This window comes from Vitis vinifera, chromosome 5 (assembly GCF_030704535.1).
Source record: "Vitis vinifera cultivar Pinot Noir 40024 chromosome 5, ASM3070453v1".
Taxonomy (NCBI): Eukaryota; Viridiplantae; Streptophyta; class Magnoliopsida; order Vitales; family Vitaceae; genus Vitis; species Vitis vinifera.
The window spans coordinates 21,368,604-21,429,551 of record NC_081809.1 but is presented as its reverse complement, the minus strand read 5'-3'; the positions used below and the strand labels follow the sequence as shown (position 1 = coordinate 21,429,551).

General features: G+C 34.7%; 2 protein-coding genes across 7 annotated transcripts; both read right to left on the bottom strand.

Annotated features, from left to right (window-relative positions):
* Nucleotides 1-1,755: 1,755 nt before the first annotated feature.
* Nucleotides 1,756-20,165, bottom strand: LOC100253167 (uncharacterized WD repeat-containing protein C2A9.03). Of its 3 annotated transcripts, none has more exons than XM_010652114.3 (10): nt 19,911-20,165; nt 19,077-19,215; nt 18,818-18,985; nt 18,644-18,730; nt 9,328-9,462; nt 9,027-9,137; nt 3,754-3,845; nt 3,580-3,685; nt 3,058-3,144; nt 1,756-2,532 (listed from the first exon to the last, which is right to left on the bottom strand). In XM_010652114.3, the coding sequence occupies exons 2-10, from the start codon at nt 19,206-19,208 to the stop codon at nt 2,119-2,121; spliced, it is 1,332 nt and encodes a 443-aa protein (XP_010650416.1). In that variant the 5' UTR covers nt 19,209-19,215; nt 19,911-20,165; the 3' UTR covers nt 1,756-2,118. The 3 variants fall into 3 exon arrangements, with proteins under 3 accessions (XP_010650416.1, XP_002266620.1, XP_010650414.1); XM_002266584.5 differs by having other exon boundaries at nt 20,028-20,164; XM_010652112.3 differs by lacking the exon at nt 19,911-20,165 and adding an exon at nt 19,417-19,846.
* Nucleotides 20,166-40,029: 19,864 nt separating this feature from the next.
* On the bottom strand, nt 40,030-58,420 carry LOC100261742 (fanconi-associated nuclease 1 homolog). Of its 4 annotated transcripts, none has more exons than XM_019220207.2 (15): nt 58,170-58,418; nt 57,837-57,993; nt 55,676-56,187; nt 55,483-55,587; nt 54,098-54,362; nt 53,950-54,012; nt 50,415-50,489; nt 50,195-50,310; nt 47,350-47,426; nt 47,166-47,253; nt 46,939-47,079; nt 46,636-46,862; nt 43,652-43,925; nt 43,268-43,501; nt 40,030-40,868 (listed from the first exon to the last, which is right to left on the bottom strand). In XM_019220207.2, exons 1-15 carry the CDS (start codon nt 58,335-58,337, stop codon nt 40,428-40,430), a joined length of 2,943 nt encoding a protein of 980 aa, XP_019075752.1. In that variant the 5' UTR covers nt 58,338-58,418; the 3' UTR covers nt 40,030-40,427. The 4 variants fall into 4 exon arrangements, with proteins under 4 accessions (XP_019075752.1, XP_010650412.1, XP_002265776.2 ...); XM_010652110.3 differs by having other exon boundaries at nt 50,195-50,316; nt 58,170-58,417; XM_002265740.4 differs by having other exon boundaries at nt 47,350-47,420; nt 50,195-50,316; nt 58,170-58,417.
* Nucleotides 58,421-60,948: the final 2,528 nt, after the last annotated feature.

The following is a 60,948-nucleotide window of genomic DNA, read 5'->3' as shown; positions in this document are numbered from 1 at the left end:
CCCTCTCCTCAATTATTTATATACATATTCTTCTCTTCCCTCTATTCTTATTTTGATGCCTTATTATCTAAATTCCAATATTAACCAATAAGGTTGGTTATACATGGTTGACACTTGGTGAATCCAAAGGGAAAGACAAGAATTGTGGTGGGTTTGGATTCCTGGATCACCATTTCACCAAATTGGACTAGGAGATGAAGTTTTTGTCAAATTGTTCCCACACCCCCAATGGAATTCTTTCCCTTTTCAAGTAGTAAAAGATCATAAGATATGAACTTTCTTTATATTTTTAAAAACAACTTCTAGAAATTTTAAAATTAAAATTAGTAAAAATTATTTTGATACTTCAATATCTTTTAACTTTTTAAGATAGATCTATGAGAGTTCTTGTTAATAATAATTTTAAAAAAAATAGAAAATAACTTTTTATGGAAAATTTTCATATTTATTTTGTTATAAAAAGTAAGAAAAAATTAAATATAATTAAAATTAATTAGAGACTTATATAATTGAATTATTTAATCTTTAGATTAAATAAATTTAAAATAATTTATTAATATTAAATCTATTTTTTTCTCTTATATTATTTTTCTTATATTTTCCCCCTAATTTTTTATAAGCAAACAGAGATCCTATTTTTTTTCCTTTCCCCTTCCCAAAATTGTTGAGGTTGAGTGAATAAATTCAGAGGTGATTTCACTATCAATGCACAGCCATGTGCATGGCATGGAGTGGTGGGGCTGATGGATGCCAACCCTCTTTATTTTATTATATTATATGATTGAGTCATTTCATTAATTCCAGGGCATATCTTCACACGTGAATTGTGAAGATTCTTGAATTATTTTCATTCTTTTTTCTATTTATAATATACTTATTCTTTTTTAAACATTCACTCACTTGATTAGAAAGGAGAATGAGATTTTGGAAGTTTTTATGTCTATGAAATCATAAACAAAACAAGCTCTACAAGTTAAAACATTGCAAAAAGACAAATGTTTTATTTTCATTTTTATAAAGATGGGAAACATTTTTCCTCAAGAAAATTGCTACCAAACATTAAATATCAAAAGAATTGAAGGCCCAAGAAAATATCTCATGATGAAATTTTTTTATAAATTTATGTTTTTGGAAGGATTGTCTGATAAATGTTTTTGAAAACAGATTTCTATTCTTTAAAACCAAAAAACAGAAAAATACACTTGACAATAAAAATTATTTTCTTTTTATTTTAAAGGACTTTTTTTAATTATTAATTTGCTTTCTGATGACTATTTTAAAAAATAATTATACAACAAAATTAAAACATGAAAATCATTTTTAAAACATATTTAAAAATATTAAAAATGAATTAAAAACATTTTAGGTTTCTAAATTGGACTTTTATTCTACAAAAATCAGTTTTCAAAAACTGCTTTTAAAAATTGGTTTTCAGAAACCCGAAATATTTAGTTTTACCAGCTCTGAAGCACGAGTCGAGGTCAGTACTAGCCTTCTGGCCATGTGGGCTGGACTACTCATCCATATGGGGTCTAAGAGTGAGAAGAGTGAAACAAATTTGTTTTTTCAGTTGTTTCAATTGTCAAATTTTTCTGCCTTCCCAAAGCCCCTAACTGTAGAGGAATGAAGAATTAGACTCGAAAAAATTTATTTACTTTGATATTGCAAGTGGCGGTAACAAGCCATGATCCATCAAACAAACTACAATGAAGAAACTAGTAGGCAGTTCTAGACTGACCAAGTTTAAGATCTTCCTTGGACTAAACTCAATCCTCTCGATTCTTGCATTTCAAAAATAAGCTCCCAAGATTAATGATTTAAATAACCTACTATAACCCATAATACAATTTTGTATAATTCTATAACATGGGTTTTGGGGAGAGAGAGAGAGAACCAAAACCAAATACAAGACTTTCCTTTTTTCAATTTTAGTAAATATTGAAAAAAAATGGAAGAAGAAGAAGATAATCCACCAAAACAAGTTTGTTATGAAGTTGGGCTGGGACTGTACATGTGGGAAAATTTTCCACCAAAGCGTAACTTATTCATGTATCAAAGAAACAGACTCCTACGAGAGAGGGGAGGATGGCTGGAGATGGGCACTCGTTTGATGAAATATTACAGGTAGCAATCCAGATATCCATATTTATGCCTTTTGTTGTATTGTAGCAAGCTTGCATAGGTCCGATCCCATATTCCTATATAGAGTGCCTCGTCATCTGGACTGAGGGACACCCCTGATATCTCCCCAAAGAAGTCTATCTCTTGCCGCATCTTGTAGTCCGCTTTTGTGTCATACACATGCACAAAATCTGCAGGTTCTGCCACCACCATGAACTGCCCATCTGATGAGAACCGTATTGATCGAACTGCACCCAAGTTTCCCTTGAGAACTGCAATGGGGGTTCCAACTTTCCTTGCATCCCACACCCGGCATGTTTTGTCCTGGTTCCCTGTCGCAAAGATGTTGCCGTTTGGATGCCAAGCTGAAGCAAAAGAGTAATCTAGATGACCTACCACAGAGCTCACAGTCTGAAACAAAACAAAAAAAACCCACAATAAGAGTATCATATTGTCAGTAGAATCGACCATTTCTTGCCCTCAAGCATCAGCATTTTAGCTCTTATTAGAAGCAAGTCTTTCTATGCAAAATCACTTCCTAGCAGGAGAAGATAGCAGGAAATGAGATAAGAGTTTACAAAAAAAGGCAATGGGTGTGCTAAGGTCTGTGCTTCTCCTTATTAGAAGCAATTTCTTCCCAAATTTATGGTAATTGCATAAAAGAAAAATACCAAATATTACATAAAAGAAAAATACCAAGAATTTGATAAATATTAATTTTTTTCTCCCTTGGAAATGATTTCCATAGAAACAAAAATAGCCCTGATACTCCATCAGTTAGCTGTGAGATGCATGAAATGATAAGAAGATTCAGAATCTAACATTTGATTAATTTGTCTTCCCAGCAATAAATGTCTTTCTTTTATACAAAAAATTAAAAATTAAAAAAAAAAGGAAAAAGGAAAATACGCTATCGTTCCAGAAAAACCTTCATACCTTTCCATTATGGGAATCCACCAGCAATCCATGTAGGTGATCTCCAACAACAGTAATAAGCTTGCGGTCTGGGCTTATTGATGTATGCTGCACCAGAAAGAACCAGTTTAGTCATAAGATAAGTCTTGAAGGATCATGGTGGTTGTGAAGCCATGACTGTCTTGACATGCTAAGGGCAATGGTAGACAACTTATTTGAAGTCCACATTCTGCATATCTTTTTACCAACAATTACGCATACATACACATACCCAACGATACAGCAGATCAAAACAACCATTTGGCATGGAAAAAAAAATGAAGAGACTATTTGGATAAACTTGGGCACACAGTTTAGATTTCAATAATGTCAAATTATCAGTGGGATAAAACAATCTTGGCCTCAAAACCTGTAATCATGTTAACTTTACATTGTAGTTTTCCAAAAACAGGAACACCACAGATGCTTGATGAAATATGAAAGGACAAAATGAAAAGTGATTAAATAAAGCAAATTGATAATTCAAGGATTAAGAAGGCTAACATTCACTGGCCAAGGGAAGCGGAAGTGATTCAAAAGCTGAAAGCTCTCCATGTCATACTCTCTTACACCACAATCGTTGTTAGATGCCATGAAATGGATTCCACCCCTGCAAAGCAGTTATATTTGAAAATGTGTCCCACAAAAAAAGGAAATCTAGCTCAAAATTACATTTACCTTGGACTGTCATATATCTCAAGAGCATTTGTAATGGCATTGTCATCATAAGTGGTTCGGGTACAGAAGCTTACTCCCTCTTTATCCAAACGCTGCAGTATCAGATAAACAAGAAAGGATGTCATCAGCAAGACAATAAAGCAAGTCATAGAAAATGGTATATATAAAAGGGCAATAGTAGAATCGCCAAAGATTGGGGTTTCTGAAACAAAAAACACATGAAACTAGAACAGCTTTTTTAAAAAATAGCTACAATTGACTCAGCATGTAAAATACACCAGAGGAAATTAGCACTTCATGTTGCAAATAGCCAAATTAATTATAAAGCTAGAGGATGTCTGCATAGAGACTCGCCTTCCAGTCTCATCATTGCCTTGTTACAGTTTACCATATATGGAACCACAACAGATTTTGCTCAAAAGAGACAATCTAAAGAAAAATATGAGTTGATGATGACCTTAAGGTTATGTTTGGTTCGCAAAAAGTATCAAAGAAAGAAGAGAAAAATGCTAAAAAAGAACATGATTTTTTCATGTTTGGTTTTATCATGAAAATTATGAAAGAAAATCAAATGCACTTAAAATTAATTAGAAATTTATGCATTTCTAAATTATTTAATATTTATATAGAAGAGTTAAATAAATAAGTTTGAAATAACATATAAAAATAATTTATTGATTTAAATTTCTTTTTTTCCTTCACTTTTTCTTTCTTTCTGTTTTTTCTCTCTATTTTCTTTCCTTCATATTTTTCCTCAACCAAGCATAGGCTAAGAGTTGAATTTACTTGTAAAGCAAAAATGACAATCATCCAAAATTTTATAAAAAGGGAAAAAAGGAAACACATATGAATGATTAGTGAACCAAACATGATCATACAATCATCCTCATTGCACATTTTGTTGAGCTGCATCTGGTGAAATCTGAACTTTTGAATTGAAAAAATAACATTTCACATCATTTTCTAACCAACATTTATGGTCACTTCCTTGCTACTGGCACAGCCTAGTTCCTTTTATATGAATCACTCCCTTTCACTGATTTAAAATAATAGTAGTGCTCTCTCATGAGATTAATTCCCTAGAGACAATACACCACTATATCCCTTTGTCTGATGAAAAAATCCCCTCAATCAATATTTTCATCTCCAATTCCTTAGCTGATTTGCTAATAGAGGCTTCAATTATTTAACAACGAACTCACAACAGTAGGTAAGAAAAAGGAAAATCTTACAGAAAGTTAGTCAATGTGATGGTTCACCAAGAACTGACAAGATCAATAATAAATTCTATAATTCTTTGGGAACTACAATGACTAGGTTTCAAGCCATCTAGTTTCTAGATACTTCTACTGAAAAGGGCAGGCCAAAACAAGCGAAGGGATGATATCTGAGACAAGAAAAATAATGAAACTGATGTCGTAACCACATGAAACAGAGGAAAGAAAAGAAGGAAAAGAAATGGAGAACACAGCAACTGAAACTGATGTTGTAACCACATGAAACAGAGGAAAGGGAAAAACAACTCAAGCTCGCATACAAGATACAGCAGTCATGACTAAATATAAAAGGTCCAAAACTGCATCATAACTCAGTACAGTTCCTAATGGCCAAAGTATAGACATACGATACAATATATAATCTAATTCATAAATCCTGAAAATTTTCTTATGTTAAAAAAAAAAAAAAAAATTCCAAGCCTCAGCATTTTTAAGCCCTCACAAGCCATTTTCATATCCATCAGTTATCAGCTTCATTCTGTCTCAATCACAGTCAAAACAGCTGCCTCAGCACATTTAAGCTCTCACAAGCCATATTCTTATCTGGAAGTTTTTTTTTTTCCTGATAGGTAAGAGCAAAAAGTATGTATAAATAAAGGGGAGAGGTCTAAGCAATGCCCCCCCAAGTATATAGGAAGTATACAACAGAAGCCAATAGGCTCACCTAAGAGGGAAAGGGGAAGAAACAAAAAACATCACATGCCTTTACTTAGAGTCTAACCAATCAATGAAACTGACAAGAGAAATAGGACACATCTCTACGGACACCCTAGACCAAGACCATAAATTACATACAAAATAATATTTCAACCTTTGGATTGATAACTCCTCCTTTTCAAACACTAACAAGTTCCTTTCCTTCCACACTGACCAAAAAATACATAAGTGGGCCACCTACCAAGTCTTTTTCCAAACTTGTAACACAAAGGACCCATGCCACCCAAGGAGAGTCTCCTTAACCGAGTAGGAAAGAACCCAAGAAACCCCAAAGAGATAAAAAAACAGATGCCAAAGAACCCATGACTTTGCACAATAAAGAAGAATATGGTCGACAATTTCTTCTTAGGAGTGGCAAAAAAAAATCTGTTAGCTAAAAAAAAACCCCTCCTTTAGACCTAATCCAGAGTTAAGACTTTCCCCAAGTCATCTCCCAACCGAAGAAAGCCATCCTAGGAGGGGCACAAGAACTCCAAATGACGCTATTAGGGAACAAAAAAGGGTCACCGTGCTCCAAAATAGAATAGAGATATTAGACCGAAAAGTTCTCACTCCTCAAGGCTGTCCAAATCACCCTGTCATCCACATCCCGGTGCACTATGGTCGCTTGGAGTCTCAATAAAAAAAGGCTCCACACTTTCCAATTCCCAATCATTAAAGGGCCTAGAGAACTAAGGGGTCCAACCACCACTTTCACCTTAAAGGTTCCAAACCTCCGCCACCCAAGCTTCCTTAGACAAGGATAGGCCAAATATGGGAAGGGATTACAAAGAGGCTCATCACCACACCACTTGTCCCTCCAAAATCTCTCTCTGACCATTTCCCTCTTGAAAGGACAATATGCTGCTCAAAACACCCCAAACCTTTCTTATGGTTTTCCATAGGCCAATATCATACCTCTCTCACACCTCATGGGAACGCAAAACCCCTAACATCTTCTCCATACTTTTGATTAATGACTTGCTTCCAAAGAGCCTAACTTTCATAGGCAAAACGCCAATTCCACTTGCACAAGAGGGCTTTGTTCATTGTAGAAAGGCACATCACACCCAAGCCCCCTTCTTTTTCTTCGTACGGAGTAGAATAATCCCAACACCATTGCCTCTCACCCTCCACCCAGACAAATAGCCGTCTCTCCGCCCTCTTTAAGAGACAACTGAAAACCTCCATGGCAATCACAAACAAATAAGGAGAGAAGGGATCTCCTTGTCTTAATCCCTTTGATCTTTGAAAAAAAATGGTTGGGGATCCATTTACCATAATAGAGAACTTCACTATTGAGATACACCACTCTACCCATTTAATCCATCTCTCCCCAAAACAAATCTTCCTTAGCACCAAAAGCAAGAAATGCTAATTTACATGATCGTCCACCTTCTCGATATCAAGCTTGCAAAGAACACCACCTTCATTGCTTTTCAACCTTGAGTCTACGACCTCATTAGCGATCAAAACTGCATCTAAAATTTGTCTACCCTCCACAAAAGCGTTTTGGGACCTTGTGATTACTTTACCCATTACCTTCTTAAATCTATTGGCCAACGCTTTAGCCAACAGCTTGTAGAGGCTGCCCGCTAAGCTAGTTGGCCTAAAATCTATCAAGTCTTCAGCCTCACCTTTCTTTGGAACAAGAACCAGAAAAGTAGCATTCAATGACTTCACAAATCTGCCCCCCTCATGGAACTCCATAAAAAAACTCATCACCTCTTCCTTCACAAACTCCCAACTAAAAAGCCAAAATGTCAGTGTACCCATCCGGACCTGGTGCTTTGTCCTTGCCCAAATCAGAGAGAGTAGTGAAAACCTCTTCTTCCGAGAAAGGAACCTCCAGCCTTTCCGCCTCCCAGCTATCTAAACCCTCAAAGGCCAAACCATCTAGACTGGGTCTCCATCCTGCTTCCTCAGATAAGAGATTCTAAAACACCCAAACACACTTGCTTTTATCTCATTCTCCTCAGTAACCAACTGTCATTCACTTTCACTTTGGCTAACTAGTTCCTTATTCTGTGGGCATTTGCTATCCTATGGAAAAAACAAGTGTTGTAGTCACCCTCCTTCAACCACACTTCCCTTGATTTCTGTCTCCAAGAAATTTCCTCCCCGAGCACCCACTTTATCCGAAAGTTATCAGCTTCATTATGTATCATAGTCAAAACACATATTAAATTCCAGTGAAGTCTACTAAGTTCCAATGCCTTTATCGACAAGGCCCCATGAATGTCTACACAGTTTTGTATAAACTTGGAATCAATAAAGCACCTCAAAGAACATGTGAAAAACAAAAACATCATAAAAAAGGAGATCCTGATCAGCATCAGAGCAGCACAAAACAATCTCTATTCTGTACACCTATAGTTAAGGCCAACTACCAAAATAAAAGGGGGGAAAACTAACAAGCAAATAAAAAACAACAAAAACAGAAACTGATATAGACCTCAGACTCCTGCTGTGGAAGAATGAACTGATGACTCTCCTTATGCAAACCTAGGAAATGAAGGCCATCTTAGAAACCCACTTTAATTAAACCCTGAAGAATCTTGCTCTACTCCAATCCTTTCTTGGATAGCAAGTTCAATTTCTAGGGTTTTAAAAAAGATTATATTTCGATAAATAACTAAGAGAAGAATAGGAGAAATGGAGACTAAAGAAAGAGAGCAAGAGAGGTTTCTGTGTCTCCTTTTATTTGTAACAATCACTGGTAATGATTTGATTACAAAATTATGGTCAATATAGACTGCTATCACAAGTATGTTCATTCCAAGATCATATACAGAACTAATCTTACCTTCTTGGAACTAATCTTATTGAGGCAACCTCACCAGTATAGCCCCCTTAAAATTTGGGATTTGGCTTCAGTTTCTAGCTAAATCCCAAAACAAAAAGCTATACAAACAGGGCCATAATATCAATCAAACATCTGTATAACTTCTCATTGCATTATTGCAGGTCTTCACATGTCCAGGAAAAAAATGACACTTTCCCTTCTATAGATTTTACCTTTCAAGTTCATGAATTCTCATAAATTTTATATAGCCAGTAGAGTTCTCTTTTCTTGTCCGTTTTGTTAATTCTCCCCTCACACACAATTTGTAAGTTCATATCTACTATTATAAACAAATTTGCATATCTTTGTATGGACACTATATACAAATTAACAAGACAATCACAAATTGAACATATGTCTGCTTGTTAAAACACAATATCAAAATGTCATAGCCAATTGCAAAAGCAATAAATCTCATGTTAGCTACCCATGCAAAGGCTACCAAAATAACTCACCTTACAAGTAAGTTCTCCTTGGAAGCCACCAGCAACTAGAAAATTATCCTTGACAGCCAATGTACTTATCTGAGTTTGCATGAAACCTTCTAATATGCTCCCGGGATGTTTCTGCACAATCAAATAAAATGAAATGAGCAATAAAGACAGCAAGGTTAGACCTTCTTATTCAATACAAGAAGAAAAAAAATGGAAAATAAAGGCGGAGAGGGGGGGACGGGTCTAAGAAACCAATCTTTAAAAGAAAAATTCTGGGATAAAAGTTCAATATGTAAATCTAGGATAAAACTAACTTTAATACCTCAGAAGGAGCCACATGTCCAGAAAAATTCAGGAGCTCTGACAAATTTGAAGATATTGATGACCAATGCATAACAGAATAGTTAGACATGAGATAGACATCATGTTTTGAAGTAGCCCAAACCAAGTTCCTGAGCTGCAGACAATCGCACAAGGGGTATTCAGAAGGAAATTTAATCCTAAATGCAATCAAGTAGACAAATCCAAATTTCTGAAAGAAATAAAATGGTAAATTAAAATAACAAATGCAAGCATCCAAAACAACGTTTTAAATAATATCAGTGCAGGCTAATAAAACTGAATCAAAATCAGTCCCATTACAAATCCAACAAACACTAGCCCAAGAACAACAACTGCGCCCCCTGCACCGCCCCTCCCCCCAAATCTTTTCTTTGAACCAACACAGACAGGCATTAAGGAGTAGAATAATCTCCTCTCTTCTTTTTTTTCCCTTCAATTTTCTTGTACTGTGGTATGCAAAAGTCAAAGGAATGGCATTAATATCCAATGGAAGAGTTCCTCCGTGATTTTAAAGTTTGGAAAACTTTTATAACTTAAATTAATTTCCCCTGTAACCATAGGTTGACGCAAAGCTCACACTCTGCAAATCAAGATACATTGATCTTAAAATTCAATCAGATTTCCGGTCAGTTCCACTTCAACAAGTTGAAACTTTAAAACTTGGTTACTTCAAGCACGTTAACTTCAGAATTATGTTGAGATTATATATACAGACATACAAGTGCAAATACAACAGGAGGAAGAGACTACAGTCTAATGGACAAGTAATTAAGAGATTGAACTTTATAATGCAGGAGCAATTATTTTGTAGGATTACTGTGGCAGTTAGGTAGCACCACAGTTAAGTACTGCTGCAGTCATATTTTTTTTTTTTTTGATAAGCAAACACATATATTAGCAAAAGGCAAAACGCCGCAAAGCATACAGGAAGTATACGAGGCGACGGGGGCCTCACAAGCTTACCAAAGAAACAACAAAAAACCAACCAACCCTTAACTGGAGGCTATCCACTCCAGGAAACCTATAAGGGAGCGAGACTCCGCACCACTATACAATTTTGCCCACCCCCACAGATTACAAACAAAAGAATTCTTAACTTTCTGTATAGCTAACTCCCCCCCCCCCCGAATGCTAATCTATTCCTCTCCTTCCAAACCGTCCAAAAAATAAATAACGGTATGGATATCCAAATTTTCTCCCTCTTTTTTCCCACAAAAGAACCCTTCCAGCTGACAATCACCTCCTTTACAGTTTCTGGGAAGACCCATTGGGCTCCAACTAAGCCAAGAACTATCCCCCATAACACTCTAGCCACTGTACAATGTATAAGAAGATGGTTGACGTTTTCCTCATCCATACCACATAAATAGCAGCGATTAGGAAGCTGCCACCCTCTCTTTTGTAGCCTATCAAGCGTGAGAACCCTCCCCCAAGTAGCTTCCCACGCAAAAAACGCTAGCTTGGAAGGAACATTCTCCACCCAAATGCCCTTTTTGGGAAAGAGCAGGGTACTATGGCTGATCAGCAGCTCATACGCTTCCTTCACTTCAAACTTCCCATTTTTCCCCCCCTTCCACAGTGCCAAGTCCTCCTCCAAGGTGATTCTTTGACTCCTTATGATTTGTAGCAATTCATCAACCATGTTCAGCTCCCAATCATTGAAGCCCCTAGAAAACCTTAAGTACCAACTTCCTAGATCAGAATTGTAGTCCCATAACTCCCCCACAGTGGCACTCCTTTGGGCAGCCACATTGAAGAGTTGAGGGAACCTATGAGCCAACTCCACCTCCCCACACCAAGGGTCCTTCCAAAACCTGATTTTGGTGCCTTTTCCGACCTTAAAATTCATTTTGTCCCAACACCAATCAGCTTCTTTCATGATCTCCTTCCAAACTCCAACCCCAAAAGCTCCATTTACCTTCTTAGTCCTCCACCCAAGTTCCTCTTGCCCATATTTTGCCACAAGGACACGTTTCCACATCTCCTCCTTAGCATTAGCAAATCTCCACACCCATTTTCCAAGAAGGGCTTTGTTCAAAGGGACTAACTTCCTCAACCCCAGTCCCCCCTTCTCCTTACCCACGCACACCCTCTCCCAATTGACAAGGTGGGCTTTTCTTTCCGTGCTTCCCCCTCCCCACAAAAAGTCTCTTTGCAACTTTTCTAGTCTTCTTGCCACTACCCTAGGCATACGGAAGAGAGACATCTGATATAGCGGCATGCTAGCCAGAGTACTCTTTATGAGTGCAATTCTTCCGCCCTTTGATATGTATTGCCGCTTCCAGAGGGCCAGCTTCCACCTCATCCTTTCCTCCACCCCATCCCACACGCTCACAGCCTTATTGGGCGCACCTAGGGGCAGTCCTAGATAAGTTGAAGGCAACTGACCTACCTTGCAACCCAACTCCACAGCCATCTCAAGGATTTCCTCCACCTCCCCTACCGGAATGATCTCACTTTTAGCCAAATTTATCCTCAGCCCTGAAGCGGCTTCAAACCAACATAAAATCCAGCTCAAAAATGTCATATCATCTTTCCTAGCCTCACAGAAGACTATGGCATCGTCGGCAAAAAGAAGGTGGGAGATATTCACAGCCTGCCCCCTGCCCCTCTGGATCCTGCACCCGGAAATGCAGCCCCCTTCCACAGCCCTCCGAATAAAGGCGCTCAACACCTCCATTCCCATAATGAACAAGTATGGGGATATGGGATCGCCTTGCCACAGCCCTTTAGAGCTGGAGAAAAAGCCAGCTGGTTCCCCATTAATTAATACTGAGAACTTAACAGTGGAAATGCAGCTCCATATCCACTCTCTCCACTTAACCCCAAAACCCATTTTTTGCATAACCCTCATCAAAAACTGCCAATTCACACTGTCATACGCCTTTTCAATATCTAACTTGCAGATCAGGCCTTTTTCACCTCTTTTCTTCCATGAGTCAATCACCTCGTTCGCTATTAGAGACGCGTCCAAAATCTGCCTATCCATGACAAAAGCGTTCTGGTCTGAAGAGACCACTTTACCAACCACGTTTTTAATCCTATTGGCCAGCACCTTAGCCAAGAGTTTATACAGCCCGCCCACTGGGCTGATCGGCCTGAAATCCCCCAGCTCCTCCGCTCCTCCTTTTTTTGGGATAAGGACTAGAAACGTGGTATTAAGGCTCTTGAGAAAAGCCTTTTGCTCATGGAAATCCTTGAACATCTCCAAAACCTCCTCCTTTACAAACTCCCAGTAGAATTGCCAAAAGGCCCCCGTGAAACCATCCGGCCCAGGAGCCTTATCCCCATTCATGCCCATAAGGGCTGAATGGACCTCCTCTTCCGTGAAGGGAAGCTCCAAGATGTCCGCCTCTTGTTGGCTAATCTGATTCAAGTCCAACCCCCCTATATCTGCCTTCCACTCCGAGTCTTCCGTTAACAACCGTTGAAAAGCATCTACTATTCCATTCCTCACATCTTGCTCCCCTGAAAGCCATACCCCATTTATTTTTATTTTTTCCATGGTCTGCCTTCTTCGGTGTGCGTTTGCCATTCGATGAAAGTACCCCGTATTTCTATCCCCTTCTCTTAGCCACAGCTCCCTTGAGAGCTGTCTCCAGTGTATCTCCTCCAGCTTAACCCATTTCGCGTAATCATCTTTTACTTCTTTTTTCCTTGACAGCTCCTCCTCTGTCAGGCCCCTTTCACCTTCCACTTGGTCCCAATAATCCACTTGCTGCAGCGCAGCCATCTTATTACTCTCCAGATTCCCAAACACCTCTCTGTTCCAGACCTTTAGTTTCTGCTTAATCACCTTTAGTTTTGTAGCCAGCCTATAGCTAGCCTTTCCACTCACTGACATCCCCTGCCACCAACTCCGCAACAGGTCTTTGAACCCTTCCACTTTCAGCCACATATTCTCGAACCTGAATGGTGATGGACCTCTTTTTATACCACCCCCCTCAATTATGATTGGAAAGTGATCCGATATAGGCCGAGAAAGTCTCTTCTGGGTCACATTCCTAAACTGATCAAGCCAGCTGGGTGAAACCATAAACCTGTCCAGCCTGGCCCAGGCTTGATTTTGAAACCCCCCACTCCACGTAAAAGATCCACCTTGAAGAGGAAGATCAACAAGCTCAAGGTCATCCATAACCTGAGCAAATCTCCTCATAGCTGGTGTAATCCTCCCCTGCCTGCTTCTTTCCCCTTGAGAGAGAATCACATTAAAATCTCCCCCTACACACCAAGGTTCCCCCCAAAGCCCTCTTATCGCTCCAAATTCCTCCCAAAGGCACTCCCTATCCTCTTTGGTAAAGGGGCCATAGACACCCGTGAACACCCATATTGCCCCATTTTCCACAGTTCTGAATTTACAGGACATTGAGAATTGGCCCTCCTCCCACTCCAACAATTCCAAAGACCTCTTGTCCCAGCAAATTAGCACACCTCCCGCTGCCCCAGCTGCTTCAATAGTTCTCCAGTCTAAAAATCTCCCCACCCCTAAGCTTTTCACCATCCCATCCGTCATTAACTGTATTTTTGTCTCTTGGATACAGAATAAGTCCACCTTCTGTTTTCTAACCACAGACTTAATAATTCTTCTTTTATTAACATCATTTGCCCCCCCTCACATTCCAGCTCAACATTTTAAGATTCATTAAACAAACAGAGTTGTCCCCCTCTACTTTTCAGATGACTATTTTTCTTGTCATTCCCCTTGTATTTGACTGAGCATTCCAACCTTTTGAGCTCCCTCTCAAATTTTGATTTTTCCAGTAATCCTTTACTATGGATCCTTTCCCGTCTTTTTCTGATTTTGGACAAGAAGTCCAATATTTCTCTCTCCAGGCCTTCTACTGAAAATCCCAGAAGCTTGCTAAATTTAGCCAAGCTGCTATCCTCCCATTTAGACTCCTTCTCGCTCCTTTGAGCCTGGGACTCCATCATAACTGGAGTGCCTTCTGGGTTTTGGACTTCTAGAGCATCACAGTTGATCTCAATCAGGTCCCAGCAGCCCTCTCTACTCGCTGAAGGTCCCCCTAAGGATGCGGGCTCCATCTTGCTTTCCTTCTGGAGGCCCGCCCTTGTTTCCTCAGAGTGGTCGCAAGACTCCCTCTCCGGAGTCCGACCAAAAAAAAAAGAAGAATGAGAAAAGGAAACCACAGCCCTTAGGTTAGAGACGGACCCATACCTTAAGGCTTCATCCACGATCGCCCTCTCAGCCACTGACCACTGGAGAGCCTGCTGCTGCAACCCATTTACCTGCTTCTCTCGGCACTTAATGAATTCCTCTTCCAGCTTTAGGCCCAAGCCATCTTCATAGTCCGTGCCAGTCTTTTGGACCTGCGTTTGGCCCAGACCACCCCCAACCTTTATAGCAGGCCCATGGGACAAGAACTCCAACCCTTCGGAGGCCCTTCCCTCAGCCGGCCCACATTCTTTCCCAATTGCAGCCCATTCATCCTTCTTATTAAAAGGCCTACCTTGCATAGTTGGGCCATAGTCCCACTTTTGGCCCACGGGGTCACAGCCCATTCCAGATGAGCTTGACCCATCGCCTGCAAATCCGGATCTTTGCCGGGTCGCCCGCCCAACTAGAGCCCAATTTTCAAACTGTCTCACCTGCTCTCCCGTCCCATCTTCTGACCGGCACTGTTCCTTGGGGGCAACGCCCAGATTTTCCCCCACACGCCATCCCGCGCGTGGTTCTTCCTCACCCCTGACCTCCCCTCTCTGTCTCCCACAGCCATCTCAGCCATCCCCCTTTTTCTTCCTTATCTCCGGCGAAATCTCCCACCACAGCGTCACAACGAACACCTCCCCCTCCACCCCTATCTCCATCGAACTCGGCAAAACCCCTTCAAGCAGCTTTACTTTGATCCTTGCCCATTCCAGGTCCTCCTTCCTCTCCGTCAGAGGATCGACGTCCAAAAAACCGCCGCACGCGTCCCCCATTCTCTTCAGAATCGCCGGCACCCACAATGAGATTGGTAGACCCAACATTCTAACCCAAGCTTCCTTCCTGTTTTCCCCCTCTGAAACGCATCCAAACTTCGGACTCCACACCTCCAATCCCATTTGGATCCCTCCCACTAGTCTCTCCCCCGAGGCTAACACCCTCTTGGCTTCTTCCACTTTTTCAAACTCCAAAAGGGCACAGCCCTTCCCCAATCTAGCCAAACCCATCTTACCTTTCAAACCCCACGCTCTTGCCGCTGCCCACCCCAAACTCGCAAGGTCTTCTTCTCGCGCTGAACTAGGGCTCCATTTGCCTATCAAGCAATGCCTCAATCTATTCATATTATTCTTTGTTTCCTCCTCCTTTGTCTCCACTCTGAACCTTGTTGTATCCCTAAGCTCTGAGCCCTTTACCACTTCCGCATACAGCTTGCACGACTCCCTTACTCCTTGGTCACTTTCCTTTTCATCGAGCCAGTATCCTTCCCTCCGTAGAGCCTTTATCACAGCAACCCATCCTCCCTTTTCCTTTCCCCCTCTTGGTATACAAATTCCAAACCTCCTCTTCTCCATGTCCGTCACCCCCAGGCGGATAAAGCACCCGGCCCTATTCGCCTCTCTCACCATGCAGTAAAATCTCCCTTTTTCCTTCCAGCCCTTCTCCCATCTTCCTTCTTCCCCATTCCTCAGACACTGAGACAACCCTTCTAAGAACAATCCCACACTCGCCGACCCCAGTCGGACCCAAGACACTAACTCACCCTTGCTTTCCGATATCACAACATGACGCTTTCCATTTCTATCCTCAGTTTCTACTTCGAACATCTTCGATTCCACCACAAATCTATTTCCTTTCCTCCTCCCACGATTCTCCGCCCGAGACTCCCCTTCCTTGCTTTCGGCCTCACGAAACCCCTCACTCTCTCTCATCTTTGTTTTTATTATATGAAATTCCTAAAATGAATAATTACTGCTGCAGTCATATTTAAGAGTCATATTACATAGCCATAACTACTTAATACATTTAAGTATCTTTGTTCTTGCTGTTAATGAGATGACAACATAGAAAATAAAATGTGAAGCAAAGGCAACCATCCAAGGTTAGTAAAGTTTCATGGGTTCTACCATCCAAGTAGTCTACAACATGATTGATTTGGACAAGACAGTTGTGTAAACTGGGATGGTCTTGAACGTGAGCATTTCAGAAGAATTATTTTCCAAATGGGATTCTCCACAACATATCAAAAAATAAATTTTTGGGCATGGATGTGCAGGCCACTGTGTGGGTGAGAGAGAGAGAGAGAGAAAGAGAGATCAACCATATCTTGGCAAGGATTTGTGACATCTGGACTTTTTAATATCACCAAAACAACCTGTTTCAACACAACTATGGGTATGAAATCCTCATTTGGCGTGTCTCTTTGCTTCAAAAATGATCTTATCTCTGATTAATTTCTTTTTGCCATCACAACTGCTAAAGGAAAGAAGTTTTCTAGAAAGTGCGTTTTATGAGGATATTAAAAATAAGAGAGACAGTATGCTTGGATGTTAGATAAGGAAAAGCAGCATGGGAAACAAAAATTGGATTTGCATAGAGTGGAGATGATATTGGCATTTTCCATTTGAAATTAGGGTATGAACTTCCTAATAGCTATATTATTTAATTAATTTTTATTAAAAAGGAAATGTTAATCAAGTTACCAAACCTGATCTAGAATCCATGTCAACCAACAATACTTGTTGATGAATTTTATGCACAGTAATATGGCCTAATTAAAATTCCTAAAATAAAAACACAACAAGAATATAACCTAACTTTTATTTGGATGTGCCCAAGTATACTAACACATGCACTAATAAAGAGTTGATATTATAAATGCAATAAAGAATAAAGTAGATATACCTCTAATTCTAAATAAGCTACCATGCCCTAATTTTACAAATATTTAATTTTGGTATAATATATATCTATAACCTTTTGAGCCAGGCTCTAGTGCCCATACCTTCTATTGAGATCCTCTTCAATCCAATTGTCTTATCTAAAATTTGGAAATTTGAGACATCCGACATCTAGAAACATATTTGCACTCAACAGCCACACCATACCCCATGTAACATAAGCCAGGCTTAATTACACTGATGTTTCTTTGGCTTGGAATCATTTAGTGCTCTATTCCTTCCAATTATATGTCCAAAAACATTTTTCTTGCGAAATCAATTAAAGTATGACGGATTGATCATGATGAATTAAGAGTAAAAGAGAAGTGCATTGATTCAAAGGAAAAAAGGATCTAAAAGGTGGTTTTGGCTTCTCAAGTATCATAGTCCTTAACTCAAGGAATAGTTTCCTTCAAACCAAAGAGTCTGATGCAGGTGTGATTTGTTCAATGTAGAGCTAAGTTAGAATTGATGCACTGCAAAACTTACCATCCAAAGTTACTTCAGCAATATCGTTCACACTATTGTAGTACTGTCATAGATTTATCATGAGTGAATTGAAGACAGACTATCATAAGTGAAAAGGGCTAGAATATAGCATGTTGATTTTATAAAAGAAATGGAAAAGTGTGTTTTAGTGAACTCAACTCATTCAAAGGTATTACCTATATCATTAAAAGATAGTGCCGGGGTACTACCTATGACCTAAAAGTGCATAAAACAACAAATATTTTGGGATTACATGATATAGGTGGGTTCCTATTTTGCAAATATTTTCAATTGAGCATATGAAAACAAACTTTCCCCTAAAAGAAAACCATATTTGAGCATCAAAGGGACAACAAAAATATAAGATCTAAACTCATGAACAAGTTTATTTTCACCCTCTGAAGGTCTAATCCAAGAGTACTAGCTGTATCACAAGGGTAAGCTGAAAATAAGATACAATGATACTTACTGTTCACAGTACAATTCGCACCAATTGTCTACTTCTCATGGGTATTCTAGTCTTTTTGCTTCTTTCTATTTATGTTATGAATGCATAGGACTATAATCTAAGGTCAAGCTAAAATCAAAAGTAAGAAAGGTTTGAGAGCTCTACCTTCTGATAAGGGGACACTATAAGAGCACTATAATAAATAAGAGATTATATGTAAAATTTGATTCAGCTTTCAAGAGACCAAGGTTTTCTTGGATTAGCATCCTACAAGAGGTTCTCCTTCATTACCTTCTAAAAAACTTAGACCTCAATGAAATTAGATTATGCTTGTGTTATCTCATGCTCCTTACTGTGTCATTATGGAATGGAATGGAATGACAGAGCTTTTAACACTTAAATAAGCAACATTATGTCAACACAATCAATTTTAAATCTATCACCGGAAAACTACACAACACTTGCAAAATCCACAAACCTGAAAGTGAAGGATTGTAGGCTTAACCAATCTTGTATTATGGAAGAATTCAAAGTAGTTCCCACCTTTCTCCATTTGTTTGCATTCCTATATAGACCAATACAATCAACTTAACAAGTGCCACCACACAGCTAATTTCCAGGCTAAAGAACAATTTGTAGGAATATAACTGACCTTATCCACAGCATCTCCAGATGACGGAACATTTTCGTAATTCTTGTACTGTTCAAGTCTAGTCACTCTATAGTTTTCCCTTGTTATATTCAGTCTGTTCCAAGGAATGCCCTGAATATCTTTTCCACTCCTTGCTTGAGCAGAGGATGTGTCTGTCACCTTAGTGAGCTGCTCAAACAACCCATATCATAGTGATATCACATTCTAATGCAAACAAATAACAATAACAAAAGAAATAGCATCAAAAACAGACACAAACCATATTATACTCATCATCCCCCATTTCTGCACCACCTCTTTCATTGTTATCCTCATTCATGTCATCCACAAAATCAGCCATATCCTCATCTTCAGCCATGTAATCATATTCATCCGCCGGCTCCAAAGACATGCTATTTCTGTATAATATGCAGGTTTTTATTAGTAATATATCTCTATCCTTTCTAGGCATAACCATATAAATGAATAACCAAACAAATGAATAACCATATGAAGAGATGAAAACAATCCTTGAGAACTCATAAAGAAATCCCAATCTCTGGAAATCTTAAATATTACATGGAAAAATATTACAGTTTGAAAGAAAAGCACAATCATACAGAGAATATCCTTCAACTGCCCCCAAAACCCAATTATCCTGAAAACCCAACAAAATATATAAATAAATCAAAACAGTAGCAAACACTATCATTTGCATGGACAAAACCATATGATATTTAACCCAAAAAAAAAATATTAAGGAAACAACCACTCTCACAGGGAGTAGCGTCCTCCAAATATCTAGATACCCTAAAAAAATCAAAGCGGAAACTAGCGGCTAGAGCATAGGTAGAAACTCATAAAAAAAAGGAAAACTAAAATAAAACACAATTAGATGCAACATGAGACAGGAGTTGGGAAGACCAGCGCAAACATGCTGTTTTCACAGCCATTCCCAACGGCAAAACAAAACCCTTACTTTTTTCTTACAAACCCAGAACAACACAATCTTCTGCCAACAAAAAACATTAAAAAAGACACAACATAAACCCAAATCAATCCAGGAAAAACAATTCTTTTCACCATGGTTTCCAACAGAAAAATAAAATCTTACTTTTTTCTCTCAGAAACCCTAGAACAACAACACAAAAGGGATTGAAATACAGAATATAAACTAAATCAATTGAAGAAAAGGGATCGAAATACACATACTACAGCACACACACACAACCTTCTGGTTGTGGGGTTGAGGTCAAGCTTGAAACTATGTGGGGAAAAGGAAACGGGGTGTTTCTGGAACCCCTTGTTGGTTTTCCTTCTTTTTCTATTATTATTTTATCTCTCCCTTCTTTCTCTCTCTAATCAACTCATGGTTTTGCCTTGTCGGCAAAAAAAAACCGTCTTCATTAGTATAGGGAATGCACGCAACTGCACCAGCGCGTGACTTGTCAGTTGTTTGAGCTTGCTTCCATATGCGGGTGGGAATGAGGCCCAATGGGGTTCGCCTGCCCCAAGCAATTGAAATCATTTAATATTTCTTAAAACCCATTTTGTATTATCTTATTAAATAATTTTTTTTTTTTTTTTTTTTATTGTTGGAGTTTTTAACGTAGATGACCCAATTTTTCGAGCTCATAAATATTTTTCTGACTTGGTAAATAACATAATTAAAAATGATAATAAGATAAGTTTTTGGTAGTTATCCGTTCTATTCTAACTTTACTACGATGAATTTGAAATCAAGATAAATGAATTTAGAAAATTTGATTCAGTACATTCCATCTTTAAAAGGATGAATCTGGAATAAAGATAAATGTATTTTAACAAATTTAGAAAAAATATTCTTAAATTTAAGTATGTCAAAATATAATTTTATCTTATATCATTCATTATTATATATAATATTTAAATAGTACGATGAGAGGCTCTTCCTCGTCAAACAAAAGGATAAGAACCTTTCACATCCTATCCTGGATTTACGAATTGTACTATTTTATTTAAATTAAATTTTTATTTTTTATCATTTATATATATATATATATATATATATATATATATATATATATATATATTATAAAATAAAAATTATTGTTTATAAAAATTATAATGCATATTTATAAATTATATTTATTTTTAATATAATTTAAAATTTTAAAATTTAAAAATAGAAAGTATTCTCCACTCCACACTCTATTTAAAATAAGGAATAAAAATAAATACAAACAAAACCAAACATATCTCACATAAACTTGAAAATGACCCCACCACCAACGAGGATAAATTGAGTACAACATTAAATTTGATTACAAGTATTTCTAAACGTCTATACTCTACTCCAAGAAATAGAAAATATTTCTTTTTCAAGTAGGAATGGATACAAGTCACTCACAAGTCGAAGTTTGGTTCATTCATAAGTTATTATTGCAAATATTTAATCTAAAATGTGAAGTCTATGTGTAGACCCTCATCTATCTAAGTGTAACTCTCCTTGATGGCTAAATTCCTATTTATTTGAAAAATATCTTTTAATTTTAATTTTGTTCTAATTTTGAGATCAATGGGGTCAACTAAAATAAGAAAATTAAGACCTTAAGTGACCTCCAAAAGTATAATAAGACAATGATTTGTAAAACCTAGATCTAATTCGAGAGTCAAATGATTCATAGATAAATTTGATTTTTGTTAGCATGTTTTATTTTCCATTAAAAAATTAAAAATAATTTTATTTTTTTCATGGGCAAATTTTTATTGATGTCTCAATCCTCTACCTTGACACATGTGATAGCCGTTATGACTAAGGTGATATTCAAATTTGACATAGATGAAAGCAATCGCGACATTTGTGGCCCCTAACCTTGACATAGGGTAGAACATATACCAACATTGACATTTCTTATATATCAAACCTTGATGGATATTAGAGAAAATCCAAGCACATGTGGTGCAACATTGAAAGTAATAAATACTCAAACATATTTACCTTGACATATGATGGGTGGTGAAATACATCTTTTGCTCTAACCATGACATATGGAAGGGTTTTTTTTTATTCTTATACACATGATTTTACTTTTTAAAATACAAAAATAATGGACTAATTTTTTTCAATTGTGAAAGCCACAAAAATAAAGACTTATTTATAGTATTTACATTTGTTCTAAAGCTTCACCACATGCTTTCTAAAAGGTTCATTAAATATAACTTTATCTCACATGATTATATGTATATAATATTTAAATAAAACATTACTTCAATTGATTTTTTATTTTTCATCCTTTTTAAATATATAAAATAAAATTTTTACTTTTTATAAAAATAAATTATAAAAAATTATAATATATTTATAAAATATACTTATTTTTAATATAATTTAAATTTTTTTAAATTAAAAATAAATATATTCTCCTCTCTACACTCTATTATAGGTTTTTGTATGTTGCAATAGGTAAGTAGTAAGTCAAAAAAATTATTAAGAAGATTGATTTTCTCAAGTTTGGTTTCACTGTAGAAAAAAAAATATCAAATATAATTAAAATTTATTAAAAATGTTTATAAATTTAAATTATTTAATTTTTATATAATAGAAGGAAATAAGTAAAATAAGTATAAAAAAGTATATAAAAATAATTTATTAAATTTAAACTTTTTTTATTTTATTGTTTTTCACTTTTTATTTCCTTTTATTACTCATCTCTATTTTATTTAATTCGTATTTTCCTTCAAATTCTCAATGAATCAAACATAATCCATTGGTCCAAGATTAATTTTCTCTTGATTTGACAATAGAAAATCAGGGCCACACATCTCTTTCATATGTTGGCATGGTCTTATCATGCCAATATTTTCTACCTTTCACATCACTTTTACTATTCCTATGATGCCAATATGGTTCTATCATATCAACATTTTCTATTATTCCTATTACTTTTTATTTTTTTCTATTGCGTCTCTTTATTTGATTACAATCACATTTTCCCTCAATATTTGATTACAATCACATTTTCCCTCAAATTCTCTGAGTAACAAACATAACCTATAGGTCTAAGATTGATTTTCTCTTGATTTGACAATAGGAAATTACACCCATACATGTCCTTCGTATGTTGGCATGGTCCTATCATTGTAACATTAGAAATATATTCATTTATATACAATTAAAAACTAATAATGTCACACATCTTTCCTACTTGACATTTTAATTTTATTCCCCCCATATTAAGAGTATTTATATGTATTGCAAATTCTAAATTTTGGATTATCATACAAACCTTTTTTGTCAATTGTCCAATTTGCACAACCAAAGTTATTGGAAATATGACAAATTTATCTTAAAGAAATTGTAATTTTTGATAAACCCTTTCATAATTCTTTCTATATTTATGTGCATATCTTACTTTACAAAATTATTTGTTTCAACAAATATAACCTTAAAAATAGTTGAGGAAAGTTAGAAAGAAGTGCATTAAAAACAATAACATTCTTCACCTAAAATTTTTCATGATTAATCAAAAAAGAGAATTTTTTTTTCTTTTTACTTTTGTTTCCAATTGCTTTTCTTCTCTCTTTTTTTTTATTATTATTAAAAACTATCTTAATTTTATAATTAATATTTTAAGTCATAAGTGTAAAAGTTAATAAACATTATAGATATAATAAAAAGGTATGTGAAAAAGAGTGAAAAATACATTGTGGGACGAGAACTCATGGTATAAATATAAAAAGTGGAAAAATATAAGATTTTTTAAATCTCAATAATTGTATCTAGTTTTAGTCATTTATAATTTTTTTTTTATAGTGTAGCAGAACAATTCTCTATTATCCATAAGCATGCATGTGTCGTTGTACTATGTTAAAATATCTTATATTTTTATGTCTAAATTTTATTATTTTATAATCTTTGTGTTTAATTTATTTTATCTTTATAATCTTACACTAATATTTTAAGAGCCCAAATAAAAATATATACTTGTATTATAAAGAGTTATGATCATTGGAAAGTCTTAAATTTTAACTTGTATATATTCCTTTTGATAAAATGATATTATATAAAATATTTTTTATGTTGATATGTCATTATAATATTAGATTTTTTTATATAAAATAAAGTTATTAAAAAATATATAGAAAGAAGAAAAAGATAGGAAAAAATTATAAATAAATTTTATATAAAAAAAATTGAAGATGTATTTCCTTAACCTTCGAAAACATTTTAGCATTTTTTCACTATTTCCCATAACATCTTGTTCCTTCCTTTTTGTTTTTCCTTAATAATTGAAAAAATGAGAAATGTATTTTCTATAATATCTATTTTACTTTCTTTAATTTTTTTCAAAAATCAAACATAATCTAGGGGGAAAAAAAAGGAATAAACATTTTTCCCATGTGTACTTTAATTTTGTTTGCTTACATTTATCTAGACAAATTATTTTCTTTAAAATTGCACATTTTCACAATTTCCTACTCTAAAGAAATCAATTTGAATGATCATGCTTGAGTTAATATTAAAAAAGAAAAAAAAAATTTGTGGAAGACACACTCTTATTGACTTATTATTATAAAACTTTTACAATATTGATTATGAAATTATCTAGTGGAAACAATAAAAGCGTGTGTGAAAAGCTTACAAAATGCCACATTGAATTTTTTTTTTATTTTATGAAATAAAAACACTTAAAGATTTATATTAAGAAACTAATATTTTTTAAAATATTTTTAAAAAAAAATTGAGATATAAAAAAAATTATTACTTCAAATATAAATTTTTTTTAAAGTGATTTTAAAAAATATAGAGTAAATTTATATTTTTTTATATATATAAAAGTTTTTATATATGTAAAATTTATTCCTACCTCCCTATTTTTTTTAAACAAAAATTAAAAAGCAATTCCAATTGGACACATAATTAATCAAAGGTAGGAATAAAAGAATAAGTACTTTCCATAAAAGGGAGATATACTAATGGAATGAGTACATTAATGTTAGAATTCCAATTTCTTTCTCTCCTAGTTTCTTCTTCCTTTATTCTCTATAACTTTTATGTCAATTTTTTTAATGTTATCACTATTTTTTTTTCTTTTTTTACTCATGGCATGGAGTTATATGAAAAAAAAATTTAATAAATTTTAATTTAGCACTGACGGAGCCAGCACATGCCTAAAGAGGACCCTTGAAAAACTAAATTCTTACTAAGTTAAATGGGCAAAAAAAAAACAAAAGGACTTATAGTAAGAAACTGTAATATATGTTTTTTGTAACTAGAATTCTTACATGATTATTATTAGATTTAATTTGTTTAATTGTATGTGCGTTTCATAATAGTAAAGTTTAAAATATTTAGATCAAAACTACTATACATGAGAGTTTATCACTTTAGAGGTTGTTGGAATCTGTGCAACGATTTATGGTGAAAAATAGGGAAAACGAAAAAGAAAGAACACGTCACAGGAACAAAGAAAGAGGACTTTCACTATGAATAAAATTAGGGTTATATAAAATGGTATTTATACTAACCCTTTAGAATGAAATTCCAAAAATACCCTTGAACCGTACCGTGGAAGACATTGCCCCCCGCACCCCCCAACCTATCGTTCACTCACAACAATAGAAATACAAGTGTGAATGACAAATGTCGTCGCTCCGCCATTTGCCCATTTTTCTCCATGTCTTTCACTCAAATATGAGTCATATACTACAACAGAGGTCTTTATCCCATAATAGTGAAATTTAAAATATTTAAATCAAAATTAAAATGCATGGAATCTATCAATTTAGTGGTAAAAATAAAAATAAATACTTGGCGAACCTAGTTCTTGTTGCCAAATGGGCAAGTTCACCTCTTATCAAAACTAAAAATTCAAATAATTTTTTTTTAATTACATTATGAAATAGAACAATTTATATTTATACATATGAAATATAAAATCTCTTTCCTTTACTATAAATTTCATAGAAGTTATGTATAAAAATAAAATTGTAGCCAAAAGTTATACAAAATTCTCAAACTACAAGTTAGATAAAATCCTTATAACCTAAAATTTTATTATGATTTTTTTCATAATTAAAAGTTATAAAAACGTAGTCAGATGTTATACATAATTTATATAATAAGAAATTATGTAAATATTTATACTTTCTTATAGTCTAAAGTTATAAACAATGTATTATTTCATATTTTGTCTTAGTAAAAAATTATACCAAACCTACTAGCATTAGTAATTATTTTTATTATTAGCTTATAAGAGTGTACCTTAAAGGTATATCATGAATCTCACACATTATTATAGTTTTTTTCATTGCATTTATCACATTCATAAAATAAAGTTATAGACGAAAAATATTTTCAAAGGCCAAAGTTATGTCAAAACTATGTAAATGTCATAACATATAATGATGTATAAAAACAATTTTATGTATTCTCATAGCAAGAAGTTATGTAGAAAATTGATTTATAATTCTTATGTGAAAATCATTATTATACAACCAAAAACCATGTAATATCGAAAAAAATGCAATTATTTCATATTGACAAAGTAGTTCTAAAAAGGTATTTTATATCTTTTGTAGTTGGAAGTTTTACAAAAAAAAATTATTCTATGGACTTTCAGAGCTAGAAATAATGCACAAAATAATTTTATATATTCTCATAGTCTGTTGATATATAAAAGTAATTATATTTATTCATATAGCTTGAAGTTATATACAAATTATGTTATAATCAAATGCTTATAAGTAGAATCATGATTGTAATGTTAGTGCCTTTTGTGTCATCTTGGATTTCATTCTAGGTGAATCATCTTTCTTCCTCTTAAGAGGTCTTTTCAATAATGTTGTGTTGAATGATAGCATCATTTTAGCTTGGGTCATAGTGTCTCTTGATGTCATTCTCTTTCTCTTTAGCAAATGCAATACTTACTTGATTTTTACTTATTTTTCATATTCAATCATATTCAATTTTAGGGGCTATAAATGCCTTCTTACTTATCTCCACTCTCTCATTCAATTTCTTCAGTTTATTCTTAACCCAATCTAAACAAGAGTATATTTCTTTTATGAGATCTTTAACGTCATTACATTATGTACACAATGTTTGGATTCTAGATTTATCAACTAAAGATAAACACCCATGAGAGGGGAGTAAGCAAGTGCTACATTGTTAAATTAGGAGCATATTTCTTTTATGAGATCTTTAACGTCATTACATTATGTACACAATGTTTGGATTCTAGATTTATCAACCGAAGATAAACACCCATGAGAGGGGAGTAAGCAAGTGCTACATTGTTAAATTAGGTGCTGGTCTCTTTTTATAAATCTAAACAATTTAACTAGATGAATGAAAGACAAATAAGCAACAATCATATAACAATAAATGAAATAATTGCATAAAGCAAATAGATAAGGGATAAAGAGAATGCAAACTTAAAATCTGTATAGTCGTTTAGAGAAACCCAACTTATATCTACTCTCCTTAAGCTTTTAATTGAGTGAAGGTTCCACTAACAAGGCTTTTAAACCAAGTTGTTAAGTTTTACACTTGGATTAATTGGCTTCAATGGACACTTATAATTTACCTCAAGAGATGCCTCACTCTTGAATTCCTTAAGTAATACCCTGCACTTGGCAATCTATAAGTGATACATCACAATTAGATTTTCCCTTCTAGTGATACCTCGCACTTAAGCGCACCTCATAGGGGATACAAGAAAAGATTTGAAAAAGAATAAAAATCATAGTTTACATTTGGCACAATTGAATATAGGGAAACTAGGTTTCAATTTTGCACTTAGATGAAACACAAATTTGAAAACAAGTGCATTATAAAAACACTTGTAAAGCTCAAATAATATTGAAAAATGATTTATAACTTTTCTTTTGTCAATATAAGAAGTTTGGAACCTTTAAATAGGAGTTGAAAGCCCAAACTAGTTGTTAGGTACAGTATAGGTTTGATTGTTTGATCAATTGATCCTCAATTGGTTGAGATTTAGTCTCAATCGATTGTAACAAGATTCTATTGGTTTTGAGCATTTTTACTTCCCTTGACCAATTAAGCCTAATTGTTTCAACTAGTTCTCTATACCTCATCTAGTTCCATGTACCTCAACGATTGCACTAAAAACACATTTTTAAAATTTTATACATAACATCAATTTTGATAGGATTGTCAAAAACAACATTTACAAGTTAGCGACCTATTATTACTTCTCTTGCTCTTTACCATCAATAAAAAGCTTTAATGAAACATAGTGAAAGAATCATGATATCAACCAAAAATTGATTTAATAAATATACACATTGAGCATATTATCATTTTTCATGGAAATAAGCAAGGTAAAATCATTTTGCTATTTCTCTCCCTTTCATTTGACAAAAAATTTCCAAACAAAAGTTAATTCAAACTTAGAGCATTTTCCAATTTAAAGCATGATTTGGAAAAATAATGTAAGAGAATGGAAGAACATATGCATTTTAGAAAAATATAACATATAACATATTTAGGATAATATCATAAAAAGAACTATAGATAGCATGCAAAATACAAATGATATTCAATTTTACCTAAGGTTTTTCAAATCATAGGTTGGCAATTATCGAATTTTATAAAAAGATTTAACATTTTTCTATGTGCAATCATAGTTTAAAACATGCTAATTTTTCCATATGAAATTTTTTAATTTAATAAGATTATATGACAAAATCAATTTGAAGTATTCTAAACTAATAATGAAAACTTTTACTTTTCTTATACAATTTTGATCCTTAGATGATGAGTGGCGTTACATTTATTCTTTGAAGATTCTTTGTTCATTTGCTCTCTTTGTTGTGGAGGTTTTTTTTTTCATTTCTTTTTAACTTTGCATTATCCACTTTTCCTTGCTATCAAGTCAAGCTTCAACATTGTTCTTCTTTTAATTTCTAGCTTATCATCATATTTGACATATTCTCTGAGAAAATTTTATAAAGGTTGTAAGACTTTTTTTTAATATTATTTCTTTGTGGTAGAATACATTATATATACAAGAAATTTCCTAATTACATGGTAATTATACAAAAAAAAAAATTTATAGAGTTGTAGCAGATTTGGTGTTGATTATTCCTTTATTATTTGCATGTGGTGTTGAATTTTAAGTATTCTATGTTGGAATTTTTATGTATTGACTTACATAATCAATGTGATAATGTCATAAATCAATGTTATTTTAATTTTTGCATTGTGGTCTATAATGGGGCTGAACACATTATTGCTTGATTTTTTTATGGGCTCACCCTAATTCACTTGACTGACCCATTAAGTCAAGTGATCCAAATTGTGTGTGTGTGTAATATGTGGTATATATGAATTATTAATTTATATATATATATATATATATATACACACACACATAAGGGAAAAAGACAGGGCTTTTGTTATGTTCTATTATGTTCTGTTTTTTCTTGAGGGCTGAAAAGAGCATGCACTGCACGAACTCTTTAGAGCACACACAAGGACTGAATTTGGGTGTAGAAAATGGAAGAACTCATTGAACCCGGATTTTTCACTCCATCACGAACTGAGCGTATCCTTGAACACCAGTGGAGCACAAGAATGGCTTTCCATGGGATCAATCAAGGTAACCATTTCATAATTCCCAATTTTTTTACTGCATGCTCTAATGTCTACATGAGATCCTATGTGGTTTAAAATTTTTCATCAATTGGTATCGAAGCCACCATGGATGATATTTAAGCTGCAATTTTTGGGTTATTTAGGGTTTCCATTTTCTGATTTGGAAGCCATTTTTTTTGGGGCTTTTTCCGTTTGGTGTTAATTCTCTGTTTTGAAGCTCAATTGATGTTAGAGATTTGTAGAAAACATTGTTTGGAGCAAAACCCATCATTTTGTTTTTTGTTTTTGTTTTTAGAGCTCATTTGATGGGATTTCGAAAATTAGGGTTTGTTATGGTTCTTCATTTTATGTGTTTTTTGTGTTTTTTTTAAATTTTTTAATTTTTGGGCTTCGATTGAAGGATTAATGTTTGAAGATGGAAACCTGATTGTTTTCGTCGGAAATGCACAATTTTTGGCTTGAAAATTTTTTTTTCCACTAAAAGAACCAAGTCTATTTAGCCCGTGGAGAAGATGATGACGTCATTAAATTTTTTTGTTTTGGTTGTCTTGGTATTCTTGGAATGATTAGGCATATGTTGGAATTATTATGCATTTGTTAAGTTTGACTTTTTTTTTAGGACAATTATTATTATTATTATTGTTCTTTTGGGCATAATATTTTTTTTTTTTTTATCTTATACCAATAATGTTGTCCTAGGCTATTTTGTTAAATATTTCAATTTATTGTGACATTAAAGAACACTTGTGTGATTGCTTATCGCAATTCTAAGTGTGTCAAGTTGTGCAAATTGAGATATTTTGAATTTATCATGACAATAATGAACATATATGTGGTTGCTTATCATGATCCTATATGTGTCAAATTGTCTTTGTTGAGATATTTTATCTCCCACTTTTGGTTGTTTTATTATTGTAATTACTAAGGTCCATACGTGTATTGTAATTGTCCTATCGATGATTATAATACTTGGTAGAATGCTTAGATTGGTGAAGGAAATTAATTATATATTATGAACTGTACTAATTTTCTTTACCCTTTCGGTAATAAAATTAGTGCATCTTGGTTGTGATATTTAATTACTTGTCCTTACCGCTGTAGAATTTCAAAATTCCAAGTTATTGGTAAATTGAGAAATTCTGGAAACCGGCAATTAGCATGATTTTGCAGTAACATGCATATTGTTTAATTTTGCTATTTTCCAGCTACTAGCAATCCTAGAATTACTCTGCAATTGTTTGCCATCAAGCCTCTTATTGGAAATAATTTTGAGGAATGGTATGAGTCTTTCAATGTGGATGACTACACAATTTGAACTTGGCTTTGAGAGTTAATGAGTCAAGTAAGCCCATTGATGTGAGTTCTGCAGATGAAAGATTCTTTTATGAGAAATGGGAGCACTCCAATAGGAGTTGTTTGATGGTGATGAAATACACTATAGATAAATCTATCAAATAATGTGTGCCAAATACGAAAAGGGCCAAAGATTTTTTGGAATATGTGAAGGCCAATTATACCAAGATTGATAAGGCAAAAATGAAAACTTATTTGAAGCTTCTCACAACCACTATGTACGATGAAGTAGGTGGGGTTAGAAATCACGTCATCAAGCTAAAGCACTACTTCAACAAATGAGATGAAAGTGAGGTTGAGTGAGAAATTCCTGAAATGGTTGATACTTGAGTCTCTTCCTACTGTCTTTGATGCGGTGAAGTTGACTTATAATGTCTTGAAGGAAGAATGGACTTTGGAGGAGTTGGTGTCCATTGTGGTGCAACATGAAATCTCATTAAAGAAAAATGAGACTCACTTCCTTGTTCTTGTTATTGACCAAGTGAGCAATATGAAGAAAAAACCTTCACACAAGAATTCTAGAGGCTCTAAGTAATTCAAGAGGAAAAGGAATTCGAGTTAAGGAGCCTTTAATGCATCTGCTTCTTCGAATGCTACAAAGAATGAGAAATTCAAGGGGAAGTGTAACTTTTGCCACAAGATTGGGTACAAGCAGGTTGATTGCTTCAAGTTTAAAAATTGGCTAGAGAAAAAGAAGAAAGATAAAATTGTGGTCGTGGTTAATATGAATGCAAACATGATTGAGACTAATATTGAAGCAGGTCGATTGCTTCAAGTTTAAAAATTGGCTAGAGAATAAGAAGAAAGGTAAAATTGTGGTTGTGGTTAATATGAATGCAAACATGATTGAGACTAATATTGTTGATGTTCATGTCAATTCTAGGTGGTTAGATACTGGTGCCACTATTCATGTTATTAATTCTTTACAGGAGATGACAAACAAAAGGAGGTCGTCAAAGCATGAAGAATTTGTGTATATGGGTGATGGAAGCAAAGTGAAAGTAGAATTTTTTGGCATGATAAAGCTAAGATTGGCCACTAAAAGCTTTTTATTGTTACACAATGTTGCTTACATATCCTCACTTAGGAGGAATTTGATTTCTGTATCTATTTTGGATAGACAAGGTTACTCTTTCCACTTTGGAAGAGGAAAATTGGATATTTTTAGCAATTCCGTTCTAATTGGCAATGGTGTTTTGTTTGACAATCTTTATAGTCTCACTTTGCATCATGGTCCTTTATGTAATTCATCTTCTGTTAATTCTGTTGTTGGTTGTAAGCATGCTAGAATGAATTTGAGTTCTTCCATGTTGTGGCACAAACGCCTAGGTCATATTTCTAGGCAAAGATTAGAGAGATTGGTTAGAGATTCTAATCTTGATTTCTCAGACTTCGAGACTTGTGTTGTTTGCTTAAAGGGAAAGATGACAGCTAAGACCAGAAAAATAAGATTGATAGGTGTGGAAGTACTTTAGACTTGATCTACACATATATATATGTGGTCCTTTGACACCAACTGCTTTAGGGAGTTATAAATGTTTCATCACTTTTATTGATGATTTCTCTAAATAAGGTTATGTTGAACTAATCCATGAGAAATCTGACTCCCTAAATGTGTTTAAGGCCTTTAAGGCTAAGGTGGAGTTGCAGTTGGGAAAGTCCATTAAAGCTGTGAAGTCTGATAGAGGTGGTGAGTATTATGGGAGATATGATAAGACTGGACGGAATCTTGGACCATTTGCTAAGTTTCTGTTGGAATGCGACATTGATTCTAGATATACAATGCTAGACACTCCTCAACAGAATGGGGTTACAGAAAGAAGGAATCGCACATTGTTGGATATGGTAAGGTGCATGTTGTCTAATTCCTCATTACCAGAATTTCTGTGGGGTGAAGCCTTAAGGACTGCAACATATATTTTGAATCAAGTGCCCAGTAAGTTTGTGCCTAAGACACCTTATGAGTTATGGTCATGGAAGAAACCGAGTCTTTACCATTTTCATGTTTGGGGATGTAAGGCTGAGGTTAGGCCATATAGCCCATAGTCAAAGAAACTTGATCCTAAAACCATTAGTGGTTTCTTCATTGGTTATTGCATTGGATCAAAGGGTTCTAGATTTTATTGTCCATCTCATACCACCAGGATCATTGAGTCAGACAGGGTTGTATACTTTGAAGATAAAGTTAATATTGATCCCAATTTTGTGCCTCGTGAGATACCTTTTGGAGAAGAGCATGTTATAATTCCTTTTCCCACGTCTCATGTTCCAAATGTGGATGTTCCTATTGTCCAACAGCCAACCACTAATCAATGAGAGCATGGTGATCAAGTGGAACCTGGCATTCCTGTTGATGATACTGTTGTTGATGGGATTACTTTGAGAAGATCACAGAGGGTAGGCTGGCTATTTCAGATGACTACATGATTTATTTGCAAGAGCATGAGTATGATGGTTATGATGCTTCTAATCCAGTCACTTATCAAGAAGCAATTCATTGTCCTCAATTCACTTCTTGGAAAGAAGCCATGAATGATGAAATGAACTCTATGTATATGAATGATGTTTGGGATTTGGTTGAATTGCCACATGGTTGTAAACCAGTTGGGTGCAAGTGGGTCTTTAAGACCAAATGTGATTCTAGCGGGTGAATAGAGAGATATAAAGCTAGACTTGTGGTTAAAGGTTATAGTCAAAGAGAAAGAGTTGATTTTAAAGAAACCTTCTCACATGTGTCGACCAAGAACTCTTTTAGAGTGATTATAGCCATAGTAGCTCATTTTGATTTGGAACTACATCAAATGGATATCAAGATAGTTTTCTTGAATGGTGATCTAGATGAGGACGTGTATATAGAGCAACCTACTGGTTTTGTAGAAGTTGGAAAGGAAGATTTAGTTTGCAAGCTCAATAAGTCAATTTATGGTCTTAAACAGGCTTTGAGGCAGTGGTAACTGAAGTTTGATAGGATTATCACCCAGAATGGTTTTAAAGAGAATACGGTTGACAGATGCATATATTTGAGGGTCAGTGGGAGTAGTTACATATTTCTTGTTTTATATGTTGACGATATACTACTCGCATCAAATGATTCTGACTTGTTGATTGAGACAAAGCACATGTTGTCAACCCATTTTGACATGAAGGATCTTGGTGAGGCTTCTTATGTTTTGGGCATAAAGATTCTTCATGATAGAGCTAATGAGTTGCTTAAATTGTCTCAAAGAACCTATATTAAAAAGATATTGAAAAAGTTCAATATGCACAATTGTTGTTCTACTAGAGCGCCAATTGTGAAGGGTGATAAGTTTTCAAAGGCTCAGTATCCTTAAAATGATGATGAAAGAGAGGAAATGAGAACCATTTCTTATTCATCTTTGGTTGGCAGCCTTATGTATGCTTAAGTATGTACATGCCCTGATATTGTTTTTGTTGTGGACATGTTGGGAAGGTACTTGAGCAATCCTGGGAGTCAACATTGGAAAGATGCTAAGAAGGTCCTTAGGTATTTGCAAGGAACTAAGGACTTAATGTTGACATATTGGTGCACCAATATACTTGATGTAGTTGGGTTTTGTGATGCTGATTTTGCTGGCTGCATAGATGATAAGAAATCCACTATGGGCTATATTTTTGTGATGGCATGAGGAACTGTATCTTGGAAAAGTGTCAAGTAGACACTTACAACATCCTCAATTATGGAGGTAGAGTATGTGACATGTTATGAGTCTTGTTGTCATGCTATATGGATACAAAATTTTATTTCAGCTTTGGGAGTTGTTAACTCCATTTCTTAACCGCTGAAATTATTTTGTGATAATTCCGCAGTTGTTGCTTTCTCTAAGAACACTAAGAGTATTTCTCGCTCTAAACATATTGATGTAAAGTTCTATTTTGTTAAGGAGAAAGTGGCAAAGTCTCTTATTGATATTGAGCACATGTCCACAAAAGGTATGTTAGCGGATCCACTAACAAAAGGCTTATCCATAGCTGTGTTTCAGGAACATGTATCTCAAATGGGGTTGTTGGAAGCCTAGGTTGCATTAAGTTAGTGGGAGCCATTTTTAGTATTGTAATATTATGCTATTGTTGGAAGGATTGCTATTATTTTATATTTCCCTGTGAATCAAGCAATGAAGCATGTATGATTGCTTTTGATTATTTGTCTTGATGAGATTCTATGAGACATTGATTTATGATTATGTATATGATGTGATGTTTGATTATGTAGCCTAAATGGGAGAATTGTTGTAATTTTTATGGTGGACTTACATAATCAATGTGATAATGCCATAAATCAATGTTATTTTAATTTTTGCATTGTGTTCCATAATGGGGTTGGACACATTACTGCTTGATTTTTTATGGGCTCACCCTAATTCACTTGACTGACCCATTAAGTCAAGTGATCCAAATTGTGTGTGTGTAATATGTGGTATATATGAATTATTAATTTATATATATATGCACATAAGGGAAAAAGTCAGGGCTTTTGTTTTGTTATGTTTTCTCTTGAGGGTTGAAAAGAGCACGTACTGCACGAACTCTTCAAAGCACACACAGGGACTGAATTTGGGTGTAGAAAAAGGAAGAGCTCATTGAACCCAGATTTTTCACTCCATCATGCACTGAGCGTATCCTTGAACACCAGTGGAGCATAGGAATGGCTTTCCATGGGATCAATCAAGGTAACCATTTCGTAATTCCCAATTTTTTTACTACATGTTTTAATGTCTATATGAGATCCTATGTGGTTTAAAATTTTTCATCATTCTAAATATTTACATTGGTTTTAATAATCATGATCACATATTTGAGTTCTATTTTAGCAATCGCATTACATTCATTTTAGTTGTTGCATCTTTGAGTTCCATCATATCAATCAGATTCCATTGATTTCAATCATCATAAGTACATCTATGAGTTCTATTTTATTAATTAGATTTCATTGATTTTGATCATCTACTGCATCTTCGAGTTCTATGCTGATGGGAACTTTAGATTACTCCATTCCCAAGCCTTGAATCATGTAAGGTGTGTATCATATATTCCTAAGGCTCTTTAGATCTATCGTAGAGAAAACATGACATTCAAAACCATTAAAAATACTAGATCAAAATGAATAATACCTACAATCTAGATGTTCTCAAATCAAATCCAATTTGAAGAAAATATCAAATCCATAGTAGTCATCATAGATCTTATCTACCAAACGATCTTCCACTAGATTTCGCCCATCATGAATCTTGACATAATAGATAGGTGGACTTCTTTCTCTCTCTTGAGGGTGGCTAAGGTTTACTCTCATTATTTAGAAAACAAAATAGAAAAAGTCTAAAGCTTAAACCTCTAAGGGGATATTTATAAGTTTTTCTATGGGTTTAAGTAACTTAAGCCTAAAAGGGGCTTAAGTCACCTAATCTAGCCCTCTTGAGTCTTAATTAATTAATTAGCAAAATCCAGAAAGTTCATTCACAAGATCTAGTGCAACCTTGCATTTTTACCAAAATGCCCTTATGCACACTTATGAACTACAAACCTAAAATTTCTCAAACAAACGTGCTATCGTGAAATAAGAGTTCGAGCAAGAACCATTGGAATCCATAGAAAAATACTAGCTCCCTCATAATCCAATTTTGAAGTTGACTCAACACTTCACTAAAGAAAGACAACTTCACTATAGTATTATATGAAATAACAAGACAAAGCTCAGGTATATGACCTACTATCCATTACATACGGACTCCCTATAAACTAATGTTTGTGATTTAAGGAGATAAATGTTATAATCCTCTCAAAATCACCTCTCTAATATTTGAGTTACAAATCTTCATATTATCTTATCAACTGACATACTCTAGCTCATAAAGAGCATATATCAAATTCCATTAAAATAATTACTACAACCATAAATTTCATGACCACATGTCCTTAGAATCATCCAAAGGGATACATTATCTCAATATTATGAAATATCATGATGTCTCTATTGAGAATATATGTTGCTCTCGGCCCCCATCAATAGTGACCAAATCCATAGGAAATAAATATATGATCATTTCAAAGTTTTACCCATAGGTCAAAATCTACTTTTGATTTTAGCACAGACTTAATATCCTCTCAAAGTTGAGAATCCATACAATATAGTAGCTTGGTAAATCATGATAATCCGATAACTCAAGTCGTGATTCACTATATGACTTGTCCAATATGTAACCATACATACTAGTGCACTTATAATGGAAAACCATCTTGATGACCAAGGCCAATCATTCCTCCAACTAGGTGGTAGTGCACTATAACCTTAAATGAATTGTCTAAGTCCATGAATTAGTTGTAAACAACTCATTATTCTTCCAAGCAACCCATGACTTGGATCTTTTGTGCAACTCTTAATACACCATGTACAATGCAAGTATGTAAGCTTGAATATTCAAATTAATATCAATGCAAATGGATAGAAAAGTGGAAACTCAAATCTAATTTTGCTAGATTATGTCTTACTTTTAATGGTTTTATCCTAACATCCTATTAATCAAGTTCCATTGATTTTGGTCATTACAACTACATCTCTAAGTTTAAATTTATCAGTCGAGTTTTATTGATTTTGGTCATCATGATTGTGTATTTGAGTTCTATTTTATCAATTAGGTTCCATTGATTTCAATCATTAGAATGACATCCTTAAGTTCTATTTATCTTTCCATCTTATTAGTGTGGTTCCATTGATTTTGGTCGTTGTATCTGCATCGTTGATTTCTATCTTATTAGTTAACTTCCATTGATTTCAATCATCATGACCATGTCTTTGAGCTCTATATTGCAAGTTAGATTCCATGGATTTTGATTATTGTAACCGCATCCTTGAGTTCATTTTTATCTTTCTAGTTTCATTGATTTCGATCAATGCAATCACATCCTTAAGTTTCATTTTTCTTTCTAGTTCCATCAACTATGGTCATCTCAACTATGCCCTTAGATTCCCTTTTCTTTATTTTTGTCAATTTCCTTGATTTCGGTCATCATGACCATGTATTGAAGATTTATTATCAATGGTTCTTTTTTCCTTTTGTCTACCATGTCCTTATTATGTCTTCTTGTTACCCGAATCATGTTTCATAGATTTTCGACTCTTTCTATGACCATGCTAAAGAGAGGGAGCATAATGTACTAGGAATGAAGGGCCTTCTTTGTGCTTTGGTGTTACCTCACTACATTTTACTTACACATGCACATGTTCACTTATGATCTTCCTCGAAAAGTTGTATATTTCTAAATCCCTAGTTTTGTCATTAGTAGCACAAGACTTATATAGTCATTTACACCTCATATATTAGATCTTGTGAGAAGTATCCATACTATTGTTTCTTTACATTCACATGCAGTCCTTAATCTTCCCATCATTGGAGCTTTAGCCTAACATATGTCCCTTCTTTCCATTGCTAAGGGACTATATTTGGAAGTTGTTAACGATAAAAATCAGGAAATATATTGGAAAGTAATGTGAGAATACATAAATTTATAAATATTTCCAAATTTATAAAAATAAATTTAATTTTAAATGAGTGGGGTTTGCATTTTTTTTTTTTTTAAATTACGGTATCAAACACAATTTTCCTTGCTTCAATCCCTCAAAAGGTAAATGTCATCGTTTAGGTATAACCAATTATCTACCAAGTCAAACAAAGCAACCAAGGATTTAAAAGATAGCAATAGGGCAGTGACAGGGAATGCCTAGTATCTTATATTGTAATATAACATTTGATATATACAAGTGTGGGACGAGTGAACAACCAACCCCGGACTTTTGGTGGTGGTGGTGGTGATGAGCTCCATTTCTTCAATTCATTCATTTTGTGTGTGTGTATATGTGTTTGAATAATGAGATGCCATTATTATAGATGGTTGTGTAGGCCCAAACAAAGGGGTCATTGTTTTATGTGAAATCAAAGTTGTGGGGGAGCATGCCTTGTTGATAGCTTTCAAGACTTCCAAGTTCTCCATCATGCCCCATTGCCTATTTGTCTCTCCCCCTCCATCACCCATCATCATTCACTCACTCCCCCTCCTATTATTTTCTTATGCATTCTCTTGGCTTGTCTCCAAACTTCAAAAAAAAAAAAAAAAAAAATCATTATCATCTTATATTTAAAAGATGGTTCTCTTCTTATTTATTTGGATTTGAAAATCCTATTCAAATGAGTGAAATTGAGATCTTACACTGAATTAATTTAAGGGTAGCTTGAACTGATTTTCTAAAGGGTAAAAAGTAAGCTATTTAAGAAAAACAAACACAGCAGATGGGGTAGGAAGGAACAAAAAGTTTATTTTCTACTCTGGGAAAGAGTCCAGGAGTTTGAAAAGGGCGAAGTGGGTGCAGAGAAATCACCTCATCATCATAGCAACCTATGAATTTATATCATCCAATAAATTTGACATTTTCAGGTTTCACTTCACCGAATCAGATTATAAATTTGATATCTACTTTCATATCAATCAATACATCATGTCACAAAAATAAACATTGCCCTTATTTTCCTTTCCCTTTGAAACCAAAAAGTTCACATCAATACATAATGTCACAAAAACAAAATCAAATAATTAGAGAGAGAGAGAGAGAGAGAGAGAGAGAGAGAGAAGAGTGAAGAGTGGCTGCAATGGAAGTGTGTTCCACCATATGCTATCTTGTAAATGGAGGCCAGATTAGCATCATACTCTGAATGATGAATCAAGTTGGCCTCTGAAATATCTTTTCCTTTCCAGCTCCCAGAGACTATGAGCTGTAATCATCACTCTTTGACCATTCACTTTGTTGGGGACTGGGGGTGGCTGTGAGTGCCTTTTCTCGTATCACTTCTACATTATTATAATTGGAGGGGGAGAAATTCGTATATTTTGAACAGAATAAAGAGGACAAAAAAGGGGTCTGGTGGGGTGGACCCCAAACTTGAAGACCACTTGCCCAAAACTCAACCTATTCCCCACCTGGATGCATGATCCAAGTGGAGCCCGTATTAGGAATTTCCAAGTATTTGCAGATTCTGAAAATGAGATAATGACAACAATTCCACTACAAAAGCAGTGAGAAATTGAAACAAACCAAATCCCAAGCTTACTTGCAGGCAGTCTGGAAAACAAACTGGTGGCCAAAGCAGACTCTTTTGGTTCCATTTGAATTACAATTCCAAATATTTGAGATCCAGCCCATGTACCTGCCAGCAGAAGAATGCATGGATAATAACCAAAAAAAAATAAACCATGTTCACAAAATGTCTGGGCTAATTATCCGTACAATGGAGATGTTTTCTTAACAAAGAATATATAATATAACAGTGTTGGAAAAATGTGGTCGAGTCTTCCTTTCGAAGAAAAGTTTCCTCTACAGTAACACATAAGCCCCTTCATGTGGCTCCATACAAATAGTTTACACACCAAATTGGCATCCATTACAACAAGCAGAGCCTCAGAAAGGAATTTGAACTTCCAGGAGGCTGAAGGTGAACATAGTTTACAGCCAAGTGAATTTCTGTCATCTGCTGCTACTTGACCTGGCTTCTTTTTTAAGGTCGACAGCGTGCTGTGATACTGACACACCTCTACGACTTCAGAATATACTCACTGTTCACGATTTCGCAAAGAATTTGCTATGAAGTTTATTTGCAGAACATGACGTCATTTGGATGCAGGGCCCACTTTGCACACCTCTACATTGAAGCCATAGTCCATTAAAAGCAGCAGCCATGCTCGCTGCTGTTCAGAGAGTCGATCTCTGGGGCCTTTGACTTCAACTAGCTTGGCTTCACCTTTGTAATCTTCATGGAAGCGCCATAGCAACAGGTCTGGCATTCCACTGGACCAGCTCCGATAATCTTGAGCCAAATGTCGGCAGATGGAGGCCAAACAAGGGCCCCCAATGCAAGTAACAGCTGCACGAAGCTCAGACAAGGAATGACGATCCCAATTGACTCCTCTGCAAGCTACTCCAACATGCGATTCCCATGAAGTGATGAGGATTTCCTCAGCCATGTCGCTATTAATTTTCTCCAGGTGGGATTCTATGAGACTCTTCCTCATTACATAAAAGTTCTGTGTCTCCAAATCCAGTGGAGCAGTCTGCAAAACAGAACTTTTATTTTCAAACTGTATTGATAAAGGCAAAATAAAGATTAAATGCTCTACAGATGGTAATTAGAAACACAACAATACATATCAAATTAATTGAATTCAAAGAATAAAGAAAAAGGTCCGTACATTTGGAAGGCTAATTCAAGGCCATACATTTAATTTCAGGGGATAAAATGTGCAGCTCCTCAAACAATCCTATGTTCATAAGAAAGTTTCTTATTTTTATTTGCAGTACGCTTCCAAACATTTAGGTTGGAAAAATCGACATTGCTATGACATTCAATTTCTACAGATGGGTTGATTTCTAAGTCAAATTTTCAATGCAAAAAGTACAAATGGAGTTTTAAGAATGGGGAAGAGCCCTTGACCAACAACAGATTCTCAATCACAGTTACTAGAATATGAATATTTTTGAAGCCTAAATCTGTACCCATGACAAGAAGCTTCACATTTTTGAAGCACCCATGTAATATAGATGTTCAGAGACATCCTACCATCCCATCAAGTCTTACAACATCTTAAAATGAAGATGATTGAAGGTGGATTAGAGCAAGATGGCATCTCCAACTCTCAGGGTTATCCTAAAGTTGAGGTCATTGCAGTATATTTGAATCGATCTGCCAAAAGAATGACATTGTTAATTTTTTTAATCCATGTTTCCACTCCGTGCAGTTGTTAGCTCCTTCCCTGGGTTCCATGTCAGCTCTAATTGGAGACATGTCAGTTAATTTGGAAATAAATTGATATGTTGAAGTATTCCAATCACTATGCTGTTGAAAAATAAGTGTTCACGTGTGTGCTCGTGGTTGTGTTTATTATTTGAATATGGAAATCTCTTTCTAAATTATGTCCTATAAAATGATCTTGACCCCTACTCTTCCAAGAAGAGTTTCTAAACCTATATCTTTCCGAGCTTGCACTGCTTCACTGTGCAATAAGTCATGCCTTATATCATTTTGCAGACTATGACCCAAGCAGCTGAAAAGCTGTGCTAAATAGGACCTTCGTCCATGAGTAACTTCTTAGCAAGTAGCTTCTGTCATTATGTTTTTCTTAGACTATTTCCTATCAGGTAACTTGCTGCCTTTTTATCCCTTAAATAGTCATGCATTCAGTTTATATACATATATATATAGCCATACCTTCTCTTTTCAAGACAATAACTGGAGAAAAATGATACCAGCCCTGTTAGTGCTTTCATTTTTCTACATATACTATCTTGTGGTGAGACACTATAAAACCCTAAAATGTGACTTTTTGTCTTGGTCTAGCCAGGGGAAACACCTTAACCTACTGACTGACATAGGACCTTTGAGTACTTCGAAGGTGAAATGACATGAATTACCTTGTGATAGACGCCAAAGCCTACAACTCACTCAAAGCTAGAAGGGGACTGTAAAGTCTAAAGAATTACTATTTAGGGGTATTATAAACTTTTCATCATACTTCATCATGTAGGGACTAGGGATCACAACATGGTGGGAGTAACCTCCATCCTGACCCACCCTGATTATTTAAATTAATTCCCATACTTGTTCCAAAAAAAAAAAAAAGAAAAAAAAAACTTAAATGGGGCAGGTAAGGAAATTTCTCATACCTCCCTTCGCCCTACCCCATTAATTTCTTTTATTTTATTTTTCAAATTTATTAAATAAATGTAATTTCTAAATAAATATAATATATTTTTATAAGAAATAAATTCTTCGTATTTCATGTGTTAAAAAAGGAGAAAAATGAAAAAAATTAAATTAAATTATTTTTTATTCAATCATATATATTTGGGTTGGAGTGGGACAAAGCAATACCTGAATCCACCAAGGGTTTAAAAAATATTTCAAACCTGTCACTAATCCATTTAAGCTTCTCCTAAACCCCCACTATTAGGGGTAGGCAAGTACTTGAAAAAACTCGTCCCATTATCATCCCTAGTAGAGAGTTCGGTAACAAGACCACAAAACCACAAAACCAATTCAACATGATAATCATACACATTATGTAAATTGATTAATGTTTTATTAAAAACAAACTCAAAACCAAAGAATGTTTCTAGTTCTTCTGTAGAATTAGAGATCAGCTTAGATGCTGTTACTAAAAATCAGCTTCCCACAATGACCTTCTCATTGAACCAAGAGTTAGTGTTAAGAAGTTCCATCCTCAGAAAATAATAATGATTTCATTCTGGCAGGTCAATCAAATTCATTTAGTATACAATCAAATGTGCACCCAGGACCTAATTTACATGCATAAAATCATATTCACAATATAGCTACTACTAAGCAACACTGAGCATCAACTTTTTAACAGAAGATTCAGATAACATTTTTTTTTTGATAGGAAGAAGATTCAGATAACGTGAGAACGGCAATAATTATCTAAATAAGCCATACCTGAAACCTGGTGTGGAAGACATTTGGTACATCAGCAAAAATAATATCCCACATCAGAAGGCCAAATATGGTCAACCAAATGCCACTCTCTGTATGAACACCCTGCCAACCACCTCCTTCCCCAGCATAATACTGCAGAGCAAGTTGCTCTACTCCACATTGCTCTCCATCTTCACCATAAAAACGGCTTTTCATCCCAGTTTCACAATTCAAAGGTCTACCTTGAACATGAACCTAACTTAATAGCCAGAAAAGGGGAAAGCACAGTCATTATATAAGACAAAATTCATGTCTGAATATAATTAAACCAATATTTATGATATGCATCAAAGATCATAAAGTTTAAAAAGCATGTTAGCTCGAAAGAATCAATCAAGCAATTACTTCAATGATCTTCCTCTTGATGGCCTCTGAATAGCAAGGAGTTTTCCAGCGCCTTGGTGGTTTTCCCAAGCGAAGAACTCGCCTTTGTAGTGCCATTCTTGAACCAGCACGAACCCATGGATCTAGCAATCCATCTTCAGCAACTGAAAGGCTCTCATTGAGACGTCCTAAATGCTCCAAATCAACTGACAACCTCAAGGTCCAATATCCTCTTCTTCCATCGCAAGTAAAACCATCCAGCAGACGCTTCAGTAAATGTACTGCATCATCGTACCTTAGCACAGCAATTTGATAATTTTAGACCATAAATAACACAGCTAGCTGTACACAATGCAAAGACACATCAGTTTAAGATCTTAGCGTGTCTCAAACTACTGATCAACCACCACCTTCAAATGCTTGTCAGCTTAGACTAGCAAATGAGACTATGTTCACTGGGTACAACAATTTATTTTTTAAAGAGTAAGGCAGAAAAGAATATATTTAATGTATGATTTGGAAGTTATAAGTCTTCAAGCATATTTCAGGTCTACCAGTAAATCACACGCAGCTTTGCTCACAGTCAATTAACATCAAAGAATGAACAACATAATGCATTTTTGATGAATGCAACAAATTGGACTACACCAGAAAAGCAACATTAGCAGCATTGTCAGAAGAAAAAAATTGCAGTTTTGTTTTTTATTTTATTTTTGTACTTTTTTTTTTAATGAAATTGATTTTGTCATTCCAAAAACAAGCATTTCATGGATCAATTAAAAACTGCCTTCCTTGAGCGGGATAGTGGTCCTTCAAAGCTCAATGCATTTTTTTCACTTTTTAAGGAAACTGACAATGTTATAAATAGAGGAAAAGACACCAAAATGAATGAGAAAAGATCCTTGGACGAAAGCACAAAAATAAACAACAATAATTACCATGACATCAATAGACCCAACCAAAGAAACCCATTGCAGAAGCTCCCCTCTAGGACAAGAATTAGCCTCTGAATCCTGATTAGTGATCTAGGTCTCTAATGAGAAGAAACTAAATCATTTGACAACTCCAAAAATGCATCCTATCCACTGATGGTTCTCTAATTCTCTCTCCCTAGCTTGGAAGCCCAAGAGATGACCACTAAATAATCTCCTTCTGGCATAAGGTTTCTTCATACTAGCAAACAAAGTTAACAAATTTGTTTTCATAGCCATCCCAAAAACGATGAATTCAAGAACCATATGTCTCTAAGGTTGCACCTATGCCCATTTGACCTGGTACTAGACAAACACCAGTCACAATCAAGTTTAAGGAACCTCTCAGTCAAGGAACCATTGACATCTAATTTATGCTCTCCACAAGTTTGCTGAATATGTTGCCTTCCAATCCAAAGGAATAATGCTTAAAGGTATGCTAGCAAACTCCTTGGCGATAGAACCTCAAAGAGAAGTTATGATGCGAACTCTTTTCCAAAAATTGTCAATAAGGTTCATCCTACCTTCTTAAAGATTCTGAGTTTTCTCTTCATCCAAATAACCTTCGAAGTAGCTAGCACATACTTAAATCACTTTGCTTTTAGCCAAACTGCTAAAAGTAGACAAACAAAATGGAAGGAACGTCTTTTGGAGGGGCCCAAGAAATATCATAATTGAATAAGTACTCAAAACCTGAAGAGAGTATTTGGAAAATTTTATAAAAAAATCTATCCAACGAGAGTATAAGGGTGCAACAATGGAACTAAGCCATAGTCTTGAACAGGTTCTCCATTCATCTGGCATTTTCTTAGTCTTCATAATCTTGTCGAACCATTTAGTGAACATAATACACACTAACCTTGTTCATAGGATTTTGAAGCTTGGAAAGGGATGCCATTAGATCCTATAGCATCTTTTATCTTTTTAGGAGCTTTTCAGACTTCTGATACCTTTTGTAAAATACCTATAACTTCAACACAATGTAATAAAATCAAGTCAAAAATTGCAATTTTAGTGCAAGGTTTATGAAAGTGATTCTGTCATCTTATTTTAATCTCATCCTCCTTCACTAAATCTCAGATACTTGTGCTTATTATTCAACATGATTCATGCCCTTAGCCTAGGGCTAGCAAGTGCATATTCATCTTGCTCAGTATCCTTTTTAACTAATTTATCTCATGCCCTCACTGATATCTCTTTTTTACCTTGCTTTTCAAATCATTCATGTCTTTCAAGACTTCACCATTGTTACATCTTTCAAACTCTTATAATGGACTCTTTCATGCAGTAATCACTTGCCAAGGACTATTTTCTCCTTTCAAGTTCCATCACTCATTTAATGGACAGATTGTTTTTCTTTCTCTTCCATTGTGTCCCATACATTTATGGTAAAGCTCTAACTTAATGACTTCTCAAACCTAGCATTTCCATTAAGTTTGACGCAACTGTCCACATGCCAAAATCCTACTTTCTTCAAGATGTAGGATAAAGAAACAATTAAACACAAATGCAAATTTTAGTGGAGAAAAAAGGTTTACTTGTACCAATCCATGAGTTTCAACGCATTTCCAGCCCTCTTGAAAAGTTTTAGTATTTCTTTGTGTGCCATGAATCCACAATATTTATCCCACTGTTAGTGATCAACATTGATATGTTGTAAGTGTTAACATGTTTGAAACATAAAACATATTAAAGGTGAAGGTAATGGGAGAAACATACCAAAACAAAAGAAAAAAAAAAAGTCAAACAAAAGATTCACACGAAGATTAGCTTGTACTTTGCAACACAAGCATCCTGAAAGGCAATGGACAGTAAACACTATTTCTCATAGGAAAATGTGCATGAAAGTATTGTAAAACATGATAAACCAATCATTATCAGTTTATCTTATTACCACCATTCATATTATTAAGATGAGATATTTGATAGCATAAGGATCTAATTGATGTTTAAACTAGCCTACAATATAGCAAGCATTGAGTTTAGGATAAAAGTGCTCTCATTCACATTCTCCTAAAATTATAACCTACATACCTGCGCTCACGCTCGAGAAAGGAAATTCCCAACAAGACCACTTTCGAGTATACCCATGATGCTGAAAGGCATGAAAGGAATGTAGCTGCTGATTCAGAAGCTGAAGATTGAGTTGACTTTGAACAGGAAATGAATAGGCGGGAGTTGGATATACTAATGCATCTTAACACCAATCCACTGTTCTTGTCATCAAGAGCTTCATCCATTATTTGTGCAACTTCAATGGCCTGTAAGAAGCAATATCCACATATGATAAAGACAATAAAGAGCACATAGTATTTCTACATAGAAACAAACCAACACCTCTTCATAAGCAAGCAGATCATTCAAGCCTGGGAAGATCTGATCAGAAATTATGCAGTTATAAGTTGGATACTTGACTATTCCCAAATCAACTAGTAGAAATGCTGATAGATCCTGCTCTCCATTAAGGAAGAAGAGCCTCTGCATTAAACAACAAAATTCACACAGTATTTTAGATGTAAATAAAATAAAAATTACATGAAAAGCAGCAGAAGCCATGATATCACCAGAGCACGCCAGACAAGGGACTCGGCTTTACAAGAAATCCGAACACACGTTCCTGTTTTGTTCAAAATTGCTCTTTGTAGGAGTGGGCTGCATGACCAATAGCAGGAAACTAAGAACGAAAGAGACAAAGTAATAAACCAGGACTTGCAATAAATTGAATCTGCACCAGAAAATCATTTATACCATAATCCATCTTCATAAGAAGAAAGAAGTGAGGCAATAAGATCCTGCTTTCTTGTACCATGATGGCAATGCTGAAGCTTTAATAGAACATAAAAATTGTATAGAAGCCTCATCAGATAAAAAGGAAAGAAACAAAAAACCATATTGCCACTTTCAAAGAGCAGACCAAGTTCTTAATAAAAATCAATTGAACTAAAAGAAATGAAATTGCAGCTTAATGTATGAAAAAGGTACATTTCAGCTCATTATAAGTGCTTCTGCAATTCCTTAAAAAGGGGTAAGACAGAACTTTCAGTGAGATGGGCCTGTTTTGCTTATCCTGCACATGAAGGTGGGAAGATTAGGAAAACATGGATGCAGGAAGCTGACAAGCATTGTGGTGGCAACCTAGCCTTGGCAAAACCTAGGTGATGGGTATCAAGATCACTCATTTCAAGTCTATTCTCAATGTAGATGTAGATGTAGAAGATGAGAAGCATTCCTATTTGCAGTCAAATTAGGATTCCTGTGTTCTTTAATTAGGATTTCTATTCATAATCAACTTTTTAATTTAATTATAACTCTTATCACTTTAGCTTAGTATTTCAACTAGGATCAAAATCCTACTTACTTTAGGATTAGTATCTTCAATTACTTATAGTAGAGTTGATTATAACAACGTGGATTATTATTAGTGTTGAGAACTATTCAGAAATTGTGTCTTTTCTCTCTCTCCTTATTCCCCCATAGCCTCTCACCTAATTTCTCCTTTTCTTTTTATCTAATTCCTTTCTTAGTCAATTTCTTTTCTATATAAAAGAAAAAAGCGCTTCTTTTGTCCTACATAACTAGGCCATTGATTGGCTCACTAGGACCCTTGGAGCTTGCATCAAAGGTCACCAGCAAATGATTTCCTGTTTGTTTTCATGGAAAGGGAGAAGTTAAAAATTTATTAACAACAGTCTTGTGATCTCTTTGTAGCTCCGACCATTGATATTGTTGGAACTGAACACAAGCCTAAATGCTAAACTTAAAATGCAAGATTAATTCAGGGGTAATTCTCTATTCCACCAATTTTTTCCAAGCATTAGACATGAAGCAGCTTTTGGATTAGCAAGTTCTCTCACACTCCTGCATATGGTCAAAGATGAATGTCCCAACTAAAGAACTCGAAATTAAGATTTCTCATGGGAATCTTCAACAAAATGCAATGCACTGTTCTATCTGATAAATTAAAAATTAAAAAATTAAAAAATAAAAAAAACCCACAATATAAGTGGCATGACAAAACTAATAAATATTCCCACATACGAAACAACTAATGAAGCATATCTTTGCAACTTAAAACAAGTTATATTATTCCACAAATTCAGAACTGCTATAAGAAAAAACTGTCACCCAAAATTCATGTAGTATGACTTCATTCAGTCAAGACAAAAGAGAAACCCCAACATCCCCAACAAAATTTAAATATATAAAATAGAATGATCACCCAGACTCTAGTAATCTGCTTGACTACAATCATGTTGAAACACAGAGTTCTTTGAACGTTCAATCAGTGCACTAAATGTAAAGAATCATTTCATTAAAGAAATCAAGTTCAGCTTATAAATGGCAGAATTGATGACTGCAAAAACTGAAAACTTTGCTTTCAGAGAAGAATTTTTTTTTTTTTTAAAAAAAAAGGTATAGCATCGATTGTGAATGAAATTTCACTGATGTACATCAACAGTTTCACACAAAGAGGTACCTGATATAGAGGCCAAATGATACCTAGTCAATAGCGAACAATTGGAGAAAGAACTTCCTTAAGTTCATCATCGCACAATGAAAGTTACACGTATCTAAACGTACTTATAGAGCACTAAGAAAATGTTTGGCCCGTATCTGTCCACATAGTAGGTCTTTTACTATGTAGTCACCAGAAGCCATGTCATCATTTTAGGAGCATAAACCAAGGATGCAACCAAATTTAGAAGGAACCACCCATAATGCTCCAAAAAGTACACACAAGCAGATAGTATCTATAGAAAGCATCCCAGGAACACCAATAACTTTGGTTTCTACACCAATAGGAAATCATAGATAGCATAAATAATACGCCACTCTGCTCGTGCAAGCAAAAAAAATGAAAGTTCAAGTTTCTGTAAGGCTTTGGTAAATTAATCCAAAGTCCTTAAATATGCTTCCAAAAATAAAATAAAAAATGATACTACAAGAAAAATGAAAGACGGCCCTCATAAGTAAACTCAGCTAGGCATTATACTAATTATTTGGGGTAAGCTGCATACATTTACTTTCACTTTCAAATTTTATTTGCTCCGGCTGATGATTCTGTGGAGGCTCCTATCCTGACATAACCATTTCTAACCAAACTTAGACAGGATATGCAAGGGAACTTCATATAAGCAAGCAACCTATGAAATGATAAAAAGTGCAAAAGAAGGGAAAAAAACTGCAGCGGCAAAATCAAAATAATAGTATTCAGAAAGAAAAAATAAACAAGACTTTAGCATTCAAGACCTACTAAGCCCTAACCTTGCAGCTGCTAGATTCTATATCTCTACCAATTTCCTTGGAAGTAAATACACAAACTAAGCATAGAAAACTGATCTAGTATAGTAAACCTACATAATGACCCTATAGATTTTCAATAAGTCCATAAAAATATTATCCATAGGAAAACGCACTAAAAGGGAAAATGTTATTAAACATGTTGACAATGAAAAAGTTATATTTCGAAATTTATAATCACTTCATATGTGTTCAACACATTAAGTTGCTCAACACATTACTTTGATGGTAGTCTTCCAAAAATTGTTTTAAACTAGAGAAAATGGTACATTTTTAGAAAAAAAATGCAAACCTTCATGACTGCAGATGAAATTTCACGTAGCTCAGAAACAGTGAGCAAATTCAAAACCTCCTTCATGTCACCATTATCATGTGGCTCAATCATGGACTGAGAGGAACAAATATAACCTGCATCTATATCATGCCAAAAAAGTTTGGCCTTCTAAAGTCAACTAGGAAAAATTGACACAAAAAGGTACTAAAAGAACAACCAAGTAATATAATCAAATTACCAGAAAGTCCCCTGACAGCTTGTTTAGAATCCAATACTTCTGGGTAGGAAATATTACACATCCGAAACCATGGCCCTGATGCAACACAACCAATTTAATAGAACTTCTAATTGTTGATGAGCAGAACTTTAACATTATTATTAAGCTAGTGTTAGCAAATCAATATTAATCCTATTTTTCAAGCATCAAAACATACATAAACGGTGTACTCTATCTTACTTCTCTCTGGAAGATAGTTTCCTTGGATTTTAGTGGCATTCCTGTAAAGCTTGATTCTGCTTGAATTGGAAGAGGTTTGCAAAGGCAGGAAGATTCAGGTTAGAGATTTTGGCAGTATGGCAACCCCCTTCATTGGGAAGACTTGTATTTACTAAGAATTCCCTTGTGGATTCCTATTCAAAGAAGATGATGTTCCTTCCACCTTTTACCAACCTTTTCACCACTACATTAGTTCTTATCAGAGCTGAACAGAGATGGCTGAGCTGAGGCATATGATTAAAGATTTGTCATGGGCTATGCAAAAGCATTGGCAAAGCAGAACTAGCAGATGCCTATTTGGGAATTACAAAAAGGCAATTGTAATCTGAAATGCCACAAAATAGACTTCAGGATGAAAAGCTGGAAAGAGATAGCTCTGTGGATTGGAGTTTTCCTCCAACAAATGATGAATGCCCTAATTTAAGCAGATAAGTTACATTCGTCTTGATCATGAAATTATCAAACGTTTGAATGCTCATTGAGTGTTTGACAAATGCCTTAAGAGTTAGGAAAAACTGTTTAAGAGTTGGTGGTCAAAATTTAATGGTCTAGTAGGAAGCCTAAGTTCACTGAATGCCCAAAGACAAGAAGTTAAACCATGATAAGTTTCTTTGTATATATGATAAATAATTTCAGAATAATGATATTCCTGTAATTCACATGGCCGTAAGCCCTGAATAATTCCATTTCTATAAATATAAAGTGTAGTTCAACAACACTTAGAAGGATTTATAGATAGGAATTAATTTGAAAGTAAAGTACACTGATGTAACTCATTCAGAAAAGCTATACAACAACATAAATCATGATGCTAATTCATACTAAAACAATACTATTCACATGGCCAAGTGAAGGTGAATAACTCACAAATCTATGTTTCAATGTGGGATTCTAGCCTTGGTCAAGGAGGTTGGAATATTAGATTCTCCAGAGATTCTAATGATTGGGAGCTGGATGCTATAGGAGAGTTGTTTCATATGCTGAGAGACTTGAGGATTTCTTTAAAAGAGGACTCAGTGATATGGAAAGGAGGGGGTCATGGTTCTTTTCGGATTAGGGATGCTTATAAGCTGCTGGCAGCCCTAAGTGCCATCACCTTCCCGAAAAAGAGCATTTGGGTGGATAAGGTTCCAACCAAAGTTGCTTTTTTTGCTCGGGAGGCCACGTGGGAGAAGATCCTAACTTTGGATAGGCTCCAAAGACGAGGTTGGCACCTTCCTAATCGTTGTTTTTTGTGTGATTGTGAAGAGGGAAATGTAAATCATATTCTTTTACACTGTATAGTGGTCAGGGTCCTCTGGGAGATCGTTCTTGCCTTGTTTGGGACTCATTAGGTGTTCCCAGAGATAGTCAAAGAGGTGTTACTTAGTTGGAGGAGCCCCTTTGTGGGGAAAAAGAGGAAAAAGATTCGGAATTTCATCCCGTTGTGTATTTTTTGGACAATATGGAAGGAAAGAAATAGATTAGCCTTTAGGGGGGGCTCTTTAGCTATATAGAAGTTGAAAAATTCTTTTGTATGTAATTTGTGGAGTTGGGCTAGGGTGTATATGGGAGAGGAGTCCTCTTCGCTTTTAGGTTTTTTGGAATGGCTTGCCGTTCCTTAAGGGGTGGTGAGGTTTTTGTTCATGTGTTTTTGTTTCTAGGCTACTGTGTATACTACCTGTATGTCTTGTGACTTTCCGCCCTTTAATATATTTGCACTCATTTATCAAAAAAAAAGTGCTAGATTTATCTTAAGAGAGTTAATGCTAATGCATAATAAATGTATTCATGCAGAACAGTGAAGAAAGAAAAGTTTAAAAGAATTGCTTGGAAAGTCATATAGACTCAAGATCTCTTCTAACCTTGAGAGTTTGAAGCAAGAGCATCCAAGGGACTTGCCAAGGCCAACCAAGCCAAAAAATCAACTTAGCTTTGATTTTCTTCTACTTTAGCTTTATAGAAAGCCATTGACTCATTAACAACCATCTTTTTGAGTGGGCGTGCAAGAGTCAAGTTGAATGGGTGGCTAGCACCGTAAGGCATTAGTTATATATCATTCAACAAGATTATTATTTTTTCATTCAATAAGATTATTATTTTTATTTTTAGATATCTCATGTGGATCAGGAAGATGGTGCTTTTTTTGCCTTTCTCCCACGAGTGAAAGGGTCTCTATCACCCCAAATCTCAGACAATGAGGGGACTTCCCATATTAATTCAGATGGACACGAGAATATGGATGGATCATTTTGCCTCATCCTGTTTAGAATATTGTTACAGGCAGTGAAGAATACTGAGCTCTATGGGATAGAAAAAGGGATTCGATTTACCTAAATGGGGAGAAAAGGAGATCAGGCTTACCTTGGTACCAATGAAACAAGTGTGATCAATTGAGTGTGTTTTCTGTGGGGAAAAGGAATAAACTGAAGGGTGTAGGCCAGGCCCAGAAAAGATCAGTCAACAGAGCTAGAGATCAGCTCTATGGTTAAAGGATAGACCTCAATACAAAAGCAGGCCAAAAGGGAGAGATGGGTAGTAATAAGTCACAATGGCCAAGGTTAACTGTTCCAAGGATAGAGTGTAGGGAGAGGAAGATCAAACTTTTCTAGATGTGAGTAACAACCTACCAAAGATTTTGGAATCTAGCTTTATTTTTTAGTTGAGCAAAAGGAAGATCAACTCAGTTTGAGCAATAATCTTCCAATTAATCTCAGCAGGGCCACGCTCCACCAGTTCTTTGGCAAAATCATTCTCCTTTCCCCACAAAGGGAACACCCATGAGAGGTGGAGGGGGCTTCTCCTATGTTCCTAAGTAAAGGATTAGTCTGTTCCTGGTAGCTTCAGTATCCCAGGTAGTTGTCTTACAAATCAGAATACAGTAATTGAAGTGGTCATCAACAGTATAGAGTCCCTAAAACACATTAACCTTTTTAAAAAAAAATAAAAAAATCAATCATTGATTTTATACCATGGCATTGCAACTATCAGTATAAATCATCTCAGAGCAAGTAAATGTTTTTAAAAAATTCAAGGTTCTTAGCTAGCAAGCATGAAGTAACTAAATGGCTAAATATCTAGTAGTGCATCCCGACATTACACCAGGCAAATGCAATAGAAGCCAATACCCTAACAGGTTCAGTTACTACTATCTTCCTTGTACAGGAATAACACTCTCAATTCTAAATTGGTAGGAAACGGGAAGTAATAGTGGAATACAGTCAAAAGAAAGGTAACTAGACCATCTAAGCACATAAAAAGACAAAACCCGATCTGGCAATTGAAAGGGAAAAATCACCTTTTCTTGTATATAATCGAACAAAAATTCTCTGACAGTCATCTGAGAGTGAAGTGAAAGATCCTGCCAAATAATAACAAGGATGACATCATTATAACCTGTCAAAAGGATTAAAAGTAGAACTATGGACAAGTAGTGGAATTGGTACCCAGGAAGATTTTCTCGTCATCTGTGAAGAGGTGTGGATTACTTGCTAAAACCTCCTGAATTAAAAAACAAAAGTTCCGCTGATATTTTGCAATGCTGGGTGGACAAGTTTTTGCAGACTCAACAGTCTGAAGAACACGTTTCCATAAGAATCTGAAAGCCTCTAGATCATCAAATTCTTTTTCACCACATGGTATCATTATTTGGTTCACAATCTGGATCGGAACAACATCAAGAGAATGTTTTGGAACAGAAGTAACACATCCCTGCAACACAATCTCAAGTATAAGACAATGTGAGATAAAATTTAACAATTCAAAGGTTTTTGACTCTTCATCATCATTTAATTATATTTTTTGTTAGAGCAAGATATATATTGTGGGTCTAAATTTTAACAGCTTGAGTTTGTAGTAAAGTTGGTAATTTGACTTGGTATCAAGATCTGGCTAACTGCAGGCCAGGTGCAAGCTATTTATCTTTCTAATTATAAGTGGTAAATCATCTATTTGTCCATGATCACAAATTTGTGATTTTGCAGAACATCATTAATCAATCTAACAATGGTCACTCACTGTTAGAGGCCTTAACGGCATGAATAGGCATTTCTTCAATCTAACAATGGTCACTTGCTGTTAGTGATGTCCACTGCTTGTATATGCAATTCTTTGAATGAAGCCTCTATCAAACAATGTATTTGCAAACATTTTTTTGGTATTTCATGGACTATTAGAAGAGTGTTTTTCTTCATAGATCAAATTAGTTTGAAATTAATGGTAAAAAATATTCTGCAGCAAGATAAATAAATAAATAAAAACAAAAAATAAACAAGGAACTTTTAGCAAAACACCACAAATCCAGCAAAAACAAAATAAAAAAAAAATTATGCAAGAATAAGTGAAAAAGATCCACAAGCTTATTTTCTTTAACCTTTTTGTGAGAATATTCATAAAATTTTGGTTCTAAGCTTCAACTTCTCTCTCAGTTAGAAATGATATATAAATTAACAAAATATCTAAGATGCTGCTTCAAATGGATCAGACATGGAAAAATACACTCCTGTTAGCATGCGAGTGTACAGAGAGTAAGCATATGGATCTGAGAGCAACCAAAGAAAATTAAGATGATATGACAAATGGAAATTCAAATAAAAAGGAACAATCTTCTTGGTATAATTTGTTTCAGAAAAAGACCATGCAAGCATATGTTTTTTTTTTTTTTTTTTTCGCATGAATGAGCAACTACACCATCCACCTTCAGATGCCCACTCATACCCATACAGGGAAATCATTAAGAAAGAAATACATGCATATAGAAACATAAGCCAGCAATCAAAAGCACATAGAAGTTCAGCAAGTTCAATTCCTTCCATTTAAAAAGCTACAATACCTCAAAGTTCATGCAGTATTTCTCAATCAAGGGAGAGAGGTATTGAGCTAACTCTCGAGGAAGAAAACCAAGCACTTTACTGCATCCTGAAGCTGTAGAAAGGACCTGACTCAAGAGGACCACGCAATCCCTTTAAAAGTGAGTGGAGTGAAAAGTAAAATTCAAAGTAAACAAAAGAAAATAGGAGACAAACCTTAATAGCATTGGGGTCCTTAACATTATCAGGGTCTCTCAGAAGAGAGATGCTAGCCCCAATATTTAACTCCTCTTCATCACTAAACTTGCGACCAACAATAAAAGTTTCAAGAGTCACCCCAGATAGGTTGTCCATAGCTACAGTTATATCATGTTTAGGCATCTCATCTTTAGGGAGCAATGAAGGGGAATTGGAACTGGTATCATAGCTGGTCGTATCATCATTGATTAAATTTTCGGCTGAACTATCTATGTAATTACGCATGACAGAATCTAAGTGAATGTCCAATTTGAATTGTTTATTATCATTTTCCTCAAATGCACCCAAATAGGAAAATTTAGGAGTGGTACTCCGTACAAGATTGTTATCAGGAGCCTTCAGAACCCCACTGTTCTCCAAGTGTTTTGATTCACCGGAGTCAAGTTTATCCATTGATCTTGAGCAGAAGTTTAATTGAAGAAGAGTGCGTTGGGTCAACTTCCGCTTGGTTCCTCTAGCTAGACATGCATCTGGAAGCCATCAAGCAAAACCATAAGCATCTAACTAGCCCATGATAAAAAATAAAAAAAAACAAAAGTTTTGTTTTGAGGCGAAACAAAGTGTAAGCCTTAACTTAAACAAAAATAAATAAATAAATAACAATGAAAAAGAAAAAAATCCCAAAAAATCAGAAAAATACTAAGAAAATCACATAAAAAATTGAATAAGAAGAAAACCATACAATTCATGACGATCAAATTAATTATTTGTCTTGTTTATAGTTTCTAATTCAGTTCATCTTTCTCTATTCTACAATCCAACTTTTCTCATGGCTTCATCAAATAATCTTTAGCACTAGTGTCACCATCAATAGTAGAATCCTTTAAGGCGTCACATCCAATTGGTCTATTAATCCACCAATTGATGTAATATTTTTGCCTTTATTTATCAATAATAACATAATGACTATATATGAGCTCGGCCACGGTAAATCCTTTGTTAAAAGGTTTAACTCTAGTCTTGGACCCAAAACAAAACTTATTAAATCTATACCAAAACCCCACAAAAGCACAACTCGTTAAAACCATCAAATATTGAGATTTAAACTTCTTATAAATCATTTACAAAAATCCCATAAAGACTCTAAACCTATTAAAAGCCTTTGAATATTTGATGCTTAAGCCTCAATAGCCTCAAAGCTATAAGCCTCAACATGATGAGGCATAAGCCTCAATTACCCTTTATTGAGGTTGCATCCTCAAGGCTAATTTGCATAGCCTCACCCTAGGAAGAGAAAACACTGGATGGAAGCAGAAAGAGGGCTAATTTGTGTTTGGGTGTTTACAGAAGCTTAAGTTGAGAAGAGAAGAAAAATATAAAAAAAATTCTATTAAGAAAAAAAATCACTTTTTCCTTAAAGAGAAATCTGTCTTAAAAAAATCTTTGAGTTAAAAAAAAATACTTTTAATAGGCCATATACAAATATAAACTCTTGTATTTTTATTTTTAAAAATAAAAACTCCAATAAAAAATACAAACTCTTATATAAAAAGAAAAAAGTTACCTTGTATTCTTAGAAACTCTACTCAAAATTTTAAAATTTTGAGAAGTGAAAAGTTTTTACTTAGATTTAAAAAAATTTTAAAAGTGTTTTCAAGTATACAAGATATCTACCCACTTTTGTATAAGAATTCCAATTTACATAAGACTTTCTATTTTTTTGAAGTCAAAAATAAAAAATGTAACCAAACAGGCACTAAGTTGCTTGGTTTCTGCATAAAAGATTGGTATCTTTCCTTATATACATTTCTACAATTTAGTTAACTTGAAAGTATAAATTCACTGAATAGGCAAAACAAAATAAAGAAAGGCTTATGGGCATAGCAACAAGGCTAAATATGCCTTCTCACAAGCTGGTGAGGCTTCTGGAAAATATAACAAAGCCTTCAAGTAAGACACATTGTCTAGTATTGAACAAAGTTAGAAGAGCATCCGCTTCCTCATGTTCCAAATAACAAATAAATCTAACATTTAGAATTATAATTTCATCTCTGCCCCCATCTTTTCTCAGCAACCAAAGTGATCAATTCAGTTAATATAATCCATCATTTCCATTGAAAACGTAGCCAAATGAGAATCAAGTATACTATGCAAAACAAATCAATAAACAAATAAATACCTAGATGAGAATTTATCATGTAATCTTCACCGCGAATAGTGCTTCCACAAACAGGGCAAGGAACCCAATCAACCTTAGACGACGTCGTTTCACCCGAAACGCCCGCTGTTCGCTCCAACATTCCGCCATTTTCATCTCCGCTGAGAGACAAGGTACTCTGGCCATAAGCAAGCAAACAAAACCTCCAAGAATCAGTAAACAATTCAAAATTGCCCCGTATGGTTGCGGAGAAATAGGTCGAAGAAATGCAAAGTTTTTATTCCAGTGAGCTTCCGAGATTTTCCCGGGAACCAAGCAAGGGAAACAAGGAAAATGAGATGGAGATGAAAGAACCTCGATTGGAGCTGAGAGAAGAGATTGACGGTTGGGGAGGAACCTCCTCCGTTTCCCGATCAATCGGATCAAGCTCTCTCGTCCGGTCAACATGGTTGACGGCGATGATGAGCTTTGACGGTCAGGATCTGCCCTAATTTCTGCTTTCGTCCTCATCAATGTTATCATATATATGGATTTTTTGAATAAGAAATGGAAATGATGAAATCAGATATGCCGTCCCGCCAAGACGAGGAGGCATCGGGCGTGGGAGGGCCCTATCCCTATGATAGGGCTTGGCCACTTATGAGGCTCCACGTCATCTCACTTCAAGTTATAATCATTAGGGTTATTTGGCTAAATGGGTTGAATTAGAACTAACCCATCCCTCAAAAAACATCAAAAAATTGACCTTATGACAAAAATGTCCCTTTTGTTTTATTTCCCCCTACACTTATTTTGTTTCATTCTCTCTTTTAGGTGTTCTTCTCTCTCCTCCACGAGTCCTAGGTAATTTCTCATCTATCATTCCCAACCCTAAAAGACTTCTCACTTCTCATCCCTTCTTTCATTTTCAAATCCTAAAAAGCTTCTTATTCTCTTTTTGTGAAGTTGTCTCCTATTTTATCTCCAAGTAGGAAGCAAAAAATGAGTTTATTGAAGAGTGATAAGTCGAAGAGGTTTAAAATGCTAGCCAAAAAGCAAAAATCTTAATTGCGAATGAAAAAGAAAAGTAAAGTTACGAGAAAAAATCTCAATTGGCAACGGAAGAGAAAAGTGAATCCACAAAGTCAGTGAGTGGCCTTTACATTTTATAAAATTTGAAATTTTTAATAATGTTATATAGAATAATGTTAGAGTAGGATTAAGTTGGTTACTTAATGTTTTTTAAAAATTTGGGGATTATTGAAGTGTATTCAAAATAATGAAGTATATATTTATAATTTTTTTTAGTTCTCCATTATTGTCAGTTATGTATTTGGAGTGAATAAAAAAATATACAACAATCTCATGCAATAACATGTGATTAAGGACATGATGTTTTCAAATAATTTATGAAACTTTAGGGATTTTTTTTTTTAGGGATATTATGCAATGGTGTTTGAGTAGGGTTAGGTTTGTTACTCAATGTTTTTACAAATTTGGGAACTCATGAAGTGTGTTGAAAATAATAAATAGCATATTACTATTTTTTTGTTTTTTTTTATATTATTATCAATCTTGTATTTAGAGTGAATTAGATATATTCAATGTAATGATATTTGATTAGGGTTAAGTTTCTAGAAAATTTATGAAAATTTTAGGATCTTTTGTATTTTTAGGGATATTATGCAATAGTGTTTGAGTGAGGTTAAGTTTGTTATTTGATGCTTTTAAAATTTTGGGAGCTATTGAAGAATATTCAAAATAATAAATTATATATTTATAAATTTGTTTAGTTCTCTATTATTGTTAGTTATATATTTGGAGTGAATAAAACATATAACAATTCCATGCAATGGTATATGATTAAGGATAAGTTTTTAGAGAATTTATGAAATTTTAGTGATTTTTTGACTTTTTAGGGATGTTATGCAATAGTGTTTGAGTAGCATCAGGTTTGTTACTTGATGTTTTTAAAATTTTGGGAACTATTAGGGTATGTTCAAAATAATAAATTGTTATTAGGTTAATATGTTGTTGTACAACATTTACAAATTTGTATTAAATGTTTAGTAGCTTCATTTTGTTTGATTTATATACTACTACTACTACCTTGACATGTTTTATAGTTAAAATAGTTGAAGAAAAGCAGTTCCTAACAAAGGCTACATGTTTTTCGCACCTTACTATAATCGGAAATATATATAATAAAAAAAAAACAGCAATTAGAGATGCTCAAGAATCCTTGCTTTTGGCATTTTTTGGTTATGTCATAACTTAAATTTTCAGCTCAAGTTGTGCACCACATGATATTATGTCAGTCTTACAAATAAGGATGACGAAATGTGGGTTTTAATAAAGTTAAAGGGATTAAGATTTAATCAAGATGAGTTTGGATTTTCATTAATGGTTTAAGTTTTGGTCCCATGCCTCAACTTGGTCAAGAAGTAAAAGAAAAAGCTTAAAAATCTTAAAGATGAAGACATGGTCAAGTAAGTTTTATTGTACTTTCTTGAGCATGTTCTACTTGGGAAAAAAGGAAAAAAAATTAATAAACATGTAATAAGTTAGTCTAGTTGATAGTTTGGAAGTTTTTAATAAATATTAATGAGGTAGGATTTGTTATAAAAGAACTCTTTTTGGGTTGCAACGGGCCTTAGAGAATCGAGGGTTAAAATTGCAAGGTAAGAAGCAACATAAAGGAAATATACCACAATAAGCATATAGTCTAGTTTGGATTTCCATATGTTTTCCAAGTTTAGGCATATTAGGCTTATTTAATTATCGAAATGAAATATGTTAATCATGTTGCTAATAGTTGCCCAATGATATTAAACTTGAGTACTACTTCCACACCAAGGTTCATTGAGCCCTAATGAATTTTTTGGACTCCAATATGATTTGATGGTGTTGTTATATATGTACTTATTATCTAGTAAGTAAATGTTTTTATTATCTTTGTTTTTACTTATTATTATATTGACATAAAATCAAATAATATAATTAATGTTTTTTTGTATATATTGTCTAACATATTGATATCACTTTTTACTTTTTCCGTAAGTAGCTAATAAAAAAGCTACATGCATTTTCTCAAAATTTTACCACCACCAACATCATGTTTTGGGTATTTAAAATTTTTTCATACTGTTAGTTT

Bases quoted from the DNA above. Each gene is read 5' to 3' on its own strand.
- LOC100253167 (XM_010652112.3), bottom strand. From the start codon at position 19,526: ATGGTTTTGTCCATGCAAATGATAGTGTTTGCTACTGTTTTGATTTAT. The intron at 18,986-19,076 runs GTTTGTGTCTGT...TTGTTTGAGCAG, and splicing joins GGGATGATGAGTATAATATG to CTCACTAAGGTGACAGACAC. The intron at 9,138-9,327 runs GTATTAAAGTTA...TTGATTGTGCAG, and splicing joins GACATGTGGCTCCTTCTGAG to AAACATCCCGGGAGCATATT.
- LOC100261742 (XM_010652110.3), bottom strand. From the start codon at position 58,337: ATGATAACATTGATGAGGACGAAAGCAGAAATTAGGGCAGATCCTGAC. The intron at 54,363-55,482 runs GTATTGTAGCTT...ATTGTGTTGCAG, and splicing joins AATACTGCATGAACTTTGAG to GGATGTGTTACTTCTGTTCC. The intron at 54,013-54,097 runs GTACCAATTCCA...ATTATTTGGCAG, and splicing joins TGACGAGAAAATCTTCCTGG to GATCTTTCACTTCACTCTCA.